Consider the following 70,591-nt stretch of genomic DNA (forward strand, 5'->3'; position numbering starts at 1 on the left):
CAATGTCTCTGTCTGGAACTCATCAAGTAGGCCACCCAGCCAGCCCCAGGGACCCTCCCACCTGTCACCACCTCCCCAGCACTGGGGTTATAACCATGTCATGAGTCTTATGAATCTACATAGCTCTGACTGTTCTGGAACTCACTATGAAGACCAGGCTGGCCTTGAACTCACAGAGATCCTTCTGTGTCTGCCTCCTGAGTGCTGGATTAAAGGCGTGATCCACCATGCCCGGTTCATATAGCTTTTTAAAATTATAGGTTCTGGAACTTGAACTTGGGTCCTCATGTCAAAACAAGCACTTCTCCAGGAGCCCTGGCTCCTCAGACCCATGGTACGGAGTCTCCCGACTCCATTCTCTTTCTCTGTTTCTTATCAGAGCAAAGCTCCTGGAAGGAACTGTTAGTTCTCAGGAACTTCAGTTCTCTCGAGACCCTTCCCCAGGTAAGGAGAGAGGCCACAGCGAGGGAGTGGACATAGAACAGAAATGATTTAATGAGGAGAGATGAAACACGGGGCCCAGGCTGGCAGAAGTGAGGGGTGCAGCGTGACAAACAGAGTTAGTGGTTGTGTTGATGTGTCGCTTACAGGAGGATGTGTCCACCCACGGCCCCCCTCAGTGCTTTCAGCCACCCTGAGCCAATGGGAACAATACTTAATGGTAAGAGTTATAATCAGAGACACCACTGTGTCAATTTACAGCAGGCTATGCAGTCCTCTGGGTTAGTAACCCTTTTAATTGTTTAGATGACCTGTGAAATTGCTACAATTATTACCCTTGTTTTGCTTGAGAGAAAAAATAAAGCACAGAGCAGTTAATACTTTGCCCAAAGTCACAGTGAATGAACAACAGAGGGAGATTTAAACCCCTTAATGTTACTCTGGGACGGTAATTTTAGTATCCTTTGAAAGGCAAACACTGCAGGTGTGATGGGCAGGCTCTGCCAGAGCAGCTCCAAGGCCGGAGTTTAGTGTCCTCCTTCCTCATTGCCTCCTGTAAAGGAAGTCCGTGGCTCACAGCTTTTCTTCTAAATTCTCCATCTCACAAGCTGGCTGCTGTCAGTGGGCCAAGGACCAAGTGCTCGATGACTTTAGGACAGACAAGGGGAACTGGGGTGTGCATGTGAGGAACACAGTGTTTTCTCCACGTAAACCGAGACCCACTTCTGCGCAGAAGATAAGATGGCGACCCTCTTGCTTGGCCTGTGGTTCCAGCCCCATTCTCCCGCCCCCCCCCCCCCCCCGCGTGTGTGTGTTTTGTGCACATGCATGTGGAAACCCAAGGTTGATGTTCAACAGTGTCTTCCTTGATTGCTCAGTTGTAACAGTCTCTCACTGAGCCTGGGCACCTAATTGACTAGGGCACTCCTTAAACCACCAGACCCTGAATTTCTTGTAAACAACTTGTTTTCCTCTGCACTGAGCAGCCTGCAGCTGCTCTGAGCATGAGACCCTGGTGGCAGGCTGGTGGGTCGGCGGCAGCTGAAGGATCCCAGAGCAGGGGCGTGGCCAGAGCCTATATAAGCTGCCCCTGAGCACAGTAAAGTGGGCATTCTTGTCTCAAGGATGTCCCCATGGCCCTGTCTGTCTGTCTCTGTCTGTAGGTTTTTAAATTTTCAGCCTATTTCCTGTAGAGTATAGCGAGTAGAGTGCAGAACGGAACCTGTGTAGTTTTACATGTAGGGAGTTCTGGAGAACTGCCCGTTTCTGTTCAAACCTGTGTTTAGGGTCAGAGATGCAGGCAATCATGTCCAGCTTTTATGTGGGTATGGAGGATCCGAACCCGGGTCTACACACTTGCCTGGACTGAGCCATCTCCCAACCCTCTTCTTTTCCAAAGCTTTTCTTTCTTCTTCTTTTTTTTTTTTTAAATATGTATTTATTATGTATACAATGTTCTGTCTGTGTGTATGTCTGCAGGCCAGAAGAGGGCACCAGACCTCATTACAGATGGTTGTAAGCCACTATGTGGTTGCTGGGAATTGAACTCAGGACCTTTGGAAGAGCAGGCAGTGCTCTTAACCACTGAGCCATCTCTCCAGCCCTCCAAAGCTTTTCTATGTGTTACAGTACATGTGTTCTATCATGGCCTCTTGGGGAGACACTGTTGTTCCCACTTCATTGGAAAAGGCACCGACCCACGAGGAATTCATAACTTGTCCAAGAGCACAGAGAATTTTCATACAGATATCTGGATTCCAACTCCCAAATGCCATTGCCACAGCTTGTGCCAGAGCTATGAGCAAAGCCCTGGAACGAGGGGGTAAGACCCATCCAGAAAACACTCAGACTAACTGGTGTGGTAACTCACGCCTGTAATCGCAGCACTTTGGAGGACAAGGTAGGAGGTTTGCCATAGGGTGAGGCCAGCCTGGCCAGGGCTACAGAGTGGGATTCTGTCTCGTAAAACACACAGCAGCAGACTGCTAAAATGGTTAGCATGAAATCAAGTTTCTTTCCATAGGACATGAATGTTGTATATAAAGGAAGCTGATTAAACTGTGGTGCGCTGTACAAAGAGCACACAGTTCTGAATAGTCTGTATTGAATAGCTGAGTGGGACCACAGGATGGAGAAGAGCTTCGTCTGCAGAATAAAGCACACACATCCCATGGACTGTGACTAACTGGAATCAGATGTCCTCTTGGATCCAAAAGCAATGTTTCTTTGCGTAAAGTAAGAACAAAACTTGTGGGCAGAGGTTGTAGCTCAATGACAGGGAACTTGTCTAGCATGTGCAAGGGCCAGGGTTCAACACTAAGTATGGGGTATGGACCAAATTACTATTTTGATGTCTCTTTCTTATTAGGAACGTTGGTGCCATCTTCTTGGAGGCTGGTGTTTGGAATAAAGGGGCGTCCAGTTTAGGAGAAAACAAACCAGAGTCATGTGTAGTTCTCTCAGGTATACTTCACTGGGCAGCTAGAGTGGTGCTCGCTATCTGTTTTGGTGACATCTGAGGGCACCATCTTCCAGCCAGCAGCTACAAGCCTTGCACGTTCAGCTGTCTGTCCAGCAGGTTCCCAGACCTGAGTCACATCTCACCATTAAACTGTTCACGTCTCAGGGGTGGCTCACGCAGCACCTTGCCCCACCACCCGAGGTACTTGAGTGCCATGCAGAACTCCTTAGTATAGATCCGCAAATAGGCCTGTGAGATGGCTCGCTGGGAAAATGCATTTGCCACCAAGCTTAAGGGTCTGAGTTTAATGTCTGGGACCCACATGGTGGAAGAGAATTGACTCCTGCAAGCTGTCTTCTGACTCCAAGCATGCTCCAGCATGGTGTGTGTGTGTGTGTGTGTGTATGTGAATGTGTGTGTGTTGTTGACTCCTGCAAGCTGTCTTCTGACTCCAAGCATGCTCCAGCATGGTGTGTGTGTGTGTGTGTATGTGAATGTGTGTGTGTTGTTGACTCCTACAAGCTGTCTTCTGACTCCAAGCATGCTCCAGCATGGTGTGTGTATATGTTAATGTGTGTGTGTGTGTGTTGTTGATTCCTGCAAGCTGTCTTCTGACGGTCCAAGCATGCCCCAGCACAGTGTGTGTGTGTGTGTGTGTGTGTGTGTGTGTGTGTGCAAATATATATTTGAGACAGGGTTTCTCTGTAGTTTTGGTGCCTGTCCTGGAACTAGCTCTTGCAGACCAGTCTGGCCTCGAACTTACAGAGATCCACCTGCCTCCCCAGCGCTGGGATTAAAGGCGTGTGCCACCACCGCCCGGCTCATAATAAATATTTTTAAAGAAATAAGGATTTTAAAAATCAGATCTTTCCTTTTCTAGAACAGTTAGAAGAGTCACTAGAGACATGTGTCCCCTCTCCTCGTGTTAAGGCCTGCTGACGGGCTGCCTGTGGAGTCTCAGTTCTTCTGCGTCATTTTATATTCGGCATCACATCAGAAGTTCCAGCAGGAACATTTTGTTTGCTATTCTGAGTTTGCCATTGACAGCCTGTATGTGATTGAGCAGAAGAGCAACGGGCTCATGTTTATAGAGTGTCCTTGTGTAGAACTGCCTCCAAAAGGCTGGTCAGGCAAAGAGTGGCCACTTTCTGGCACCTGGGCTCTTATTTTTCTTCCCACCTTCTCTTGAGGTTGAGAGACATCTGGGAACTTGCTGAGGTTCCAGGGGTGTATGTGTACGGGACAATCATATTCCCCAGGAAAGAAAAGCCCCTGGAAGGGCAGTGGCTGCTGAGGAATGAGCTGAAGAAAGGCTATTGGGAGGTGTCGTGGAAACAGAGGGCCCATCACTCCCTAGCAGGTGGACAGAGAAGAGATAGAGGGTGTGGTAAAGAGTGGGTTCTAGAACTCAAATAGTCTGCTCTGTTAATCACTGTAGGGCAACTAATGACACTCCCTGGGCCTGACCTCTTCCTCACAGAAACTAGAACGCTACTGGCATGAGGTGAAATGAAACCTTCTATGCACACAGGTTACTTAAAGAAACGTCTGCTGTGGCAATGCGTATACCCTTTCCTGGGTGGCTCTTCCGGCCTGTCCTGTAGAGTGGGACCCAGGATAGTGTGTGACTTTCCCCAGACTCTCACCTGCCTTACACAGAGCACAGCAGATGCTCACCTGTCTTGCCAGTCCCCAAAGTGCTTCCAGAAACGGCCCCAGAAACGTTAGATGTCACCCAGTGACTCCTCGTGTCTTTGGAGAAGGGACAGCTTCATGGAGACATTGGGCCTGTCTAGAAGTGACATCACTTGTGCTTCATTCTCTAAAGTCCATAATTTCGCTAACAACTTCAGAGTTGGGGCAATAAAAGCCGAGAAAGGGAATTTGTGTCCTGTCAAACATCTAGCCCTAGTGAAGGCTCAATTTAGGTACCAATTTGAGTCGGGGGAAGGGAAAATGGGAGAGCAAGGGGCCTGGGAAAGTATATATGACTATGTCAGACTATTGTCAAACACAATTTCCTTATAATACAGTGTCTGTGTCATTGGTTTGTGACAGGGTCTTGTGTGACTCAAGCTGGCCTCAAACACACTGTGTAACAGAGAGTGGCTGTAAACCCCCAATATCCTGGCCTCCACCTTCCCAATGCTGGGATCACGGGTATGCATGCCACGCATGCCTGAGGCTGCTATGTCTTACGTTTGTTTAACACTCTCAGTATAGCATAGAGGTTTGAATTTTGAACTTTTCCAGGGCAGTAAGCAGTGTGGCCAACTCTCCAACACTTCCATCCTATGACTGAGCTACACAGTTTATGTCAACTTAACTGATCGGGATGGGGCCAGGACAAGCCCAAGCCACTTTGAGTCAGTGGGATTGATAGCAGCTTTTCTCTTTCAGCCACCAGTCAGCACCCAAATCATGACATGGAGACTTATCATTAGTTATTAATGCTCGGCCTTATCTTATGCTTGTTTCTTGCTAGCTCTTTGCTTTTTCGAGACAGGGTTTTTCTCTGTAGCTTTGGAGCTTGTCCTGGCCTCAAACTCATAGAGATCTGCCTGCCCCTGCCTCCTGAGTGCTGGGATTAAAGGCGTGTGCCACCACCGCCTGGCAACTAGTTCTTATAACTTAACCTGTTTCTTGTTATGTATGTTTTACCTCGGGGCTTTTCTGTATGTCTTCCTTACCTTCTGTATGTCTTCCTTTTACTACTTTTTGTGTCTCTCTGGTGGCTGCCTGGCTTCTGGTCCCCAGCATGTCCCTCAATTTCTCCCTGGTTCTCTCCATTCTTCTCCTCCTCCTTAGTCTCTCTGCCCACCAGCCCCGCCTATCCCTCCTGCATAGCTATTGGTGGTTCAGCTCTTTATTAGTTCAATCAGGAGCCTTAGGCAGGCAGGATGAAACAGATGTAGCAAATCTTTACATCATTAAACAAATGCAGCAGAAACAAATGTAACACATTTTTGCCCAGTTAAAATAATAATCCACAGCAGGGATTCTAAAAGAAACCTCAATGGGGGCTCTGAGAAAACACCTTTCTGGAAGGCTGTGAAAGCAAGCTGTCTTCCCTGTGAGTTAGGAGCGAAGCAAAGAGCTACAACCCTTGACATTCCTGCCTCTGTGCTGCGGGAGTGCAGAGCCACGGCCCTGGGAGCTGGGTCCTGCTCTCACTGTCTATCACTTAAACCAAGTGGGGGCGGGCTTTCTGTTACTCCTTCCTCAGTTCCTTCTGCTGAACCAGAATCTGGTGCTGGGAATAGTAGGTAACAGACTGTAGCAGATTGTATATATGTCCTCTCCCTTCCCAGGGACGGGGATGCTAATTCCTAGAACCTGCAACAGCTGCCTGACTTGGGAGGGGTTTGCAGAGACACCTAAAGTCACATTTATCTCCAACCTCACTCAGCTGTTGATGAGACACAAAGACATTTTTGATTTTCAAGAATCATATTTGAGCTTTATTGCATAAATAGTCATTAAGAATTTCAACATTTTTATTTACTTATTTAATTGCTATTGTTGGGACTGGTGGCACATGTCTGTAGTCACAGCACTCTGCGAGCAGAGGCAGAAGAATCGCAAGTTTGAGGGACTATTGAAAGTTATAGCAAGTTCACGTTCAGCCTGAGCTACTTGGTAAAGTCCTAACTAAAAATCCGAGGGCTGGGAATGTAGTTTTAGGGGTAGAGTGCTTGCCTAGAATGCTCAAGCTCTGGGTTTGATACTCAGTATCTCAGAAGAAATTTTCTTTTTAACAGACTTTCATATAACCCAGAAGTTCATGGCTGTTTTTTAAAGTATGTATTATCCAGTTCCATGACATATGTGAAGATGTTACAGTTACTGTCCTACAGCTAGAAAAAGGAACCTCAACACTGGAGCTCTGTTTGTTTGGACACTGAGCTGGGGGCCCTTGGGTAAGTTGCTTCCCACTCTGGGTGTGTCAGCTGATTCTCCTGCGGCACTACCAGTGACTCCCAGGTGCACACAGGTACATTGATTCATCTAGGTCCTCGGTACCAGTTTATAGTCCTAGCCTCTGCTTGGGTCTATTGAATCAGATTGTTTAGCATTGACATTCATATGTATTTTTTTCCCCAGGGTTTGTTTCTTTTTTCTTTTTTTTTTTTCAGGGTTTGTTTCTTGAGATAGGGTCTTATTTTGTAAACTGCTTGCTCTTGAACTCACAAAAAATCCTCCTGTCTCAGCGCCCTCCCCCAAGTGTTGGGATTACAGGCATGAGACACCATGTCCAGCTTTCATATCTTATTTTATGTGTAGCAGTGTTTTGTCTGCATATCACACTATGTGCATGCTTAGTGCTTGTGGAGATCAGAAGAGGGCCTCAGATGCCTGGAACTGGAATTATGGGAGGTAGTGGGCCACCATGGGAACCCAACGCAGATCCTCTGGTTAGCAAGTTCTGCCTCTCCAGCAGCCATATGGACTCTAACTGAGTGATTATAAGCGTCAGCTTGGGAACGATTACATTGTTGCTACTTTCCTATCTTTGTTGTAGCTGTTGTAACAAAATAAAACACAAACTAAACAACAACAACAAAAAATCCAAGATCATAATTTCCTCCTCCTCCTCTACCCTCAGATCCTCAGTGCCTGGTAGGTATTAAGCAATCAATAAATACTTGAAACATTAATCAATGGTGATTAAAGAAGTGTGTGTTATATGGATCCCAATCACCTACAGATAGAGAAACGCAAAGGAAAGGAAACGACTTCGAACATTCTCTGGATATGCGCTGGCAGTTCCGATCGCCGCGTTACACAGTTTGTCTATGCACAAACCCGTGCTTGTGAGAGCTGTGGGGAGGGACTGAGAGTCTCCCATGGACTAGGTTATCCTGTGGTATTTACAGGGTGGCCACAGCTTGTCCTTCAACAGAAGCCAGCTTTCTTCTCCTTGACTTTTCCAGGGCCAGGGCCGCTTATACCTGCCTTGGCGAGAGGTGTCTTGGGGCCCATATGGCAACTCTCTAAATCAGCAGGGGCCACGTCAGGTTTCTGGAGGCCCCAGCGGAAGTGGGGAGACATAAGCCAGCAGTGATCCCACAGTCCTTTGCCCCCTCCTCCATGCCCCGCTGGCCACCCCTTGAGCTCCCCGGCTCAAACACTGTCTGCTGGCCTCGGCAAGTATCGGCTCAAGATGAAATCTGTCACAGACGTGGGCAGCTTCGCCAGGGGGAGATAGAGAAGCTTGACATCCAGGCCAGGGTTGTAGCGGATTCGGGGACTCCTGGAGACAACAGCATGCTCCATGCTGTTGGTGACATCGCTGAGTTTTGGATGTGCCAGCTGCATATAGTTAGCCAACTTTTCAGTATCTGTTTGAGACATCGGGGGTGAAAGGAAGATAGAACAAAAGCCTGTTATTCTTTAATAAAATAATCCCCCACCCTGAATTCCATCCAAGCTCCCTGTCTCGTAGAAGTCTGATCCAGCTTTTAAAGTGTGTCTCCCACACTAGGTACAGTGTCCCTCACCAAACGCCTATTTACAAGATCATTGTATTATCTTATTTCTCTTTCTAAACACTGGAGTTGTGTCCTGAAATCTCACTGTTTTATTAGATGAGCAACAAAAAGAACGAGCCCAGTTCTTCACTTAGTAGCTAGCTGTCTGACCTGGAACATGTGTCTGGGTATCTGCAAAATGGGGGCGATCACACGGATCCTAGAGCATAGCACAGATGACTGTCATCTCTCTGATTCTGTGTCAAAATACCTGAGGGAAACAAACTAAAGGGAAGACTTATTTTGGCTCTTAGTTTCAGAGGCTGCCCCATGGCCAGGAGGTCCAGCTGTTCTGGGCCTGCCAGAGGCCAAGCATCAGGGGGTGCAGGCAAAGCTGCTCCTCATGGTGTCCATGAAGGAGCAAGGGATGGAAGAGAGGTGGAAAGGGAAGAAAAGAGGGATGAAGAAAACAGGGGGTAGGGACAACATACAGTCCCAAAGCCATGCCCCTAAGGACACATCCACTCTCTCACCGAGGGCCAGATAAATCTGCATTATCTCTCATAGCCCAGGAAGTATGAATCACCAATAGATTAACCCTTTGCTTGTTTGTTTTGTTTTGAGGAGAAAGTCTCACCCTGTAACCTAAACTGGCCTGGAACTTACTATATAGCCCCCCCACACATGGCAATCCTCCTGTCTTAGTCTCTCAAGTACTGGAATTACAAGTGTGAGACTTCACACCGGTTTCCCCATCTTTCTTGTTGCATGTATGTATGTATGTATGCATGTATGTATATATGATGTATGTGGTCCTGGGGATTGAGCACAAAGTCCCAGACACACCAGGCAAGTACTCTACCACTGAACTACAGCCCAGCTGGGTTGACCCATTAATAACATCAGAGCCCTTATGACCCACTCATTCCCCTAAAGCCCCGACTTCTGAATATTGTTGTTTTGGGGACCCAGCCTTTAACACATGCCTTTGGAAGACCTTTTTGGCCCAGACCATTCCCGGCTAACGGCAGAGTGGAAAGGTTCATAGTCACAGAAACCTGGAAGTAGTTAACTATCGGCTGGTGGGTGCCTAGTTACCACACAATGTTCCATATTTTCTACCAAAGCATCTGGGGGAATAAAAAGGTATTAAAAATGAGTAATTCTGGGGCTGGAGAGATGGCTCAGTGATTAAGAGCACTGACTGCTCTTCCAGAGGACCCGGATTCAATTCCCAGCACCCACATTACATAGTGACTCACAACTGTCTGTAACTCCAGTTCCAGGGGACTTGACACTCATGGCAAAACACCAATATACATTAAGTAAAAATAAATAAATTTTAAAAATGGCAATTCTACAAACAGGCGTGGAGACACAGGTGGGTGTCTAAGTAGTTTAAGCATGTTGGGGCTCATGACATAAGGGGCAGACCTCTGGCACCTCACTATGTCCCTTCTCCTGTACTCTGGGACAGAGATAGGTGTGCAGAATAGGGGGTGGGATTCAAACTTCAGAGAGGGTAATAAGGGCTCCAGAGGAAGAGGACTTGACCGTCAGACTTCGCTGACAGGGAGTCGAAGCGGGAAAGAGTAACAATGGTTAAAGCTGGGAACAGAGTAACAAAGTTGTCCTGACTTTGGCCTGCTCTAGGTAAGTACGGCATCTGTTACCTCAGCATCAAGATACTTAGAGATCATTGGTGGGGACTGGCCAATGGCATTCAAGAGTCCTTATGACAGCCTCTAAGGAGTTTCCTGAGAAGAAAACTGTAGAGAATTTCAGCTACATATTGCAGCCTTCCAAAGAGCCATGCTCGCTTAAATTAGGCTGTCGTTTTAGAAATGGAGCTAGGGTACCTCCAATGCTGTACCTGTTGGGGTCTCCCACCAGCAATGCCCGGGCAGGATGGTGAATGTGAGGCTGTGCTTTGGGTTCTGCACATCCCCTCAGGACCCAGGACTCGTGCAAGCCGAGGGCGCCCGGCCTTGACAGGCAGCAAACATCCCCACAGACAGTGAGGTGGAAGGAGGTGTCCAGCCACAAGAGGTGGTACGTTCTTACATTGTTTTCTTAAAAAATTGATAGTTCCAATTTTGCATGGAATGGGAAGAGAAGCAGAAGTTCCCACACAACTCTTTACTCCCCTAGATGGTGGGGAAGAGCACACAGTTTAGATGTGGGCCCTTGAGAAAGAGTTTGCATTCTTGAGACAGCTCACTAAGAAGTATTCGAGCCCAGGCTTTGCCGCTTTGTCCTTAACACTTGATGTCTGTTCCCTTCATACAGACACTCATTACGAAGGGTGTGGCTAAAGGAGAATGTTTGACGGCCTCCCAGCGGGTGAAGATGAGACAAGAAATCCAGTTAATATTCTGTCCCTCCTCAGCTCCTCCTTAACCCTCCTGACTCCACTTTATCATGCGATCCATCAGCGCTAGACCGTTGTGCTCCGGTTCTCACGCCTGCTCTGGTGACTCTGAGCCACTTGAACATGGTTCTGCCCCAGACACAGTTAAAAGTAACGCAGGAAATCTGGAGCCCATCCTGGGGTTCAAAGCCAGGGACCTGTGGGATTAGCCAGAAAACCTGGCACTGGATTGTCACTCCTAAACATTCCTCCAGTCTCTCTCAGAGCTTGACCCTGTCTCTGCACTACCAGGGCCTGCGACTTCAGCTTCTGAGTTCCAGCGGAGCCTCCCATCTGGTCCCCTTATCACCCACAGCTATTTTGAGCTTCTTTAAAAGTCTTCTAGGGCCTCAGGACAAGACCCACGGTCCTCTGGTGTGGGTATCTCCAGAAACTTTCCCGCCTTGCCTGCCTCTCTACCCTGTTCATACTGCTGCCAGGTTGGTAGGAAGAACTCCACCGAAAGTTTGCCAGGCTCATTCTATGCCAGTTTTGTTCAGTTCTCCTAAAAACCCATAAGAGGATCATACTTAGGTGAATAAGCCTTCATTTCTGAGAGTTATGCAATCATGTCCTGGATTCTGTCCACATCCAGATCTCCAGGTATTGCTCATGAACGTCTGTGGGAAATGTCCCTGTCGGAGACCCAGCAAAACTAAAGGATTTATTATCACCTTTGTGGGCCATTGGTCACAGCAGAACTGGGTCTCTGTAGCCACTCCAGCTTGGCTTTGTGTTCTGTGCCTACCTATTAGAGCGTTATGTTCTGGGTGTGAGGGATTTGCTCTCAGATCTCCTCTGCAGAGCTGGAAATGTTTATCTAAAAGCACTTATCATCTGTTCTCGAAAAATCAGTGTGGAATAATAGGTAAATTAGCCTAGGGCGTTTAGCAATCCAACTCTTACTGTTCTTTAGCACAGTTATTAACACCTCCCCCCCCCCATTGTCTGACAAGTGGCTTTAAGGGAAGTTTGCCTCTCTGCATCTTCCTTCAAGGACCCCTTGGAAACTCCACAGTCTCTGTCTGCATAGGTATTCCCCAGTGAAGTTTCTAGAGACTGACTAAACCTACATTGCGCCCCAGCCTCAGAGTAGGTCTGTAAATAATTTGGCCCGTTGTTTAAGAATCCCGCAAAGGATTACATAATTCATTCCCTCTACCACCTAATCCAGTCCTTCCAACAGCTGCAGATTTCCCTCTGTGGGATCCGTGGGCACATGACCCAGCCTGAGCCAATCAGAGCCAGCCTTACGTTCCTCTGAGCCCGTGATCCCGCAATGGGACCTCCAGGTCAGGATGAGTTTCTTAACTCACAGAGAGGTGCTGGACAGGATTCTTAGCTCTGTTTAGAAGCTAGGGAACCAGACCAGATCCTAACCGTAACATTCCGTAGCAATCTGATCAGATTCCGGGTACAATCTGATTGTACCCAGAGAACACTGTTGCAAGAAATTCCTTTCTACTTAAATGGTTTGGGTAGACTTTCCTTCACTCGGTGCCCCAAGGTTCTATCTGATGTCCTGCCTGAGGGCACCCTTCTCCATACAGGCTGCTGTTATGTGCAGAACAGAAAGACTAGTTTCTTTAAGGAACGAAATCAACCTTACCAACAGTGAACGAAATCAACCCTAACCAACAATGAAGGAGGTTGTGCCCCCACCAGGTAAACCTTTCCCCTAACCAACAGAGAACGAGACTGTCCCCTACCGGGTTCATCAACATAAACCCAGCCCTCCATCCTACGTGGCTCCTCCTCACACAGCGACTGCTGGCCTAAAACATTCCAGGCATCCAGACTTCTCCCCACTTCTGCTTCCTGTCCTGTTGGAACCACCATCCTGTCTCCCCTGGAAGTCTGCAGCCACCAGAGAAAACTTGAGACCACAGAGCAGATGGCTCTGTCTGATGCTCCCTCAGCTGCCCCTCACTGCTCCCTGCCTGCTGGTTTCCTTAAATGCCCTCAAAATAAATGTCCTGTCTCAGAGCCCTCTGAGGCTTATAATTATAAATTCCCCATCTTCCCTTTCCACGACCCACCAGCACCCAGCTCCGACTCCTCAAGCTACCCCAGCAAAAGCTCCTTTTATACCAGAGTCTGAATTCAGGCTCCAGCCCCCTCTTGGCCTTCCTTCATAGCCTTATTTCTCTGCAATGACATTTAATCATCATTGTCACTAAATGTGTGTGATATTTATTGTCAGCTACAGGCAGCAAGGGGCAAGTGTGCTATTCTGTCCACCCCAGTGTCTGACGTGCGATAGTCTTGCAGTGAAAGGTGTCCCCAGTGGAGAGCGTTTCTCAGTTTTCCTGCCTTGCCTTGCATCGCTGTAGACATATAATGCCCAGGAAAACTGTCTCCAAGCACACACTCCTATTCCTGGGCAGTTCAGACGTGCCATGGGCTTGACTGACTTATATTGTTGTAGTTTGGATCTTAAGTGTTCCCCTAAAGACCTATGTGCTATCTTTAAGCTCCCTGTACAGGTGGGAAACTGAGGCACGAAATGGTCCGTCAGGCTGGGCGTGGTGGTGTACGCCTGGGATTACAGAATCTAGAAACAGAAGCAGGAAGGTCCAGAGCTCAAGTCATCCTCAGCAAATAGGAAGTTTTAAGACAGCCTTAGCTACCAGAGACCCTGCCTCAGTAAAAACAAAACATAACAACAACAAACTTTTAAAAAGAAAACAATGACACCACTACAAAACAAACAAGCAAACAGAAAACAATGTCCATGCTCACAAGTGGCAGACAAAGCCTGGACTCCCAGCAGAAGGTCTGGTTCCCACATGCATGCTCTTTGTCCTGTTTTTTTTTTTTTTTTTTTTTCTATTCTCCTCTCAGTGTGTTTTCACAAGATCCACCTGCACCGATGTTTGGAGGAGCTGTGCCAGAGCAGACAGCATCTTTCCACCCATCCCCACCTTCCCCGCAGCTGTGGCCCTGCGACCTGGATTCTAATCTCAAACTCCAGTTTTGTTACTAACTGTATGGATAATCTCTGGGGCTCTGTCTCATCCTCTGTAAACTGAAATTCAGCCAGTGACTCCCAAATCCCCACAGCTTCCTCAGAGAGCCCGCTTCCTCCTGGAGACTCACAGACACGGAAATACTCCTCTCCGTAGCTATCCCGGGTCTCCTGCGGCAGCCGATCCCACAGCTTCTTCATGCGTGATTGCAGAGTTTCCTGGCCCAGGATGGATGTCCGGTAGTTCCCCGGCTCTATAATGCTGACCTTCACCCCAAAGAAATGAAGCTCTCGCCTGTGGGATCAAGAGTTGCATTCGGTCTAGCCTCAGAATGACAGGCATCAGAGACACCTTTGGAGAGACCTGTCCCTCCCAAAACCTGGAGGTGTTCAGCCCACGGCCAGAGCTAATTTCAACATTGCCTTTATGCAAATGGCTTTCCTTGAGGCCTCAGCCCTTTCCCAAACTGATCCAGTAGCCTGGAGCAATCCGCATTAGGCAAAACCAACAGGAAATCCGTAGAGAATCTAGGCCAAGGTCCTGCCTCCTCCCAGGTTCTTTCCACCCAGTCCTACCCCAGTCACCCCAGTTACCAAGTGACTAAAGGGATAAGGGAATCTGCACAAAGGCCCACATCTTCTGAGGGGCTTCCAGAGGCACCTCTGTTCCAGGCCTCCCCCTATGTGCTTGCTCTCTCTCTCTCTCTCTCCCCCCTCTTCTCTTCTCCTCTCTCCTCCCCCCCCCCCCCCCCCCCGCCCCACTGTGATTTAACAGGGTTTGCCTCACTCCGGGTCTGCCCAAGGGAAGATCTATATGATGTCTTCTGTCCTCATTCCACAGGGCTCCCTCCTCCTGACTTCTCCCCTTGGTCCTGTTTGAGATTCTTTTTCCCAGAACTCCCCTGCCTATACACTGACCCACTCAGGCCCCGAGACCCCCATTTGGTTTGGTCCCAGGACCCACTCACCTGATGCTATCAGAGAAGGCTTCAACACCAAACTTGGAGACACAGTAGCCACCACCGATGACGGCCACGCGCCCACCGGAACTGGACATGTTGACCACCCTGCCCCGGGCTTTCTTGACCATAGGCAGCATGTTCAGGGTGACTTCAATCAGTCCCACCAGGTTCACGTTGATCACTTTCACGAAGTCTTCTTTGGTCAGCCATTCATTGGGGCCACTAGGCAGGCCCACACCAGCATTGTTCACTAGGGCCCAGAGGCCTGCGGGGAGAGACAAAGGAAGAGAGAACCATACAGGGATCAGCAAGTTCTCTGGAAGAGTTCCGTGGGACACCAGACAACAGCTCACCGTCCATGGGTGGCTTAGCCGGTGGACAGTGGGCAGACACTCAAGGAGGGTGTGGCTTGGAGAGCAGGGAGAGCAAGCCCAAGGCCAAAGTGTTCGATGTTCCCGGTGGGATGCTTTTTATTTCCCTGATTCCTGTGGTCTGCCAACTAAACTGGGCTCTGTACCTACTATAAACAAGACTGTGTGCAGCCAGTGGCCCTGAAGCCACAAGGTACGGGGAAGAGATGCCATTTTCATGCAAATGGGTCAGTGCTTGGTTTCTCAAACACACATTCTTTTATCTACTCTTCCAAGTTTCCAGCTCTTCGCCTATTCGCCTAGCAAACCTCATTCATTCATTCATTCATTCATTCATTCATTCATCCAGTCTCTGCTCTGTGTTGTCACTTAAGTAAAGGAGACATAAAATGAACAAGTTGGGAATTTTACACCTCCAGAAGCCCAGAGACCAGAGACAAGACTGAGCTTGGAGTATTTATAGAAAAGTACAGAAGAACACACACTATGGTACTTGTGGCAAAGGGGTGAGGTTCTCTCAGATCAGGAAGGTAGGACTAGGTGTGGTCAACCAGCTCTGCGGGGCCTTGGGGTTGAAGAAACCCAGGGCTCAGGTCTGGCTCTGATTCCGACCTTGGACAAGCCCCTTCCCTCCCTGGGCCTTGGGTTTCTGATCAGACAGCACCAGGACAGCTGTTTCCACAAGCCTGCTGGGGGTGGGGCTGTTTTATGAGTTGAGCTTTTGAGTGAAATGCCACCTGGGAGGTGATAAAAACAGTTCAAGCCTCTTCTTTCCCCAGGGACTCCATGACCCTTCTGTTCTTTTCTCTGGTACAGTCCCATTTTGATTAAGACAAGCCCCGAGACCCCTTCCTGAGTGCTACGGTGTGCTCCCTCTCCCAAGGGCAGATCTGGATGTGACCATCAGTTCTGACCCTGGCTCTGGAGTCCCCCCTAAGCCATGCCTCTCCCCATCTTATCCCCTCTTCAGGCTGGAGAGGCTCCAGGAGGAGAACTGACTGGCAGGACTCAGAGCCTTTCCGGCTAAGGGAACTCTCTTAGCAGAGGAGAAGATGAAGCTCCTGAGACTCAAAGATGATGACATTTGAGTGCTATTGCTCTAGAGGGGGGCCACAGACCACCCACACCTCTGATAGTGTTTGTTTTCCGATAGAGAATAACTAGAGAATGATCAGATCAGGGCTCACAGCTCCAGGCTGTGCTCACAGGAGCCCGACTATCCTCCGTCTCAGTGTCTTGAGCTCTGGGATGCTGGGGTGCATCACCTCACCCAGTCCCTAGTGCTTCTTCCACGGAAGATGCTGCCCAAGTGGCACATGAAGAATATCAGTCCCCCAAAGATGTCGCCACCCCAGGTGCACATCTTTGTGTTAGGGTGCACGGGGAAGGGAGGATTAAGGCTATAGGTGGAAGGACGGTGGCTAATCAAGTGACATTATCCCAAGGTCACCAGGTAAGGCCACGTAACCATAGGAGACTAAACTGGAAGAAGAAAGCAGGGGCCAGAGAAGCAGAGAAATGAAAGAGCATAGAAAGGACATGGCTCAAGCTTACTGGAAGAACCATGAGCTGAGGAATGCCGGCAGCCTCCGAGGGAGGAAAACCCTGTAAGTGAGTTCTGCCCCAGATCCCGCAAAAGAACCAGCTCTGTTGAGACATTGACTAGTGAGAACCATTTTGGACTATGGGGTAATAAATGCGCGCTGTCTAAGCCACTGCATTTGCATGGATTTGTTGCATCAACAGGAGACTGCTACACCCAGTGAGTCATGGTCACGAATGGCTGCAGGCTGGGTGCAGGGAACAGGCTGAGGCAGCATGGCGGACAAGACTCACCCTGTTGAATTATTCATTGCTAACTCAGTCGACAAATATTTATCAAGCACCTTTCTGGGTGCCAGATATTGTCCTAGGTACTAAGGACACGGAATGAGTGAGGGACATAGGCCCACTCTCAGGAGGCTTTATTCCCGCAGAGAAAACGGATGCTAAAGAAAAAAGGGGCCGAAGTACGGCTCAGCAGATAAGAGTGTCTGCAACACAAGCCTGGTGACCGGAGTTCAATCCCAGGGCTCACATGGTGAGGGAACTGACTTCCAAGACCCTATCCTCTGACTTCCACACAGTTTTTTTCTTACTCTGTTTTCTTTTTCTGTAACTCCTGATCCACAGAACCAATGCCTCTTTTGGCCTCTTCTCTACACACACACACACACACACACACACACACACACACACTAATCATAATAAGAGCATAGTTTTTAAAATGCATTATGTACTAACCAGGGCTAAATGCTAGAGCTCTGGGCAGAGGCCTAGCGAGTTTTCGGAAGCAAAAGCTTCCCCATAGTCTCCGTTCCTGTAACTAAGCAATCCTGTATGCCACGAGTTCACCAGGCAAGAAAGTCCCCATGTACTCTTGGTACAGCCCCAACATAGGTTCATCTCCTAAAGGGAGAAAGCCCCTGCTGGAGGACGTACAGAAGAAATGGGCCCACCCCACCCGTGGGATTCCACCTCTCGCCCCTTCCTTGCTGCTCCTAGCCTCAGCCCTCCAAGAACTGTGACTGCGCTTCTATGAGAGCCAATCTGGGACTCCTGAAGTCTCCAAAAGGCACCTCCATCTTTAGAGGTTTGAACATTCGGAACATTCCAGATGCTGCCCCTGTCCTGAACCTCTGAGGAGAAAATGTCCTCAGGATGTTGTTTCCTCGTGTCAGCTGGCCAAACCATGCCACGATTCCAGATTCAACCGCACCAGAGGCTCTTGGCCTGCTTCCTAGTCATCTCTCCAACTCCGTTTGCATGTCAGGTCCCAGGGAGAGAGAGAGAGAGAGAGAGAGAGAGAGAATGTTAAGGAATGCAGTTCACCCCACCTTGCTCGCCCACTTGGTCCCTCACCCACTGGGCTGCGGCCTTGATGCTCTCAGTCTTGGTGACATCTAGGAGGATGGTCTGCAGCTGGTAGGAGGTGTCCTGCTGGAGTTTCTGGGCCCCCTCCTCCGTGAGGCAAGCAGCGAGCACTTTCATGCCCCGGTCAACCAGTTGTCTGGCCAGCAGGTTCCCAAAGCCAGAGTCGCAGCCCGTGATGAAGACGTACTTCTCTGAGAGGTTTCGAACCAGATTGCAATTTTTGAACCAGCGGTACATAAAAGAGAGGTCTGTGAGGGCCGCCATTGGAGCCGATGTCCAAGGATGGGCCCAGGAACTGGTAGAATACGTTGGTCCCTAGAACCCAGCAGGCAGCCTGCCAGAGCCCACAGAGAGCTCCGGGACCTGCAATAGACACAGAGCCTCTGGGTGAGCCGCTCTGTAATTTTATAGGTGGATGCCTCAGCACAGCAATTAGCTCAGATGCAAGAAATTCAAGTCCAACCTGAAGTGTGTCACCTCTGACAAAATGATTGCCCTGGTGACTGCTTCCATCTCTCTCCTTGACCTTTCAGGGATGGGAACCAAAAATTGAGAAATTCATAGTAGCGTGAGTTCAAGTGCAATCTGGGAAGGGGCGTGAGAGGGCAAAGGGGAGCTTAGCCCCGATCTGAGCTCTTAAGGAAACCCCACCCCGCTTTTACCTCCCGTCGAGGGATCAAAACCATCTACAATGCATTCAGGCATGTCAATAAATTTAATTTCTATTTTCTGAAAAGAAAGAAAGAAAAAGACAAAGTCACTAATACAAAGCAAACAAAAGCTGAATTGAGTCGCCAAATCCGAGGAGAAATGAACTCCAGGGCATCCGCTCTTTGAAACCTTGAATTAATTTAGGTTAGTTTTGTGACAGAGTCTCACTAGTAGCGCTGGCTGGCCTAGCCTAAACTTGCCAAGCTATGACACCCCACCTGCCACTACTGGGTGCCACCACGACCATCTATCTTCTTTGGAGGTGTGGAGGGAGTCTCCATCACGAGAGAGGATAAAACACACAGGGTTTTCCCAGGCTGGGTGTGACTTGCTGCTGACTCCAGAGGCCATGAGGCGTCTCTGTAGGGGAGGGAGGCTGGAGATAGGAGTTTCAGCTTCTAAAAAGTAGGAAGACTCTAAACAGCTGGGTGGGTGGCACACATTTGTAATCTTAGCACTTGGGAGGATCAAGAGTTCAAAGGTCATCCTCAGCTATAATAGCTAGTCAATCTGGGCTACGTAGGATTCTGTCTCAAACAAAACATGAAAATCATCTACCAGAAACCAACCCAGTATTCTGCCCACCCTACCCCCTGGGGGCCAGGCAGTCACAGGAGTCCAATACGGAAGAGACAAAGGCTGCTGGGGAAGGGTGTCTTCCCTTCTGTCCCAAGATGCTGCACACTCTAGGTGGATTGATGAACTGAGAAAACTGAGGGCAGGGCAGGGCAGGTGGCAGTGCAGGGACCAGGCTATTAAGTCATTTGTCACTGTGGCTAATTAGATCTCCAGAAGGATAAGAGGGCAGACGTCAAAACGATTCGAAGGTATGGGGCCAAGGACAGACAACAGCAGATGGCGAGAAAAATCCGGAGGCAAGACAGCAGCAACAGGGAGGTTAGGGAGTGGACAGCTCCGACTGGAGGCACTCTGAGACAGTCGGACAGTCAGACAAGAGGAGGCTGGACCACAAAGAACCCGCTGGGAATGCGGGAGGAGCTCGGGCAGAGTCTCAGATCCCAGGGAGATGATTGTAAGGAGAGCGGGGTGAAGCTGTGGAGAAGGCCAGCGGCAGAGCTTGCAGAGAGAGCTATCCCAGGCAACAGAGAGCTTACAGAAAATCGGAGGGGAGGAGGAAGCAATCTGGGTGTGTGTCTTGAGGGACCACACCCAGCATTGCATAAGCTGCAGGGATAGAGCAAGGCTGGGTGCCTTCTTGGGTTACGAGAGACCTCGTCCCTGTTTAGAAGGTCTGTACAGAAATCGGGTGCAAAGGCTCCCTAGAGAGGGGAGCAACGGGTGCATCTCTGTGTCCCGCTATTTACCGATGCTGGCCAGCTATGCAGGTAAAGAGGGTATTGTCACACCAACTGCTGATCCCACTGGGCAAGCATAAGACCGCTACCATAATTTTCAAGCCAAATATGAAGCAAGCTTTATTAAATACTGGTATAGACACTGGCCAGGTCCATACCTGCGATTCCCATAGAATGCTGCAAATTATGTCAGGTGCTTACAGAGGCAAACCCCACAAGGCTACCCACTTCCTGCCTTCGTCTGATTGGGGACAAGGATACATCCTGATGGACTTCCTACCTACATGTGATCAAGCACATCCCGTGCAGATGGGGCAACCAACCCTGTATACAGATGTGAAAGCGTGGCTTGCTATCTTACGTGAGCCCCAGCATTCCAGCAAGTTGTCTGTCTTTGGGCAAGTGGGGCTTACGGGCATTTTTTGTTTTCTAGATCTCTTAAGCACAATAATTTAAACTTCAAACATAACTGTAGGCCTCACACAACAAGGCTGGGTCATTCTGTACCAAAGATTTGGGGGTGAGGACCAGGTCAGTGGCCGTCTCTGAAGGGCAGACCCGTGGCTAACGGCAGATGACAAACCTACGCGTTTCATGTTTTCCTCAAGGCCGCGGCACGTCCTGTACTGGCTTGGTAAGCCTCCTCCAGTCAGGGTTGGCCTCCTGGATGAGAGATCAAAGAAGTTATGCCCAGGAGACATCAGTGGCCCTCAAGGGCTGAGCAGGCTGAGGGGCAGCAAGTTCTTTGGGACAGGGTAAGACTGAGGTGTTTGACTCCAGAGTAGAATAATTTAGAACTGACCTGAGGCAGACCTATACTGGATGCAGACACCTTCTAGGCCTCTCTATGGACTCTGGCTAAGGTAGTGGCTGCCTGAACTCAAATTAAAAATAAAAAACTGCAGGCTGAGAGCAGTAGGGCCACATACAAGACTGGGAGTGTCTCCTACTTTCTTTCTTTTTTTTTTTTTTTGGATTTTTCGAGACAGGGTTTCTCTGTGGTTTTGGAGCCTGTCCTGGAACTAGCTCTTGTAGACCAGGCTGGTCTCGAACTCACAGAGATCCGCCTGCCTCTGCCTCCCGAGTGCTGGGATTAAAGGCGTGCGCCACCACCGCCCGGCCATGTCTCCTACTTTCAAATCCCAGCTCTCCTCACCTTGCTGGTATTTGCAGCCTGAGAGTTCAGCCTGCTATGCCCCTTTCAAGGTCACTCAGTGTCCACAGGAACTTTCAGAAGAAGAAGAAGGGACTGGCCACACCAAAACTTACCCTAAAGGAGTAGGCAGGGGGCTGGAGAGATGGCTCAGAGGCTAAGAGCACTGACTGCTGTTCCAGAGGTCCTGAGTTCAATTCCCAGCAACCATATGGTGGCTCACAACCATCTGTAGTGAGGTCTGGTGCCCTCTTCTGGCCTGCAGGCATACACGCAGAAAGAATATTGTATACATAACAAATAAATAAATAAATATTTTTTAAAAAAAGAGGTAGGCAGGAGACAGGACAAACTGAGTCCAATTCCCCTGCCTCTGCTCATGCTTCATCCCCCAAAGCAAAGTCCTCAGGGGGCTTCAGAGCCTTGAGTGACAGCTGACCGCACATATATACACAATTCCTCAGCTGAAACAGCGTTCACTCTTCCTTGTATTTCCCCAGAATCCTGATTAATATCTCAGGAAAAGCCTGGGGCAGGCATAAGAACGAGGGGAGCCTGCATGATCTTGGGGTTCTGAGATGTTCCTCTTACTCTCTGTTCCTAACCCCATGACGTTGCTGGCCTTTGAAATCTGCTCAGAATCAACGAATCTCTAACGCATTCTCTCCCCGTCTACCTTCAATTCTGAATTGGGACGCTTGTAGGAGTTCCTGGTTCCCCAGTAATGCTACCTCCTCGTCCTCAGTTCTTTCCTCGGCATGGAATGCCTATCAGCCCTCAGCTGGGCCACAACCTGTGCCCATCTGCCCACCTCCGCCTCTTAGGCTCATGATGGCACATGCGTGAGAAAAAAAAGGAAGCTAGCAGTTGGTTTTTTATTTTTTTATTTTATTTTCTTTCCAAGTCTGCCAGACTTTGGAGGAATCTTGCCTTTGAGCACAAAAGAGATGTCCCCTTGATACAGAGACAAGACCCTAAAAGGAATCTGGGTAGTATCCCCCGCCCCCAAGTCCCGACACACATTCCTTCACCCTTTAGAGGCTACAGTAAATCCCAGCGTGGTCTCCAACACATCTGATGTCTTGCTCCTCGGCTGCTCAGTTTCCTTCCCCAACAGTTATTCAGCCAGCACCTCTGAGCTTCATGTGTCCAGCTGTCTGGCCAGCAGGATTCTGGGGCTGGAGTCACAGCCCACGACGAAGATATGGTTGCCTTGGAGACGGCTCACCATCTGCTTCTCCCTGTATGAGTTCCACAGGCCCATTATGTCCACTAGGTACAGCCCAGGACCTCGCAGAGAGCACTGAATTCTGAGTCAAAATGAGTCTGGCTTCTGTTCAGACCCGAAGGGGTGGGAACAAGAGGGCTGAGGTAGGCAGGAAGGGCGGCCTGCAGGCTTTTGGCACAGAGTCCTCAATTTCTTCCCCATTATTGGCTTTCTGGTTCAGATTGTTCCTGTCCTACCTCGGCTCTGTGAATGGCTTTTGCTATCCTAATTGGTGAATATCCTTAGATATTTCTGAAAGAAACCACAACTCGGTATTCAGCAAAACCTCGCTAGTCCCTGATTTCCCTCACACCTACACCCGTGTGTGAACCCATGCATATTTCACAGCACATGCTCCACTCTAGTCAAGTTCCAGGCAAGACCCTTGAGCCAGGGGCTCTCTGAACATGGGTAGTCGCTGTTATACCCTGGACTTGGCATCAAAACACATTTACAGCTACCTGTGTTGGGGACACCTGCAATCTGAACCACTCCAGAGGTGGACCCAGGAGCATTACAAGGTCAAGGCCAGCCTAGGCAGGGTAGCAAGAACCTGTTTCATAATAAGGCTTTTTTTTTTTTTTTTAGAAGTCTGCTGATATATCTCACTGGCAGAGGTTTTGCTGATACCCTGGGTTCAAGCCTCAGTTTCTCTCCCCCAAAACCTCCCTTCATAGAAAAAATCCTCTGTGAATCCGGTTTTCTCATCAGGCTTAGGACCCTTATTCAGAAATCTAAGCCATCCCCCTGCACCCGCAGGAGAGGCCAGAGGAGAGAGCAGGAGAGCTGTGGTGGCCACAAGCAGAACGGTATGGAAACAGGAAGTGGGGTCTCCAAACAGGAAGTGTGATGCCATGAGCAGAGAAAGAAGAAAGGGAGAGGAGTGGGAACTGGGTGAAACTTCCAGAACCAGTGGGAGAGAAGACTAGAGACTCCACCGCCGCAAGACGCCCTTTCTCCTTGTTAGGAATATTTCTTCATATTAGCTCCCTGCCAACGCAAAAATTCCTAATCAAGCAAAATCAAAACAAGCCAAATTATGAAATATCCAGGTTTAATGGGAGTTCTGTGCTCCCGGGAGGCCCCGAGGGGGAACCAGGAAGCCGTGGGAAGGTGACCCCCCCAGGAAGAAAGGGAGACCCCGTGTTCCTCTTTCGGGAGATCACTTAAGTACCCTGGGGAGAGGTCCTGACCCCATCCCCAGGGAGGGGTCAGGATCTAGTCTGATGGGATTTGGAGTCCAGACCAGGCCTGGGGGGCTGGGATAGATGCGAGGGACTGGGGTCTATGCTCCCAACTTGACATTCCAGACTCTTTGGATATAGGGGTGACAGAAAATTGGAATGGTAATTATGATAAACACTTAGGCTCTCTTTAGGAACAAAGGGCATAGACTCAAATCTGGCTACTTCCTGCAGGCACGGGGCGGCGTGGGGAAGGGGAGAGCCAGGTGTCCACGTTTAGCGAGAGGTGTGGCTGGAAAGGCATCCCATGAACTGTCATCCCGGAGAAGGCAGGCATCTGTTCCTTGGGGGAGATGAGAAGGCAGGTGTCTAGGAAAAAAATTGTTATCGCTAAAGATGAGTGTGCCAGAATGAGGAGCAGGTAGACCCTTCATTGTGGCATCCTGGAAAACCGGAGGGTGGAAGGTCCTGTCTGCTGGGGAGACCAAATGTCTTGAGTAGGTGCCCGCCTGAGCCTGGAGAGATGATACCAGCATGGGTGTCCCAAGAGCTTGGCAGCCGAGGGGGTGGTGAGGATTACCATGAGAGGTCCTGTCCATGGAGGCTCGAGAGACCTAGGAGTTAACTGTTTGAGGGGTACTCTGTTCTCTGGGAAGAGCGGGGCAGGTTTAGGGGCTTTAGGGTCCACTGGTGTGGTGGCAGGGAGACAACTGTCAGCGTGTGAATGGAGAAGGGACCTTAAAAGGGAGAGGTAGGGTAGGTACCCCACCAGGGGAGGAGTTTGAACTGGGAGGTAATGGCTAAGGAGAAAGGGCCTGCCATAAAGCAACTCAAAAGGGTTCAGGCCCGTAGGGAATGTGGGGTGGCCCTGAGACAAGTCAGGGCAAGGGGGAGAAGGGAGGGACAAGATAACCTGAGTTCAATGGAGAGCTAGCTTGCTTAGTTGTTGTTTGATGAGTCCCATTGTCCAGGAGATGTTGAGAGCTTCTGACATCAGTTCCATGACCCTGAGCCACCACATTTGCTGTTTCCCTGGAGACCGGAAATGCTTCTATCCATCCTGTAAAAGTGCCCACAAGTGTTAAGAGATAACAGAGTTTTTTGTTTTTTTGTTTTTTTTTTTGTTTTTTTTGAGTAGGCATATGGGTAAAATTAACCTGTCAATCTTTGCCCGGTTGGTGTCCACGAAGCTGGTGTAGATACTGGCGTATGTGGAGAGTTCCTTATGGGTTGGCCTGGGCACATGTCTGGCAGGAGGAGTGAGCCTGTAAAATAGAATCTTGGAGATGGGCGGGGTTAAAAGGGGCTCCAAGAAGTGGAACAAAGCTTTGGGGAAGCGGCTAAGGATATCTCCACCCAGTAAATGTGCTGGGCAAGCTGGTATCGCTAAGAAAGAATGAGAAAAAAATGTCCTGCAAGATGGTAGGGCAGTGGCAAAGTTTTAAGTGGGGAGGAATGGGTCCCGTCTACCCCCAGAGCTGAAATTGGTGAGGGAAACTTAAGGCCCAAGTGAAAATAAAAGTAATGGACTTACCCACCACTTGTAGCATGACCCTAGGCTAGGAGAGGGTTACGGGATATACCAAGTCTGGGCAGCGTCAATCCTCTGCAAGGCTGAGACATTTGAAGGCTGGTACAGTTTCACTTGCCGATGGTGATGAAGCCAGACCTCTGTGGCTTGGCATAGAGGACAAGCCAGCATGGGGGCATTGTGATTTCCAGTGTCCAGGTTGCTGGCAGATAGTGAAAGACTCTAAATGCATTTGTAAGCCCCCTCAACCCCAAGACATTTTTCTAAAACCTTATACTCACTCTTTCTTGGAAAAAGGACAATCGCCCCCCCCCCCCCCACACACACACACATGCTGGACTGCTGATCCTCTTGTGTCCTTGTGAATAATCTCAAACATAACTCCATTCTGGGAATTGAGGCAAATACAACACACAGATGTTGACTCAGTTCCTGATGTATTGATTTAGTCACTGAACCAAAGGTCAGGATGGACCACAGATGCTCTCCCTTATCACCTGACCACACAACTATTCTCCTGCTCTGCAATGGACCAACAATCACTGCTAGTAACCCTTTGAATAAGCCAATCCAATAAGTTGGAAAACAACTTACAGGTCCCCCCCCCCCTTGCGTCTATGGCTTTTTGCTTTAAAAGATGGGCTGTAACAGCTATCGTTGTCCTTCATATCCCGAACCTGAAGGGCCCTGTCATGACAGAATAAAAATCCTCTTGCTTTTGCATCAATTGTGATTATGTGAGTGGTGTCTGGAGCAACTCTTCCCCGAGGTTAGGAAGTCCAACAATAAGGCATAACCTTGGAGCAGGTGTAGTGCAATATCGTGCCATGTGACCATTTAGGCCACACTTGATAGAGCCCTGTGATTGGCTTCCCTTGTCCCCCTTCCTGTGACCTTAGGGCAGCTGGTAAGGCCTGGGCCTGTAGATTGTTGTAGCTTTGTCTGTTGGGAAGACTCAGCAGATTCATCTCAGGCATTAAAAACTTTAAAGGCCATTTTCACCAATTCCCGTATAAAAGTTTGGGGACCATCCTCAACCTTTTTTTCTTCTTTTTAAAACTCTCTCCTAATATCTGGTACTGACTGAGGAAGCAGAATGATTAGTAGAAAAGGAACCTAGCCGCTTTTCTATCTGAGAGAGATCTGGAAGGGAAAAAGGAACATGAACCTTCATAATGCCATTAACTCCCCCCACCTCCTGGAGTGGGCAAAGAAGGGCAGAGCTATAGTGGGATCTTGTATGGGAAGAGACTGGGGAGGGTTGTGAGGGGCTAGTTGGCAGAGGGAGTCCAAGGTAGGAGAGAGGAGGTAGGAGGGGGAGGGGAAGGTGGGTGAGGTAAAAGTTGACCTTGAGCCTCTGGATTAAGAAGGGAGGGAGTAGGTGAGTAAGGGGAGGAATGTAGAGAATGTTGCTCCACAGGAGGGGGTAGGGTCGTGTGGGCTTGAGGGAGTGGAGGAGGGGCCAATGCCTCTGGCTGCATGGTCCAACACCCCGCTGGGCAGTTCGTCACAGCCTCAGCCATCTTGAGTAGTCATCACCATAAATAACCTTGGCTAGCCCCAGTCAGATTTTCTCACACTGTTTTAAAAATGCTGGCGAGTCCCAAGCAGCTGGCGGTGGGAAATGCTGGCAGGTCCCCGGTGGCAGTAGGCAGGCCCACAGAGCAGCCAGTCCCCAGGGGGCTGGCAGGTGCGAGCAGGTGGCGGGTTGAAAGCACATAGACACATGGTACAGAAAAGAACTGAATATTTATTACTTAGAGGAAAGAGAGAGTGTGGGAGAAGGAGAAGAGAAGAAAGAGACAGAAAAGGGGAGAAGCGGGGAGACAGTGTGCTCCAAGAGGGGACAGTAAGAGATCCAAGATGGCGGGGGGGGGGAGCAGGGGTTGCTGGGAGTGGGCATGGCTTGCCTCTTAAAGAGACAAAAACCATAACATTCCCATCTCTTTCTTATAATAAAAAGTAGGAGATTAGACACCACAGCTTGAGGGAATTGGGGCCGCGGATTCTCAAGACTGCTTCCGGCTTATTTGTGGGCATTGTCTTTGGGGGGGGGGGAACCTGAGAAGTCTGGGTGCTGGCCACATCCTGGTCTCTTTGCTTCTGACCAGTGTCTGTGGCATGGAAATGTCTGGTGTCTCTTATCCTGTTTAAGGTATTGGCAGAACAAAGAACAAAGTTAATTAAGGGAAAAAAAATTTTAGGACCAGGGAATTGAGGGGGTATCTGACCTGTTTAAAGTGGATTCTTCAATTCAGCTCTCTGGAACTCACAAGAATTCCTTGGGTTTGTGAAAACAGAAGTTTTAGACACATAATAACTGTGGCATAATTTTATACAATGAAAAGTATTTTTTGAGACTATGGAAGGCAGCATAAGAGAGAAAGTTGATTTGAAATTTGTTTGATGAGGTAACCTGGCAAAACCTCTCAGCTATCAGACTGTATCAGAGATCTTTGATAAGGATAAGATTTTACTTGAGTTACTGATTAAAAAATGACAGAGAACTTACTTGGTTGGGACCCAGAGCTACTCTTTTTGGGTCCTCCATGGTCGCTGAAGGTTGCACTTGACCTTTGCTGGTTAGCACCAGGCCTGCCAGGCTCCAGAAGACCCTGTGGGCTAAGAAATCTGTAGGAAGACAAGCCTACCTTGACCTGAGCAGCTAGGCTGTCGATTCCAGTGATTCTGTTCACATCTGGAGGTCTTTAGTTTAGGTGAAAGGCAGTTTTGCCCAGTGGTCAGCGCTCGGCAGTTGGACGTTGTTCTGTGTGTCTATTTGTCTTCTGTCTTCTTTGGAGGAAGCAGAGTGCTGCTGCTGAGAGCCAACCTGTCTCTTTTTGTTATGAAAAGTTTTTTTTTTAATAATTAAATATTTAAATATCACATTCCCCAGATCTCTGAGCTGCAATATAGAATCTGACTGGAAGGTTGGGTCTGAGCTTGACCACCAACCCAGAGATAGAGCACCACCCACCAGGGGTTGGGCCCTCCCACACTGATCACTAATTGAGAAAATGCCTTGCAGCTGGATCTCATGGAGGCATTTCCTCAGCTGAGGCTCCTTCTTAGAAGACGCTAGCTTGCGTCAAGTTCACACAAAACAAACCAGCACACCTACCGCAACTTTCTTCCTCATCCCAGCAGTGGGAAGCACTCGAGCTGCTGTCCAGGGCTCCTAGAACACAGCAGGGTCTAGTCAGTCTCTGGAAATTCCGGATAGAGTCGGTGGGAATAGGAGTCCAGGTATAACTCCTTCCCATGAGGCCACAGGGCTGTAGAGACATCCTCAGAGACACCAACCTGTCGCGTGGAGCTTCCCTCAGCCCATCCATCCCTCCACTGAGATCCCTGTACAAACCACGTGACAGTGCGCAGCTGGTCCTATTTGCTGTCCTGGGTAGCGGGTGCCTGGTCCCATTCCAGGACTGAACATGTGAGTGTCTGAACTCTCCAGCTGTTCTGAGCTCCAGCTGTGGTGCTGAGGTAGAATCTGAGCAGAGCCATCACTGGGATCAAGATGCCAGAGGGGTCTAGCTCAGCCAGGTGGGAAAAGTTGGGTCTCCCCACCCACCCCACTCTTTCTCCTTCATGCAGGAAGGGGAGGGGACGGTGCCTGGAATATGTGATGTGAAGCATGGGAAACAGGCCCACTGTGCAAGCCTGTTCCCAGTCCTGCCACAGGGAGCCCCTTCTCAGTCTTAACTGGGGACCCAGAACTGAAGAGCCAGTTGAGCTCTAAGGCCTGAAGGTCTACAGCAGCGATCCCAACATTCCTAATGCTCGACCCTTTAATAGAGCCGCTCACCTTGTAGAGACACCACCATAAAATCATCATCATCCCTATTTCAAAGCTGCAACTTTGCTCCTGTGATGAACCACAATGTAATATCTCTGTTTTCTGAGGGTCTTAGGTGACCCTGTGAAAGGGTCATTTGATCCCCAAAGGAGTCAACATCCACAGGCTGAGAACGACTGGTCCAGAAGTTGGGCTTAATGAGGTGGGCATCTGACAGACGGCCATGACAACAGGAGAATAAACAAAGGTGGCTTTTTATAGCAGTCGAAGAGGAGGAGGAGAAGTGAGAAGGGGGCAAGGCAGGAGGAGGAAGCTAGGGAGATGGCAGAGTCAGTAAGCTACTTGCTGCCCAAGCATAAAACCTGAGTTCAATTTCCCCCAACCCATGTAGAAAAGTAAGAGTTGTTCTTGCTTTTGGTCTCATGCTGGCAAGGTAGAGGCTTGCTAACCTCTGGGACTCACTAGGCAGGCAGCTTATTCTGCTGGTGAGCGCTAATCTAGTGAGAGATACTGTCTCAAGAAACAGGGAAATGGTACCAGAGCAGCAACAGTAGAGGTTGTCCTCTGGGGTTCACATGCTTGCACACACATGTGCATATACCGTTCCTACACACGCGCACACACACACACACACTTTGTCAGACACATGCACAAATATGCACATATACACACGAGAAGGAAGAAGAAAGAAAGGAAAGTTTAAAGACCTAACAACTAACAATAAGCTAAGGTGGGGGTCCTGATTAATACCAGTAATGCCAGCCACCCAGAGGCAGGAGGGTAAGAAACTCAAGCTCAGCCTAGGTCATGATGTAGAAGGTTCCTTTACACCACGTGAAGCTATGTCACTGTCATAGGTTTAATTAAGAAATTAAACAGCCAACAGCTAGGATTTTCGGGGCAGAGAGAATGCTGGGGAGGAGGAGGAGGAGGAGGAGGAGGAGGAGAACAAATCGCCACTAGACACAGAGGAAGCAAGCCATGCAGGATGAGAGGTAAACACATGGCAGCATGTAGATGAATAGAAATGAGTTAATTTAAGTTATAAGAACTGGTTAGAAACAAGCCTAGTTATATAGCTTTCATAATTAATAATAACTCTCCATGTGGTTATCTGGGAGGTGGCTGGAGGACAGAAAAAGGCTTGCTACATATGGCTCCCAATATTTGGCTCACTGGCCTGAGAAAGCTAAGAAAGTCTGGACAGGGAACCGGATGTGGCTTCCTAGTGATGCAGTCTTTCAGGCAGGCTGGTGCTTGGCGGCACACAGAGACATGGCTACCAGCTGCTGTCTGTGGGCTGGAGCCACCAGTGCCATGTGCCAGGGCCACGCGCTAGCGGCATGGTGGCTGACAGAGCAGTTTAAGGTTTTTCTCACGTGATCAGAGGATGCTGCAGGTACTCAGGAAAGACAGATCCGGGTGGGAAAAACTCCAAACAGGTTAGAGTATGTTGAAAAATGAGTGTAGGCTTAAACACAAAGGAAAATGGGTATAGACAGTCATAGAAAAAATAGTTAATGAATAATAAGATGAAGTTCTTAAAGAGAAAATAAAATAGTCTAAATAGGGTAACCTACACAGAGATGAGAACTACACAGGGGGTCTCGATCATGTATGTTATTGTGTGTCTTTAAATTTTTAATTACTGATAAGCAAAGGACAGCTGCTTACAGACATGGGATTAGGAAAGGGACTGCTGAAATAAACCAGCCTAAAAACTTCCAGAATGTCTTAACTTTAAATTGGAACTCAAAAAATGTATTGCTTTAGCCGGGAGGTAGTGGCGCACGCCTTTAATCTCAGCACTCGGGAGGCAGAGGCAGGCGGATCTCTGTGAGTTCGAGACCAGCCTGGTCTACAAGAGCTAGTTCCAGGACAGGCTCCAAAGCCACAGAGAAACCATGTCTCAAAAAACCAAAAAAAAAAAAAAAAAAAAAAAAAAAAAGTATTGCTTTGGGGGAAACTGTGGATTCATTCAAGGTTGCAAGAGGTCAGATTTGTTAGGGAAGACCCCCTTGTAAATCCTGGTTACAAACATAAAATTTATCTTTGGTTGGCTGTGTACGATGCACGGTCCATGTGTGTGGGAATGCAGATATGCACGTTACCTTTGAAAATTTGTGCGTTTTCAGAGCAGGGGACCAGACACCAATGAATCCAGCCTCTGATGCAGTTTCCTCAGAGTTCCACACCCAGACCAGCTTCAAGGCTGTGGGTTGAGATGCTGCAGCCTCACAGACTACTCCAGCCAGACATCAGATAAGCCCTAAGCTTTCCCAGCATGCTGAGACTAGACAACAGAAAAGTCTCCCTGGAATTGAATATTATTCCAATTTTCTCAGGGTCCTCTAAAAGATACAAGTGGCCACAGACGACAGGACACAATCTAGAGACTACAAAGCCCACTTTCCGAAGAGGTGGGATGGGTGGCTTTTGGTCATTCAGTGGGTTATGGATATATGTCATTGTTTAGGGGACTTGGTTACAAGTCGTTATTGATTAGGTCAGAAAGAAAGCTAAACAATGGAGATTAGACTCAAGGATCTCTTTCTGAATGGGAAAGCGGGAATGTAATAAAGAAATGATGGAATAAAAGGGTGGATTATAGGTTACTTGTGAACAACCACTGACCTCAAATATTTCACATCGATATGAATTTTTGTATATTGATATGAAGTCCTGTGCCCAGATTCTGTGTCAAAATCAAAACCAAGAATATGTTAGGAAAGAACAAAATGAATAGGCCTGTAACATGGGAGGCCAATGTCTGTTTTCTACTGAGACTGTGGTCATCACTCAGTGATTCAGCAAAGACGCCATGGCCTCCGTTTTTACAACTGAAGAGGACACCAGGGCATCTGGACAGGCTCCTCCCATTGGCAGTGTAGGACTGAACCCAGGGCTCTGTAACTCCCTGCAATTGTTTCTCTGCTCATCCTTCACTGAAGGGATCCTCACAACCCTCCTGACCTACAGAGCCAGGACTTGGGAGCCAGGGCAAGTCCAGAGGCATCTCTGACCTGGAGCAGCAAATGTCGACAGGAAACAAAAGACCAGAACCCAGAAACAACGCTCACTCCATTCAGAGGTGGCGGATGTCACAGAACAGAACACGGTGAACTGAGAGGGTCAGTGACTGAGTCTGGAGGGCAGGTGCTGGTGACAGAAGAAAAAGGTGGGAGGAAGGAAGAGTCTGGGGCCTCGCAATACCCCCCAGATCTCCTTGTTGAAAACTCTTTGCCTTATCCTGGGAATCAGGTTGCTTAACAACCCTGAAAGGGAAGCAATGGTCACTGTGCTCCATGGAAGGAGGAGCTGAGCAAGAGCAGAGGTGACAGTTGCTGGCACTCCTCAGGAGAGTCCCCTCTCCCTTAACTCTGTCTCCCAGTGGTCCACACCTCGCTGCTCCTCTAGGTCAAGGCACAGGACACAAGTAATCTTTCCAACATTTATTCTAAAATGAAAGGAATCCAAAGAAAGTCATGGTTTCAATACAAATCAAAAGTTGGTTTCTCAGTCTCGAGCAGGTTCCATACCATGAGTGTTATCTTCTAATGTGGCATTCGGACATGGGGTGCTGGCGGTGGCCCTCCCACTTGACAGCATGGACAAAGATGATTGAGAAGAGGGTTGTCTCCATGCTACATGACAGTGTGAGAAGCCAGGCCCATGCACATCCTGAGGAAAGAAGCTGTAACCTCCCCCAGTTCTGTGGATTCTCACAATCAGCCATGATGCGCAGACTCATGGGAAGTTGCCTATCTTAACAGGTGACTGCCAGGACCTTTGTATCCCTATTCTTTGGTGAATTCTTTGGCTCTTTCCTCTGGACTTCACTGGTCGAGAGCAGTGTGAAAGCAGAATGATTTTCGTGAACATGGTGAACAATGTCCCCTGGTGCCCTCCCCTCCCTGCATCCGCCCAACTTCCCCACTCTGCACAAGGGCAGATTTCACAGGGCCTGGGCAGGCTTTGCTGAGCTCCAGTAGAAGAAGGCATCTGAGAGGAAGGTGGGCAGGTAGCTCATGGGGAGGTACAAGAGCTTAGCGTCCCAGCCGGCTGAGTAGCGGGTGCGAGGATGACAGGAAGTCAATGCATGTTCCATGCAGTCCGTCACCAAAGTAAGGTCCTCTGAGCATGTTTCCACCAATGACGTCACTGTTTGCAGGTCTGCAGAGAACACGACGTTATTCTGGTTGCCTCCACATCCCACCACCCCTGCTCAGTGACCAACTGAAGAAAGCCTGTCTAGAGCCCATGTGTCCAAATCAGAAGCCACGCCCAAGCCTAGCCTGTCCCAGGACCAAAGAAGGACACAGCCCAGCTAAAGGAAGAACCATGCACACCTCCACCTGTGTCCCAGTTCAGAGACCTTTCTGGCTGAATGGCTGAAAGAGCTCACCCAACACCAGACACTAACCCAAGCTTATGGAAAACAGTGGTTTGATGCCACCTCCCACCCGTGGCTTCATTTTTATCTGTGAGATAATGAGGGATTCATATAAAACAGAACCATGTTCTAGAAGCCAGAATGTCTTTGTGTGAGCAGAATCCCACAGGCTCCCAAGGAAAGGGGACTAAACTTCTCCACTGTGAGAAAGACAGTGTGGATGAGGCCGTGGAGCAGTGACAGAAAGCAGAGACTCAGGACTTAGGACAAGACTTTATCTTGGTTCCTAAAGGTCACTCACAGGACTGCAAAAATTTGTCTCCATAGACCTCTTTGACCTCTGAGCTGGTCTGGTCCCACAGCATCTTGATAATTGACGAATGCCTGTCATTCAGAGCAGTCTTGAAGCCTCCAGGCTCTATAATAGCCACCTTCACCCCAAAATAAGAGAGCTCCCTCCTGTAAGAGAGCAGACAAATGTCAATGACTTTAATGTTTGGAGGAAAAGAAAACATTCAACAATGCAACACAACAACAGGAGCCTGTGGTGAGGAAAGTTCAGAAGGTTTGGGTCTGGTGTGTGCATCGTCAGTTTGGGACAAAACTTTTGGTTTAGTGTAGGAAAATAAAAATTGCAAAGCTGAGTGAGGAGCCAACCTGCAGTCCGCCTGAAGGCCTAGCCACAGGCTCTCTTTGAGGTCCTGATCATGCCTAGCATTGCAATGAAGGGCAACGACGTGATGCTGCCTAAGGCTCTAGGATGGATGCTATCAGAGGTCCCGGTGGTTCTTAGCCAATGAGAGCTGACCACGCAATGTCAATAGATCAGAATGCAGCCCCAGGCTCTCCTCATTGCTGAGTAAAGGAGTGTGCTGTCTGCCTTTTACCTGACTCCCAAAGTCTATGCCGTTGATGCTGCGCCTCTCACCCCTCCGCCACGGGAGCCAAGAGGATCCAGCAAAATCTGACAGCAGGACAGGTGCCAGTCATCTTCTGCTCCTCATTTGGGGCACTGGACAGCACCCCCAAGGTGGAGTGTTTTAGTGAAAAGGCCCCTCGATGTTTGTGTTTTCAGTTCCCTCAGAGGAAAGCATTGGGACCCACTTTCTTTCCTTGTTTTTATTATTTATTTATTTATTTATTTACTTACTTACTTACTTACTTACTTACTTACTTACTGTGTTGTCTGTAATGTCTGTCTGCCCACCTGGTTAGGAAGTCATATTTTTTCTGCTTTGATTTGCCCCACGCCTCCACCTTAGCGCTGTCCCCCACAGAAGGTGGAACCAAGGCTCTGCTTGTCATCTGGAGACACAGTATGGGCTTAGAGCCGTGGACAGAAAAACCACGGAAGGCCCCAATAGTCATGAATCATGACACAATTTCCACCCCTATTGACCACTGTCTTTTCTCTGACTGTAGCTCCCTCTACAAAATGGGTAACCTCTCCATCACCCCCACCCTTTCCATGTGTGATCTCTCTACCGCATCTCAATCTGGGACAAATGCCGTTAGCCAGCCCTGGATTCCCCCTCCCTTAGCAGAACTCTCTCTTACCTAGAAGCTAATGAGTCAGCCCCGGGCTCATCTTACTTCTAAAAGGTTCTCACTCAGTGGGCAATGCAACTACAGACTTACTTTGGTGTAGTCCCCTCAAGGCTGTGCCAGAGCCGGCCCCCTTTCGTAGCTGGAAAACAGCTTACAATGGTCAGGCAGAAACTCAAGCAAGGACAAACCTTACAATTAGTGTTCCATTGACCCTTGAACGGATTACTGGTGAGGTAACTCTGTCTGTCCTGTCCATCGGGCACAGATTGGCCATCAAGTCTGCTCCCAACAGATTTCTGATGTGGCCTTCAAGGCTATCAAGGCATGTACCATGCGGGACCATTCTGCTTACTTCTGCAATCTTATTCAACAGACACATGAAATTGTTCTATTAAATCAGAAAAGGGCAGAGGTTATAGTTTTGGACTCTTTATTTTTTTGAAAAAGTTCGGTATAATATAAAAAGGCTATTTGATCCCTCCAGGGTGCCCACATATGCCTTAATTGGCAGGATGATACTGTTAATCCTTATTCTTTTAAAATGTTTCCTGCAGCATATTCAAGAGTAGTGACAGCAACCAAGGGGACTCTTCAGGTGTTAATGGTTCTTAGGCATCCCTCTCACAGTCCTCTGCTGGAGATTATGCATGCCTGGTTATCTGAAATCCAAAAGGCTGCAGCCTTGTCTTCCCACCCTGGAAGATTTCCAGGAATGGATGCTCTTTGAGGAATGGAGGTCAATGAGACAGGGTCAACAAGGCCTGAGCAAAGAACTCTGGCTCCCGCGGAGTGACCACATAATTGTAAAAAAAGGTAGATACATAAAACGTAAAGGTATCCAAGGCTGAGAGATGAGCCAACCTGGAGTCTGCCTGAGTCTAGCACAGGCACTGTGAGAGGTCCTGATTGTGCCTGACCAATGGGTGGACCAAGTGATGCTTCCTGAGGGCCTAGCAAAGGCTGCTGTCTGTAGAGCAAATAATAAAAGCCCAGAGACAGATACTGGGGTTCAAGCTGAAGATCAGCAAAGCAAAGCAGTCAAGCCACTAGAGAGTTCTTACCTCTACCAAGGCTCAGACAATCAAATGGTCGATCCTATCCTCAGTGTGACTGTGGACTGCAAGGCTCTCCCCCAAACCTCAGATTGCAATGGGCTCTCATCTCTTCCAACTGCATATACCTCTCTCCACCCAGCCATATCTCTCCTGTCTCCACCTCGCTCATGCTGGGATTAAAGGCACATGAAACCCGAGGGCTGAGAGCATCTTTGTGTGAGTTCTATTTCTCTTCTTAGACAGAATCAATCTTGCGTTGCCCAGGGTGGGCTTGAGTCCTGGGGTTAAAGGTGTGTGGCACCTGTACCTGACCTCAGGTGGCTTAGCTCTGCATTCTTATCCTCAGGAAAGCTGTATTTATTAAAATACAAATTAAATAGCACTATGGCTGTCAGATGTCCTGATTGTGCCTGGTCTATCAGGGGGAACCATGCAATGTCAACAGATGGGAATGCAGCCTAGGAGCTGGGAACCGAGTACATACAGCTCTCCACAGGGCTGAATAAACAAGCCTGTTTTTGCCTTTTACCTGACTCCCAGTATGTATGCCATTGACATCACCTCTTCTCAACCCCCTTAGGACCCTGCAACAGGCGAGTACACTCTTTCTGGGCTGTGGAGTGTCACTCCTATTATTTACTGTATGCAGCTCACTGCTCTAAATCTAAATATTTCTCTTCTATGACACCAAGGAGGACTTCTGTCTATAAAGAGTTACATGGCTCACCAGGCTTGCCTAAATCAGCTCCTCCTCATTCCTGGCCCCTGCCTTCACCTACTACTGGCTCAGGAAATGTCAGACCATTTCTTGCCTGTCTCCTTCAGGTGTGTTCAGGGAGTTATTCTGTATAAATGTTTGTAGGACTCCACCTTGAGATCTTCTTGTCCCAGCTAGCAGGAAGTCTAACCCCCTTTGCTACAGTGATGCCACAGCGGCAGATGGCTGAGCCGCCACCGCATTGTGTATATATAACCCTCAGCCTCTGCACAGCCTCCTCGTGAGTCTGCACAGACCCACTGCTGCCAGGGCTGACCTGCCTTTTGCTCCAGGATGACGCAGCACTGAAGGCAGTCTGCAGATGTCATACTGGGCCTGGGCTGTTAGTATTTTCTTATCCTGGAAGTCCAAGTTCAGCCTGACCTCAGACCCATGCTGTAGGGCCCTCCACACATCTGGTGATTAACGCGGTCACAACTGCTAATGCCCTGTCTGTCCTGCCTGTGTTCTCTCTTTTTCTCTTTACTTTCTCTCAGTTTCTGGGGTTTTGGGTGTTGTTGTTGAGTTGTTTGTTTATCAGGGTCAAACATCTTGGCATGCTAGGATGTGAGAATTGTGGACCTTAACATAGCTTGAGAAGAGTGGTTTTATTGAACATGGTGCTCAGCCACCCTCAGGGCATTTCCACCTGAGCATCTGGACTCTTGGTCAAGGCCAGTGTCACCTCAACAATTCCGGTTGTTCACAGGGCAAACATCCAGGACAGGACAAGGGTAAATGAACCCAGGGGTGGTCTTCTACCAGGGGTATGGCAAGCAGTTAACAAGAAATGATCACCTTATTCCAGGGAGGCAAAGGTAAGAGAGTCCCCCAAACAGGATTGAAAAGCTCTTCATGTGAGTTTTTGAAAAGCTGTGATCAAATCAAAACCCTGCTGAAGGTTTTCCACAGGACACCATAACTCCCCATTACCTGAGGGAGTCTGAGAAGGCCTCCACACCATACTTGGAGATGCAGTAACCACCACCAAAGAAGCACATTCGACCCATGACGCTGGAGACGTTGACCACTCGGCCCCTGGCCTTCCTCACTAAGGGCAGCAAGCTCAGAGTCACCTCGATCATGCCCAACAGGTTCACATCCAGTATCTTGGCAAAATCCTCTTTCTTCAGCCACTCATTGACAGCGTAGAAAGCGTAGCCGGCATTGTTGACCAGGCCCCAGAGTCCTGGGAAGAAGAAAGAATCACATTATACAGGTCTAATTAATGACTAAAACCACATTACAGTGGGTAAGGCCACATGGACAGGCATTGGACGGAGAGTAAAGTACGGTTAACAGCATGCTGTCTGTGGGCTGCAGCTACCCATCCTGGTAGTCATGGCTCACAGCAGGATACCTTCCTCCTCTTTTGATTCCTGACAGCTCCCTCCCTGAGAATCCACAAACAGCGACTTCACATTTGCTAATAACCAGCACAGATGTTGAAGACATATGGCGCCTCTGTTAACTGGACGCATGGAACTGTGTTTGCATCTTACAGGTTAGTAACACCTTGCAGGTGAGGGAGCAGAGAAAAGGACAGGACAGGAAAGGGCCAGGGCAGAAGGCAGTGGAGTTTGAGAAATATGGACTGGCCGGGCGGCGGTGGCGCACGCCTTTAATCCCAGCACTCGGGAGGCAGTGGCAGGCGGATCTCTGGAGTTCAAGGCCAGCCTGGTCTACAAGTGCTAGTTCCGGGATGGGCACCAAAGCTACAGAGAAACCCTGTCTCGAAAAACAACAACAACAACAAAAAACAAAACAAAACAACAACAACAACAAAAAAAAGAAATATGGACTGAAAGTCCTGGCTGGAGGAAATTTAGGGAAACGCTGCCTTGGCCGTGCTTTGGGGAATGATGGCTTAGGCAGGCCCAGCATCACTATTGAATGACTTAGGAAACTTGGTGCGTTCTATTTTAAAAAGAAGACGTGACGTTGTGGAGGAAGATTCGAGAGAAGGGTGAGGGAGGCATTAAAGGAAAGAGTGAAGAGTTGGGTGGAGATGTTACAAATACACGGATACTCCATGAAATTACCAAACAATGAGTAAACAACCTTAAAAATCTATCGAACCATGTTCCTGGGACGCTTGCCACACAAGGCCAGCAGGAAGGGGAGGTGACACTTCCTGCAAACAACAGGGCATGGGCTCCACCCTAGTGCCAGAAAATGGGGCCCTCTCTGCACACTCACCCACAGGCCACTCTCACCCATCCTGCCAGTCTCTAGGCGGTGGATCTTCAGGGAGCCACCCTGCAGGATCTACCATCAGCTACACAACAGTCAGCACTGGATGCCACTAACCTCCATGTGTAGAGGACTGGGGACTGGCTGATTTAAGAAGAGCAGGTCACTTTAGATCTGACTCGACAAGTCAGATGCCTCCTCAACTCAGATCCAGGCCTGTCCTTCTTGAGGTGAACGTGTTTAACCAAGGAATTTTACTCTAGAATCTCAACATATTCATGCTTGCTGATAATTGAAATAATTAGCTTGCCAAGACAGTGCTTATGGCAAAAAAAAAAAAAAATTACTTAGGAAACAGCTGGGCATGATGGGACATAAAAGCAAGATCCTTTTACAAATAAAAATAACAATAAAAGAAAAGAAAGATATACGAGCCAAGGATTCTAGTATTCAGCCCCAAGATACATTTAAGTTCTTAGAGATTTGTTAAAGGCTGGATCTAAATCAGTGAATACCATTGTTTGAAGAGATGTTCTTGAGGTATAAAATTGACCATATTTTCAAGCAAAAAGGACTCATATATTTTAATCTTGTGTAGGTCAAAATCTTTACAGGTTTTATGTCACGGGAATCAGAATATAAGTTAATTTTATTTTAACTACATTCCCCAGTGTTTTAATGAAGAATTATATTTTCAATATATTCTTAGATTTCTTTAAATATCTCTTCCTTTCTTGCTATTGGTATAATAAAAGAAGAACAGCCAGCAGTGGTGGTGCATGCCTTGGGAGTGTGACCATCCCAGCACTCCAGAGACAGAGGCAGGGGGATCTCTGAGAGCATGAGTTCAACATGGTCTATAGAGTGAGGTCCAGACCTTACAAGGATGCACAGAGAAACCCTGTCTCAAACAACGAAACAACCCACAACAAAGCAAACTCCATACAAGTACATAGTTTGCCATCATATTCTTTAATCTTGTCATGGCCACTCTACACCGGAGCAGTCTTGTCTCCCTCCACAGAGGATGGCAGGTGACAAGTAAGAACAAGAATGGTGCTGACCAAGAAAATCCACCCAAGTGTGGCCCCAGATACCCTGCACACATAGCCCAGGGACAAGTCCCATCCTCTGCTCCAGAAGGGACCCTGCTCTAAGCATCCAGCAGTCTAGATTGTCTACATAGAGAAGGGGACAGAGCACAGACAGTGAGGTGAGAAGGCGAATCCTCCACAGGGCACCTTCTTACAGAGACAAGACAGCTTGGGAGACAGCTTGGAGAGAGAAAACGCTCAGAGGTGACGTTCAGGGGAGAGCAGGAGGCTGCTGGTACTTCAAGCGCCCCAACCCACATAAGGCATCTTGCCAGGGAGTGTGACCTTGAGACCCCTTCAAGCGGGGAGTCAAACCAGCAGACACAGACAGGGATCTCAATGGTACCTCTGTTCCCAACACGCTCCTTCACCCACTGAGTGGCTGCCACAATACTCTCTGTCTTGGTGACATCAAGGATCACTGTCTCCAGCCTGTCTGATGTCTTGTTCCTCAGCTCCTCGGCTCCCTTCTCTGTCAGACATGCAGCCAGCACCCTCATGCCTCTCCTGTCCAGCTGTCTGGCCAGCAGGTTCCCAAAGCCCGAGTCACAGCCCGTGATGAAGACATGCTTGTCTTGGAGATTGCTCACCACCTGCCTCTCCCTGATGAAGTGCAGGAGGGTCCACAGGCCCACTAGAGCCACCAGGTAGAGCCACATGGCTTGCAGAGGACAAGCTGAGAGCAAGAAACTCCTAATCAGAATGAGCCTGACTTAAATCCACACAGGACAAGCTAGGAATGCTGGACTGTGGATTTCTACCATAGAATCCACACTTTCCTCTCAAACCACGGTATTTCTGCAACATTTATTTCACATCTGACCTTTGCTCTTTGAACTGCTTTTGGTCTTCTGATATCCAGTGCCCTTTGGCATGCCCTTCCTCGCTGCCAAAGAAAACACAACTACTTGTTAAACAACACACCTCAATTCTCTTATGAACTTTGCTTCGTTTATTCCTGAGGCAATATATTCATGTTTTATTCCGCATGCCCATACAGTCAAGCCCCAGGCTCACCTTGTGACTTAGCATCTTACACACAGTGCCATAAACCCAGGGCCATGGGAACACACTTAGGTGCTGGTGCCACCATGCACTTGGACTCAGGACACGATTTATAAGGAAATCCTGCTCTGAGCTCAGGTCTCTTTCTTGGGCTCCTCAGCCAGAATCTCTCCTCATAAAACAGAGCGGCTCTTTGTGTTTCTAGAGATTAAGGGGAAGCTAAAGAGACCTCAGGGTGAGCTGGTATCTTCCTGCTACAACATCTGCATGGGACAAAGGAGGTACCAACTACAAACCTCAAAGGCTAGTGAGGGGATGGTCATATGGGACCCAGATACACAGGACTTCCAGAATGGATGTGAGGGAACGAATGACTTTTACCTTCTCAAGATGCCATCCTTGTTCGTTCTCTTCTTTGTTTCTTTGGTTTTCTGTCTTTTTTTATTTTGTCAACGGACACAAGCCAGAACCAAAGTAGAAGGACTTCAACTGAGAAGAGGCTCCCAAGGGATTGCTATTGTCAAGACTGTGGTGGCGTTTTCTTGATTGTTCATTGATTAAGGAAGATCCACACTCCTATGGACAGGGTCATCCCTGGACAGGTGGCTCAGAGAGGTATAAAAGTGATAAAAGTGATGGTTGAGTTAATCAAGAGGAGCAAACCAGGAAACAACATCCTCCCCCCCAACCCCATGCTCTCTGCTTCAGTTGATGAGTCTGGGTTCCTGCCTTGTCATGGTGTTTCAACACAGCAATCGAAGGCCGCTGAGGGCAGATGTCCTTCTCTTTGATGCACAGAATCATGTGGACATAAAGTGGAGCAATCTTGAGTTGTAACCACCATGAATGCCCCAGACCAACCTGTGCCAGGATTTCTTGTATGATTCCCACCAATCCTTACTTACACAAAATGTCTAGAGATACTTGGAGCTTTGCATGTGGTTCCTGCTTGAATGCTAGATGCTGGGTTTGAAGAATGTTTGGGAAGCATTGGAGAATGGCCTTGTTGGAGGAGGTGTGTCACTCGGGGCCTGCTGTCAGGTTACTAAAGAGTCCATCCACTCAAATTCACTCTGTGAGATGTGAGCTCTCCTGCTGCTCCAGCTGTCTGCCCTAAGGGCTTTGCTCCATCATCATGGACCCTACCATACCTAAGCCCAGCTAAATGCTTTCTTCTGGCAGTGGCCTTGTTCATGGCATTTCATGACAGCAGTGGAAAGTAGCTCCTCCACACCTCATTCCTGTCCTGGCTCCAGAAACAGTTGCTCATCACAGGATAGGGACAAAGGGACTCTAGAGGATCTCAGCAGTCAAGGGAATCTCAAAACCCTAGAATGGTTTGCACCTTACAAAGTGAGTACTGGGGCTCTCTTAACAGAGTGACGCTGAAGGTAGATCCCCTGTCGCATGTCACTTCAACTGTGAGTTCGCTAGGTCCATCCATTTACGACCAAACCTACTACTCACAGCAGCTGCACGGCTCTTCCTCATCCTGACAGCGGGAAGCCCTCGAGCTGCTGTCCAGGGCTTCTAGAACACAGCAGGGTCTAGTCAGTCTCCGGAAATTCCGGATAGAGTCGGTGGGAATAGGGGTCCAGGTATGACTCCCTCCCATGAGGCCACAGGGTGGAGAAAACTCCCTGAATATCCTGGTTACAAACATAAAGATCATCTTTGGCTAGCTGTGTATGATGCACAGCCCACATGTGTGGTAAGGTAGCTATATTATGTTACCTTTGAAAATTTGTGTGTTTTCAGAGCAGGGGACCAGACACCAAGTGACCCAGCCTCTGATGCGGTTGCCTCAGAGTTCTACACCCAGACCAGCTTCAAGGCTGTGGGTTGAGATGCTGCAGCCTCACAGACTACTCCAGCCAGACATCAGATAAGCCCCAAGCTTTCCCAGCATGCTGAGACTAGACAACAGCAAATTCTCCCAGGAATTGAATATTATCCCAATTTTCTCAGGGTCCCCTAAATGATACCAGTGGCCCCAGACAAGAGGAAGCAATCTAGAGACGACAAAGCCCATATTCTGAAGAGGTGGGATGGGTGAACTATGGACATCCAGTGGGTTATGGATATATGTCATTGTTTAGGGAGCTTGGTGACAAGTTGTTATTGGTCAGGTCAGAAAGAAAGCTAAACAAAGGAGATTAGATTCAAGGATCTCTTTCTGAAAGAAAAAAATATAATATAGAAATAACGAAAGGGTGGATTGTCGAGTCTACTTGTGAATATCCACTGGTCTTAAATATTTTCCATTGATATGCATTTTTGTATATTTGATACAAAGTCATGAGTCCAGATTCTGTTTCAAAAATCATATGAGAAAAAGGTTAGAAATGAAAACAATGAGTAGGCTTGCAGCATGGGATGTTAATATATGTTTTCTACTGAGACTGTGGTCATCGCTCAGTGATTCAGCAAAGACGCCATGGCCTCCGTTTTTACAACTGAAGAGGACACCAGGGCATCTGGACAGGCTCCTCCCATTGGCAGTGTAGGACTGAACCCAGGGCTCTGTCACTCCCTGCAATCGTTTCTCTGCTCATCCTTCACTGAAGGGATCCTCACAACCCTCCTGACCTACAGAGCCAGGACTTGGGAGCCAGGGCAAGTCCAGAGGCATCTCTGACCTGGAGCAGCAAATGTTGACAGGAAACAAAAGACCAGAACCCAGAAACAACGCTCACTCCATTCAGAGGTGGCGGATGTCACAGAACAGAACTGAGAGGGTCAGTGACTGAGTCTGGAGGGCAGGTGCTGGTGACAGAAGAAAAGCTGGGAGGAAGGAAGAGTCTGGGGCCTCGCAATACCCCCCAGATCTCCTTGTTGAAAACTCTTTGCCTTATCCTGGGAATCAGGTTGCTTAACAACCCTGAAAGGGAAGCAATGGTCACTGTGCTCCATGGAAAAAGGAGCTGAGCAAGAGCAGAGGTGACAGTTGCTGGCACTCCTCAGGAGAGCCCCCTCTCCCTTAACTCTGTCTCCCAGTGGTCCACACCTCGCTGCTCCTCTAGGTCAAGGCACAGGACACAAGTAATCTTTCCAACATTTATTCTAAAATGAAAGGAATCCAAAGAAAGTCATGGTTTCAAGAAAATCAACAATTGTTTCTCAGTCTTGGCGAGATTCCATACCACCAGCGTCACCATCTCCCAGCCACAGGTTGCTGATGTGGCATTAGGATGTGGGGTGCTGGCGGTGGCCCTCCCTCTTCACTGCACAAGGGCAGATTTCACAGGGCCTGGGCAGGCTTGGCTGAGCTCCAGTAGAAGAAGGCATCTGAGAGGAAGGTGGGCAGGTAGCTCATGGGGAGGTACAAGAGCTTAGCGTCCCAGCCGGCTGAGTAGCGGGTGCGAGGATGACAGGAAGTCAATGCATGTTCCATGCAGTCCGTCACCAAAGTAAGGTCCTCTGAGCATGTTTCCACCAATGACGTCATTGTTCGCAGGTCTGCAGAGAACACGACGTTATTCTGGTCGCCTACACATCCCACCACCCCTGCTCAGTGACCAACTGAAGAGAGCCTGTCTAGAGCCTATGTGTCCAAATCAGAAGCCACGCCCAAGCCTAGCCTGTCCCAGGACCAAAGAAGGACACAGCCCAGCTAAAGGAAGAACTGTGCACACCTCCACCTGTGTCCCAGTCCAGAGACCTTTCTGGCTGAATGGCTGAAAGAGCTCACCCAACACCAGACACTAACCCAAGCTTATGGAAAGCAGTGGTTTGATGCCACCTCCCACCCGTGGCTTCATTTTTATCTGTGAGATAATGAGGGATTCATATAAAACAGAAACATGTTCTAGAAGCCAGAATGTCTTTGTGTGAGCAGAATCCCACAGGCTCCCAAGGAAAGGGGACTAAACTTCTCCACTGTGAAAAAGACAGTCTGGATGAGGCCATGGAGCAGTGACAGAAAGCAGAGACTCAGGACTTAGGACAAGACTTTATCTTGGGTCCTAAAGGTCACTCACAATATAACATAAACTCCTCTCCATAGACCTCTTTGACCTCTGAGCTGGCCTGGTCCCACAGCGTCTTGATGCTAGAAGATATCCCGCCGTTACTGATCAAAGCAGTCTTGAAGGCTCCAGGCTCTATAATAGCCACCTTCACCCCAAAATAGGAGAGCTCCCTCCTGTAAGAGAGCAGGCAAATGTCAATGACTTCAGAGGTCTTTTGAGGGAAAGATTACATTTGACAATACACCATAACAACAAGAGCCTGTGGTAAGAACATTTTAGAAGTTTGGGTCTCATATGTGTAGCAGATGGGGACATAATTTGTGACAAGTGTAGGGACATAAGTCCTACAATCTGAGAAGATGAGCCAACCTCTAGTCTGCCTGAGGTCCTAGTAACGTGTACTGTCAGGTATCCTGATCCTGAGCCAATGAGGGGCGACCATGCAATGTCAATGAATCAGAATGCAGTTTGGGTGTGGTAGAAGGGTCTATACGGCTAAACACGTCTGCTGTTTGCCTTCGACCTGACTCCGTGTGTCCTTGCCATTGATATCATGCCTTCTCACCTACTCCCCGAGGGAGCCATCAGGATCCAGCAACAGGTTCTAGAACTCCCCTACTCCTCAGTTGTGGTGCTGGACAGTGCCCCCGAATAGTGTATTTTTGTGAGAAGGCCCCCCAATGTTTTGTTTTCAGTGCCTTTTCAGGGAAATGTTGGGATGCCCTTTCTTTCCTTCTTTAGTGTTGTCTGTCATGTTTGTCTGCCCTGTCCAGTGAGGAAGGCAGGGTTTTTTTTGTTTCTATTTGCCCGTTGCCTCAACAGGAAATGCAACCAAGGCTCAGCTTCCCAATGCATCCCTCCTCGGGAGACACTCTGTTGGAATATGTCCATGGGAAAAAAGTCATGCAAGTCCCCCACTAAGCATCAAATGTGAAGGTCCAACACAACTGATGGGGGAGAGTCTTCTGTTTTGTGTTAATTTCATTGGCTATTTAAAGAGACTGCCTTGGCTCTTTAATAGGACAGAAAATTAGGTAGGTGGAGTAGACTGAACAAAATGCTGGGAGAAAGAAGCCGAGTCAGGCAGTCACCATGATTCCCCTCTCCGACACAGACACAGGTTAAGAATCTTCCTGGTAAGCCACCACCTTGTGGTGCTACACAGATTATTAGAAATGGGTTAATCAAGATGTGAGAATTAGCCATTAAGAGGCTAGAGCTAATGGACCAAGCAGTATTTAAAAGAATACGGTTTCTGTGTAATTATTTCAGGGCATAAGCTAGCCAGGTGGCCATGAGCTAGGGTGGCAGGAACGCAGCCTGCCGCTCCACTCCTCTCAACAAGTAATGTCACAGCTTCAGATGACTGAGCTGCTGCAACATTGTGTATATACAACCCTTAGCCTCTGCACAGCTTCCTCGTGAGTCTGCACAGACCCACCGCTGCCAGGGCTGACCTGCCTTTTGTCCAGGATGACGCAGCACTGAAGGCAGTCTGCAGATGTCACAGTGGGCCTGGGCTGTTAACATTTTCTTATCCAGGAAGCCCAAGTTTAGCCTGACCTCAGACCCATGCTGCAGGGCCCTCCACACATCTGGTGATTAATGAGGTCACTACTGCTAAAAGTTTCTCCATCCTGCCCGTGTTCTCTCTTTTTCTCTCTTCTTTGACTCTCTCGCACTGTGTTTTTTGGCGTTATTGTTGTTGGGTTTGTTTTTTAGGGTCAAAATATCATTGTCATGCTAGGCTACTTTAACACAGCCAGATAAGTACAGCTGAATTGAATATGGTGCTCAGCCACCCCCAGGGCATTCCCTACTGAGCATCAGAGAAGATGGCAAAGGCCAGTGCCACCCCAATGCATCCCTGCGGTGTACAGGGATATCTTCCTGGTCAGGACAAGGATAAGAAAACCAAGTGTTGGTCATCTCCCAGGGTTATAAAGAGGGGCTTCCCAACAAATGACCAGCTTACTCCCAAGAGGAAAAGGTAAGAGAGTCCCCCAAACAGGAAATAAAAACTTTTCATGAGGATTTCTCAAAGGCTGCAATCAAATGAAACACCCTGCCGAAGGTTTCCCATAGGACCTCATAACCCTCCATTACCTGAGGGAGTCTGAGAAGGCCTCCACACCATACTTGGAGATGCTGTAACTACTACCAGAGAAAGATACTCGACCCACGGCACTGGAGACGTTGACCACTCGGCCCCTTGCCTTCCTCACTAAGGGCAGCATGCTCAGAGTCACCTCGATCATGCCCAACAGATTCACATCTAGTATCTTTGCAAAGTCTTCTTTGTTCATCCACTCAATGGGACCCAAGGGAACAGAGATGCCGGCATTGTTGACCAGGCCCCAGAGTCCTGGGAAGAAGAAAGAATCACATTATACAGGCATAATTTTGACTAAAATCACATTACGCTGGGTAAGGCCATATGGACAGGCATTGGATGGAGAGTTAAATAGAAGTAACAGCATGGTGTCTGTGGGCTGGAGCTACCCATCCTGGTAGTCATGGCTCCTTTGATTCCTGACAGCTCCCTCCCTGAGAATCCATAACCAGCAACTTCATATTTGCTAATAACCAGCACAGATGTTGAAGACATATGACACCTCTGGTGATCTGGACGCGTGGGAACTGTGTTTGCATCTTACAGGTGAGGGAGCAGAGGACAGGACAGGACAGGGCAGAAGGCAGAGCTGCTATGCTAGTGGAGTTTGAGAAATAAGGACTGAAAGTCCTGGCTGGAGGAGACCATGGAAAACCACCCTGCTTTTTCATGCTTTGAAGAAAGCTGGCTTAGGCAGGTCCAGCATCACCATTGAACGACTTATCACACTTGGTGTGTTCTGTTACAAAAGAAGATGTGAGGTTGTGGAGGAAGATATAAAGCAGGGTTAGGGGGAACTAAAGGAGAGAGAGGCGCTGGATTGATATGATACAAATTCACTGAATGACTCCATGAAATTACCAAACAATGAGTAAACAGTCTTAAAAATCTATCGAACCAGGTCCCTGGCGAATGGGGAGCCTGGTCATGTCCCTGAAGACCCTCCTGAGTGGTGAGAGTGTTCTTGGCCCGCAGCGGGACCCAGGAAACGAAGCAGGGGCATTCCCCGACCCCCTAGTCTCCCCGGTCATTCTCCGGGGGCTGCTCCCCTCTGCTGGGGCTGCTCCTCCTCTACTGTGACCTCTCTCTCCCTGGCCCATCCCAGCTTGTGTCCAGGGGCTTCCTTCCTTCTCCCTCCCTTCCGCGGGGCCATGGGATCACCCAGTTCAGCCTGTTTGGGCGCTGGGTCGGGTGCTCTGGGCAGAGGGCAGCGGGAGTTTCTTTGTTTTGGTGGCTGACCTGCAGAGTGGTAGGCCTTTTGTTGGCGAGGTCTCTGGCGAATGGGGAGCCTAGTCCTGTTCCTGAATACCCTTCTGAGTGGTGAGAGGGATCTTGGCCCACGATGGGAGCCAGGAAACGGAGCGGGGGCATTTTGTAAGCAGGGCCCCTGGCCAGCAGGGAAACCTGATCCTGTTTTAGAAGACCCATTAGATAGCATCGGTAGGAAGAGATGGGCAGGCGCCAAGGCAAAAATTCACCCAACAATCTGAAAAACAACATGAAAACACCAGAACCCAATGATCTTACAACAGAAGGACTTGAACACCCTAACACAGAAGAAATGGAAAAAAAAATGACTTTATGAAAGCAATAGAGTCCCTTAAACATCATGTAAAAAATGCCCTTATAGAAATGGATGAGAAGTATAACAAAAAGTTTGAAGAAATGAGTAAATAAGTAAATGATACCCTGGGAAACCAAGAAAAAATGATCAAACAGGTAATGGAAACAGTTCAAGAATTGAAAACTGAAATGGAAGCAAGGAAGAAAACACAAACTGAGGACCAGCTGGATAAGGAAAATCTAGGTCAACGAGCAGAGACTACAGAAACAAGCATAATCAATAGAATACAAGAGATAGAAGAAAGAATCTCAGATTCTGAGGACACCAGAGAGAAAATAAACACACTGATCAAAGAAAACAGCAAAGCCAACAAATTCTCATCACAAAACATTCAGGAAATATGGGACACAATAAAAAGACCAAACCTAAGAATAATAGGGATAGAAGAAGGAGAAGAGTTACAGCTCAAAGGCCCAGAAAATATTTTCAACAAAATTATGGAAGAAAACCTTCCCAACACAAAGAAAGATATTCCTTTGAATATTCAAGAAGCATACAGAACACCAAATAGACTGAATAAAGAAAAAAACATCCCGCCGGGCGGTGGTGGCGCATGCCTTTAATCCCAGCACTCGGGAGGCAGAGGCAGGCGGATCTCTGGGAGTTCGAGGCCAGCCTGGTCTACAAGAGCTAGTTCTGGGACGAGTACCAAAGCTACAGAGAAACCCTGTCTTGAAAAACCAAAAAAAAAAAAATCCCCTCGCCATATAATAATCAAAACACAAAACATACAGATTAAAGAAAGAATATTAAGAGCTGCAAAGGAAAAAGGTCAAGTAACTTATAAAGGTAAACTGATCAGACTTACACCTGACTTCTCTATGGAAACCATGAAAGCCAGAAGGTCCTGGATAGAGGTACTGCAGAAACTAAGAGACCATGGATGCAAGCCCAAACTACTATACTCAGCCAAGCTATCGTTCACTATCAATGGAGAAAACAAAACATTCCAGGATAAGAACAAATTTAAACAATATGTAGCCACAAATCCAGCCTTACAGAAAATAATAGAAGGAAAATCACAACCCAAGGAATCCAACATTGCCAACACTACCCACAATAACTCAGGCATCTAGTGACCCTTCACCAGCACAACTCAAAGAAGGGAGACACACAAACTCTACTACCTAAAACAATAAGAATAACCAGAGTAAACAACTACTGGTCACTAATATCACTTAATATTAATGGACTCAATTCACCTCTAAAAAGGCACAGGCTAAGAGATTGGATACGAAAACAGGATCCAACATTCTGCTGTTTACAAGAAACACATCTCAACCACAAAGCCAGGCATCTACTCAGAGTAAAGGGTTGGGAAAAGGTTTTTCAAGCAAATGGTCCTAAGAAACAAGCAGGTGTGGCCATACTAATTTCAACAAAGCTGACTTCAAACTAAAATCAATCAGAAGAGATTGAGATGGACATTTTATACTCATAACAGGAACAATTCATCAGGATGAAGTCTCAATCCTGAATATCTATGCCCCTAATATAAAAGCACCCACTTATGTAAAAGAAATATTACTAGAACTCAAGGCAGACATCAAACCACACACACTAGTAGGAGACTTCAACACACCTCTCTCACCAATGGACAGGTCAATCAGACAGAAACCTAATAGAGAATTAAGAGAATTATTGGAGGTAATGAAGCAAATGGACTTAACAGACATCTATAGAACACTCCACCCAAATAGGAAAGAATATACCTTCTTCTCTGCAGCTCATGGAACCTTCTCGAAAACTGACCACATACTCGGTAACAAAGGAAACCTCCACAGATACAAAAAAAATCAATGTCCACCTTTGTCTTATCAGATCACCACAGATTAAAGTTAGAAGGCAACAACAATGCTATCCCCAGAAAGCCGACAAACTCATGGAAACTGAACAGTCAACTACTGAACCACACCTGGGTCAAGGAAGAAATTAAGAAAGAAATTAAAGTCTTCCTTGAACTTAATGAAAATAGACAACATACTCAAACCTATGGGATATGATGAAAGCAGTGCTAAGAGGAAAGTTCATAGCACTAAGTGCCCTCTTAAAGAAAATGGAGAAAGCATACATTGGAGACTTAACAGCACACCTGAAAGCTCTAGAAAAAAAAGAAGCAGACGCACCCAGGAGGAGTAGAAGACTGGAAATAATCAAACTGAGGACTGAAATCAACAAAATAGAAACACAGAAAACAATCCAAAGAATCAATGAAACAAAAAGTTGGTTCTTGGAGAAAATCAACAAGATCGACAAACCCCTATCCAAACTAATTAAATGACAGAGAGAGAACATGCAAATAAATAAGATCAGAAATGAAAAGGGGGACATAACCACAGACACAGAGGAAATTCAGAGAATCATTAGATCTTACTACAAAAGCCTGTATGTCACAAAACTGGAAAATGCAAAAGAAATGGACATTTTTTAAAATAAGTACCATATACCAAAGTTAAACCAAGACCAGGTGAACAATCTAAATAGACCTGTTAGTCACGAAGAATTAGAAGCTGTTATCAAAAACCTCCCTCCCAAAAAAAGCCCAGGTCCAGACGGTTTTAATGCAGAATTCTACCAGAACTTCCAAGAAGAGCTAATACCTATACTCCTTAATGTATTTCACAATATAGAAATAGAAGAGTCATTGCCAAATTCCTTTTATGAAGCTAAAGTCACCCTGATACCAAAACCTCACAAAGACTTAACCAAGAAAGAGAATTATAGGCCAATCTCACACATGAACATCGACACAAAAATTCTCAATAAAATACTGGCAAACTGAATCCAAGAACACATTAGAAAAGTTATCCATTATGATCAAGTAGGCTCATCCCAGAGATGCAGGGCTGGTTCAACATAACCAAATCTATCAATGTAATCCACCATATAAATAAACTGAAAGAAAAAAAACCATATGATCATTTCATTAGATGCTGAAAAAGCATTCGACAAAATTCAACACCCCTTTATGATAAAGGTCTTGGAGAGATTAGGGATACGAGGGTCATACCTAAATATAATAAAAGCTATTTACAGCAAGCCGACAGCTAATATTAAATTAAACGGAGAAAAACTCAAAGCCATCCCACTAAAATCAGGAACACGACAAGGCTGTCCACTCTTTCCATACCTCTTCAATATAGTGCTTGAAGTTCTAGCAATAGCAATAAGACAACATAAGGGGATCAAGGGGATCCATATTGGAAAGGAAGAAGTTAAGCTTTCATTATTTGCAGATAATATGATAGTATACATAAGCGACCCCACAAACTCTACCAAAGAACTCCTACAGCTGATAAACACCTTTAGTAATGTGGCGGGATACAAGATCAACTCCAAAAAATCAGTTGCCTTCCTGTACACTAAGGATAAGGAAGCAGAGAGGGAAATCAGAGAAGCATCACCTTTCACAATAGCCACAAATAACATAAAATATCTTGGGGTAACTCTGACCAAGGAAGTGAAAGATCTATTTGACAAGAACTTTAAGTCTTTGAAGAAAGAAATTGAAGAGGACACCAGAAAATGGAAGGATCTCCCTTGCTCTTGGATTGGGAGGATCAACATAGTAAAAATGGCAATTCTACCAAAAGCAATCTATAGATTCAATGCAATCCCCATCAAAATCCCATCAAAATTCTTCACAGACCTTGAGAAGACAATAATCAACTTTATATGGAAAAACAAAAAATCCAGGATAACCAAAACAATCTTATACAGTAAAGGATCGTCCGGAGGCATTACCATCCCTGACTTCAAACTCTATTACAGAGCTACAGTATTGAAAACAGCTTGGTATTGGCATAAAAACAGAGAAGTTGACCAATGGAATCGAATAGAAGACCCGGACTTTAACCCACAAACCTATGAACACCTGATTTTCGATAAAGGAGCTAAAAGTATACAATGGAAGAAAGAGCATCTTCAACAAATGGTGCTGGCAGAACTGGTTGTCAACCTTTAGCAGAATGAAAATAGATCCATATCTATCACCATGTACAAAACTCAAGTACAAATGGATTAAAGACCTCAATATCAGTCTGAACACACAGAACCTGATAAAAGAGAAAGTGGGAAGTACTCTACAACATATGGGCACAGAAGACCACTTCCTATATATAACCCCAGCAGCACAGACATTAAGGGCAACATTGAATAAATGGGACCTCCTGAAACTAAGAAGCTTCTGTAAAGCAAAGGACACTGTCATTAAGACAAAAAGGCAACCCACTGACTGGGAGAAGATCTTCACCAACCCCGCAACAGACAAAGGTCTGATCTCCAAAATATATAAAGAACTCAAGAAACTAGACGTTAAAATGCTAATTAACCCAATTAAAAAATGGGGCACTGAACTGAACAGAGAATTCTCAACAGAAGAAGTTCAAATGGCCAAAAGACACTTAAGGTCATGCTCAACCTCCTTAGCAATCAGGGAAATGCAAATCAAAACAACTTTGAGATACCATCTTACACCTGTCAGAATGGCTAAAATCAAAAACACCAACGATAGCCTTTGCTGGAGAGGATGTGCAGTAAGGGGTACACTCATCCATTGCTGGTGAGAATGCAAACTTGTGCAACCACTGTGGAATGCAGTGTGGCGGTTTCTCAGGAAATTTGGGATCAACCTACCCCTGGACCCAGCAATACCACTCTTGGGAATATACCCAAGAGATGCCCTATAATACTACAAAAGTATATGCTCAACTATGTTCATAGCAGCATTGTTTGTAATAGCCAGAACCTGGAAACAACCTAGATGCCCTTCAATGGAAGAATGGATGAAGAAAGTATGGAATATATACATATTAGAGTACTACTCAGCAGTAAAAAACAATGACTTCTTGAATTTTGCATGCAAATGGACGGAAATAGAAAACACTATCCTGAGTGAGGTAAGCCAGACCCAAAAAGAGGAACATGGGATGTACTCACTCATAATGGGTTTCTAGCCATTAATAAAGGACATTGAGCCTATAATTTGTGATCCTAGAGAAGCTAAATAAGAAGGTGAACCCAAAGAAAAACATAGTTATCCTCCTGGATATTAACCTTCATCAGGCGATGAAAGGAGACAGAGACAGAGACCCACATTGGAGCACCCGACTGAAATCCCAAGGCCCAAATGAGGAGCAGAAGGAGAGAGAGCACGAGCAAGGAACTCAGGACCGTGAGGGGTGCACCCACACACTGAGACAATGGGGATGGTCTATCAGGAACTCACCAAGTCTAAAAAAAGCATGGGATAAAACCGGACTCGCTGAACATAGTTGACAATGAGGGCTGCTGAGAAGTCAAGAACAATGGCACTGGGTTTTGATCCCACTTCACGTACTGGCTTTGTGGGAGCCTAGGCAGTTTGGATGTTCACCTTACTAGACCTGGAAGGAGGTGGGAGATCCTTGGACTTCCCACATGGCAGTGAACCCTGACTGCTCTTCGGGCTGCTCAGGGAGGGGGAGTTGATTGGGGGAGGGGGAGGGAAATGGGAGGCGGTGGCGGGGAGGAGACAGAATCTTTAAGAAATAAATAAATAAATAAAAAATCTATCGAACCATGTTCCTGGGACGCTTGCCACACAAGGCCAGCAGGAAGGGGGGGTGACACTTCCTGCAAACAACAGGGCATGGGCTCCACCCTAGTGCCAGAAAATGGGGCCCTCTCTGCACACTCACCCACAGGCCACTCTCACCATCCTGCCAGTCTCTAGGCGCTGGATCTTCAGGCAGCCACCCTGCAGGATCTATTATCAGCTACACAACGGTCAGCACTGGACGCCGCTAACCTCCATGTGTAGAGGACTGGGGACTGGCTGATTTAAGAAGAGCAGGTCACTTTAGATCTGGCTGAATAAGTCAGATGCCTCCTCAACTCAGATCCAGGCCTGTCCTTCTTGAGGTGAACGTGTTTAACCAAGGAATTTTACTCTAGAATCTCAACATATTCATGCTTGCTGATAATTGAAATAAATAGTTTGCCAAGACATTGCTTATGGCAAAAAAAGAAAAGAAAAATATAAATGTAGGAGACAAGCTGAACATGATGGCACATGAAACCAAAGCCCTTTTACAAAAATAACAGCAACAATAATAATAAAAGAATTATGTGCTAAACATTCCAGTATTCACCTCAAGATATATTTACATTCTTAAGGATAGGTTAAAGTATTCACTGCTTCTAATGAGTGAATACCATTATTTGAAGAAATGTGCTTCAGGTATCAAAACTGATCATATTTTTAGGTGAAAACAATTTATGTATTTTAATTTCATATGGGTCAAAATGTTTATAGGTTTTAGGTCAAGGGAGTGAGAATATAGGTTAATTTTAATTAAAGTTTCATTCCCCAGTGTTTTAATGAAAAATCATATTTTCAATTTATTCTTAGATTTCTTTAAACACCTCTTTCTTGCTTGCTATTGGTATAATAAAAGATCAGCCAGCAGTGGTGGTACACGCCTTTAATCCTAGCACTCCGGAGACAGAGGCAGGGGGATATTTGTGAGCTCAAAGATACCCTGAGATGCACAAAGAAATCCTGTCTCAAAAATTAAACCAAACAAACAACAAAGCAGCCCCCTTTCAAGTATGTTGTTTCCCAAGTCAGTCTTTAAGCTTGTCATAGCTTTTCTACACAGGAGCAGTCTTGTCTCCCTCCACAGAGGATGGCAAGTGACAAATAAGAGCAAGTACAGTCCTGACCCAGGAGATCTACCCAAGTGTGGCCCCAGATACCCTGCACACGTAGCCCAGGGACAAGTCCCATCCTCTGCTCCAGAAAGGGACCCTGCTCTAAGCATCCAGCAGTCTAGATTGTCTACATAGAGAAGGGGACAGAACACAGACAGGAAGGTGAGAAGGCGAATCCTCCACATGGCACCTTCTTACCAAGACCAGAACGACTGAGAAACAGCAGGTAGGGGCTGGAGAGAGAGAAAGTGCTCAGGTGATGTTCAGGGGAGAGAAGGCTTTGGTACTTCAAGTGCCCTAACCCACATAAAGGTTCTTCCAAAAAGTGTAACTGGGAGGCCCCTTCACACACGAGTCAATCCAGCAGACACAGACAAGGATTTCAATGGTACCTCTGTTCCCAACACGCTCCTTCACCCACTGAGTGGCTGCCACAATACTCTCTGTCTTGGTGACATCAAGGATCACTGTCTCCAGCCTGTCTGATGTCTTGTTCCTCAGCTCCTCGGCTCCCTTCTCCGTCAGACATGCAGCCAGCACCCTCATGCCTCTCCTGTCCAGCTGTCTGGCCAGCAGGTTCCCAAAGCCCGAGTCACAGCCCGTGATGAAGACATGCTTGTCTTGGAGATTGCTCACCACCTTCCTCTCCCTGATGAAGCGCAGCAGGGTCCACAGGCCCACTAGAGCCACCAGGTAGAGCCACATGGCTTGCAGAGGACAAGCCTAGAGCAAGACACTCCTAGTCAGAATGAGTTTGACTTAAATTCACACAGGACAAGCTAGGAATGCTGGACTGTGGATTTCTACCACAGAATTCACACTTTCCTCTCTGACCCTGATATCTTTGGAACACTTAATTCATTCCTGACCTTTGCTCTTTGAACTGCTTTTGGTCTTCTGATATCCAGTGCCCTTTGGCATGCCCTTATATGCTGCCAAAGAAAGTACAGCTTTTTGTTAAGCAGGACTAAGCAGGATACCTCCATTCCCATATGATCTTTGCTTCTTTTACTTGTTTGGGAATACATGCATGTTTCCTTACACATGCCCAGCACAGTCAAGACCCAGGCTCACCTGTTCTCTGCATCTGGCACACAGTGCCGTAAACCCCGAGCTATGTGAACATAGTTTAGTAATGTTGTCATAGTGCACTTGGACTCAGGACTTTAACAAGGAAATCCTGCTCTGGGCTCAGTCTCTTCCTCATAGCTTATTGGCAAGGTTCCCGCATCTTCCCCTTCAACAGCAATATGGCATGGGCATGACATTGCCTGCTTTCTCCCTCTGTTCAGTTGAGTTTTCCCACCTACTTATATCCTGCCCTGCCATAGGCCAAAACAGCTTATTTATTAACCAATGGTAATGAAACATGTTCATAGCATGCAGGGAAGAATCCCATATCACATTTCCTTACCAATGCCCACTACAGTCAAGTCTCTGGTGCAGCTTGGGCCTCTGCATCATGCAGTTCACATCCACAAATGCAGGCTTTGTGAACACACTTAGGTTTTGTGGCTGATCATCACATGGACCTAGGTCACATTTACAAGGAAATGGGGCTCTGAGCTCAGGTGTTCTCCTCAGGGTCCTCAGCTAGAATCTCTCTTCAGAAAACAAAGTTGCTCTCCTTGTCTCTAGAACTGCAGGGGACAGGCTGAGCTGGTGTCTTCCTTTATAGCACCTGACAGGGAAAAAGCAGGGGCCAACTACAAATAGGAAGACTGACCTCACAGGAAAACAAGGTGATGGTGCTTTAGACCCCAGATACCTAAGTCCCAGCATGACTGGGGGAAGAAATGACCTTTCCTCAAAAGGCCCCTCTCCTGGCTGCACGGATTCAGGCACACATGAGCACAGCCATCTTGAGTTGTAACCTCTGTGGCTGCCCCCCCCCCCCTTTTTAGTTATTTACAGGATCCCATAGAGATACTGTTGCCTCCTATACAGCGGGGAAACAATTTTAAGAAAACGAAGACCCCTCTCACTACAGATTTTGTTTTCTCAGGGTAATGGATAATTGTCATCGTTTAGAAATTGGTTATAAGTCATATAACAGTCGAGGGTGGAACAATCAATTTAGACTCAGGATTCTCATTTGGAATAGAAAAAAATGGAATAAATAGGATAGGTTAATAAGGAAGATTAGTGTAATTATGTATAAACTATTTTAGCAACTATTAGTTTTAGGCAATTTATATTGGGAAAGATTCTTGTATATTGATACGTATGTAAAGTTATTTTTTATTCCTGTCTAATATAATTTGAATATTGATACAAGTCAAATTCTATTTCTCATATTGTATATGTTCCTATTTATGTCTACAGTATTATTGTATACAAATGTAAAACTATTTTTGTTATACTATATATATATCTTTCTAATGCTGCTTAAGATATTTTGCACATTGATACAAGTTAAGGATGTTTTTGCTATTGCACTATATATTTCTACCTCTGACTAGACATATTCTACATTCTTACAACTTTGAGATCATTGTGCTTATGCTGTGTCCGTGTTTGAAGATTATTTTCATACCGTGAAACATTATTTAAGCTATATAGGTTATTAATAAATACAGGATAATAGCCACCCATGTTAGTCATACTTATAGTTATGTTAGTTAGGTTCCCTAGACGCACAGTGATATATCCTTAAAGATAGGTTATTGGTGTAGGATCCTTCTTTTTTTTTAATATTTATTTATTTATTTATTATGTATACAATATTCTGTCTGTGTGTATGCCTGCAGGCCAGAAGAGGGCACTAGACCCATTACAGATGGTTGTGAGCCACCATGTGGTTGCTGGGAATTGAACTCAGGACCTTTGGAAGAACAGGCAATGCTCTTAACCTCTGAGCCATCTCTCCAGCCCCAGGAGGTCCTTCTTTTATGTGTTGCTTTTATTCGTTGAATAAAGAAACTGCCTTGGCCTTTTGATAGGGCAGAACTTAGGTAGGCAGAGTAGACAGAACTGAAAGCTGGGAAGAAGGGCAGAGTGGCAGATGCCATGGATCTCATGCCTGGGATGGACACCAGACAAAATCTTGCCGGTAAACCACAGTTATGTGGCTATATACAGATTAATGGAAATGGGTTAAATTAAGATGTAAGAATTAGCCAATAAGAAGTTACAGCTAATGGGCCAGGCAGTGTTTAAATGAATACAGTTTCTGTGTGATTATTTTGGGTGCAAGCTAACCGGGCAAATGGGATGAAAAGCAGGCCGTCTCTTCTCTTACAGTTAATGGTACAGGACAATTCTATATTCTGTCAATTATATTTTAAATAAATGCTGATTGGCCAGTAGCCAGGCAGGAAGTATAAGCAGGAAAACCAGACAGGAAGTAGAAGTGGGCAATGAGAACAGGAGTATTCTGGGGAGAAGGAAGCTCTTTCTGCAGTCCTGTCTCAACCACGTAAGAAGCAAGATGTGACCTCCCCTGTTGAAAAAGGTACCGAGCCATGTGCTAACATAAATAAGAATAATGGGCTATATAAGTTATAAGAGCTAATACAAAGCCTGAGCTAATGGGCTAATCAGTTTATAACTTATGGAGACCTCTGTGTGATTTTCTTTGGGGCTAACCAGCTGTGGGAACTGGGCAGGACAGAAACCCCAAATAGCAGGCCCACATGCTACAGGTTATCTTCAAACACTTCAAAGACCTATACAATATGGCATTGAAATGTTGTCTTAATTTAGAATTCTGTTGACTGAGACACAACTGCTCCTGATAACATCAATCTACTTCCAAGGGTATGATGGGCACCAAAGACAGTCCATGTGGAGCTTGCTTTCTTTTTTGCAAAACTGGCATATTGGGCAAAGGACCTTACCTCAACTGCTGTCAGTAAGCATGCTATGCTGTCCCATCTGGACAAGCAAGATATAAGGAGAAATGACTGCTAAACCTTGCCAAGACAGGGTAGATGGTCTTTCGAATTCTCCTGCTTCTGAAATTGTCTGTTAGATATTCTAGTCCTGTAGCCAAAGTTGATTGCCCCAATGTTGCAGAGAGACTTTGGGTTACTGTCCAGGTAGCCAACTGTTTCTGTCATTTCTTACATCTTTTGGAAGTTGCCTGGTTGCACTTCCTGTTTACTTGTGTAATATTATTTTCTCTCTCAGGTCATTGGTGGAGTTGCAGACTAAATACTTACAGTACAATCCTCTCATAGCTTAGCTAAGAGCATAACAGGTATGAGATACAGATTCTTCAGGACAGGACAGCTATCTGAGTAATCTCTGTGTTTTGCCATTCACATATGATCTGGACATTTAGTATGTATTTATTCCTTGACATTGTTTTTTATTGGCTATAGTTTTATTTTATCTTTGTATATGTTATTGCCCTTTATTTCTCCTAGAAACGATTTGATAATTGTTCTTATTGTAGATAGTATTGTATTAGGTTTAGAACCTTCTTCTTTAGACAAAGGGGGAAGTATATGGGTATTCCTATACCCATGACCTTGGGCTATATGGACCAATAAAGGAGGTGTTTCATGTCTGTCTATGTGACCTCTTAAAAGAAAACAGGGGGTAGTTGCTTGCCCTCTTGTGTGGTGATTAGAAGTCAGACTACTGGCTCCATTTACATCCAGGGAAAATGGAAGACCACGACAGCTATTCACCTTGGGCGTTCTGGAGTGGATGCTGAAAAATCACTGGTGCCCTTGAAATGAGCTCCCGAGGAGTCGCCTGTAGTGCACTTCCTTCTAATTACACTTTGCTCAGTAACATCATCGTGCACTTGAGCCCATTCTTATGTATAGTGCTTTGAACATAATTGGTCCCCATAATCTCACAACAAAGCACACTAATAAAAACTCAGGGAGAGGGCTGGAGAGATGGCTCAGTGGTTAAGAGCATTGCCTGCTCTTCCAAAGGTCCTGAGTTCAATTCCCAGCAACCACATGGTGGCTCACAACCATCTGTAATGAGGTCTGGTGCCCTCTTCTGGCCTTCAGCATACACACAGATAGGCTATTGTATACATAATAAATAATAAATAAATATTTAAAAAAAAAAACTCAGGGAGAGAAATTGGGGTTCAACCTGAAGAATCAAAAAGCAAGGCAGCCAGCCACTGGCTCTTACCTCGAACTCAGTCTGAAAATAGTGGTCCTGCCACCAGGAAACTCAGAATGAGACTTTGTTTGAGAGCTGTATCCTCCTGTCTTATAGTCCTCTATAGGGCTGGCTTAAAGGTGTGTACCACTGGGATTAAAGGCATGCACCACCCTGTCACTATAACAACTATTGTGGCTATTGGGATTAAAAGTGTGTGTTACTATTGCTTGTTCTATAAGGTTGGTCAGTGTGGCTGTTTTACTTTCCCAAGCACCAGGCAAGATTTATTTATTATTATTTTATTTATTAAAATACAATTGAAATGCTTCTACATCACAGGAGTGACACTGTTAGGACTCGTGACTCTGTTGGAGTGGGTATCGTCTTGATGAAGGAGGTATGTCACTACGGGGGTGGAGTTTGTATTTTCCTCTGCTCATGTATACACATGTCTGTACACATGTATGCACAGAGAACTGCAAATCCATCAGACTTCATATTTACACTTGCCTTCCTTTATATCCTGGTCAATCAGTCCTTTCACTCCTCTGATGCTGGAACCCACACTCATTGTGAGTTAGATAAGGAATTGCTTGAAGTATTACATGGTATTGTATTATCATGAGTAATAGTATTTAAATGTATTGATTGAATATAATATCATATAATCAATGCATGGTGAACTGAGTATGCTGGTGCCATGGACAGCCCTATGAAAAGGACTAAGGTGTCAATCCAGTGACAATTGGCAAAGCCTTTTCCCTCTGCTCACAGTTCAGGTGCTCATGGATGATGATTAGTGTGAGCAAAACCAAGCAACTGCTGATTCCTGGAGGTTCTTGCCCAAGACAGCTGCCTTCAGGCCTCCTACAGAGCCTAGACAGCCTCTTCCCCTTCTCTGTTATAATAAACAAGCCGAGGCTACAGCTTACAGTGAGTAGCTGAGGCTCCATCAGAGCACACATGAGACACTGATGCCAGATTTTCTGTCCATGTGTCTGTGTGTCTGTCCTTTCTTCATAACCCCACTGCCCCTCAAAGGTCCTGTGGGTGTCAGACCTAAGAGATGTGCTAAAGCAAGGCTAGAGATTGAGAAGGTCATGATGTACCTGGGTGACATAGTGAGATCCTGTCTCAAACTAGAAAATGAACTAGAGATGTAAATAAGGAGTTTAGCCATAGGGACAGGTGGTAGACTAGAGGACCAAAACTGTGCTCCCAACTCCACAGTTAGGCAATTCACAGGAGCCTGTAAGTACAGGCCCAGGGAAATCAATCATCTGGGCTCTATGGGTATTCCTACACACATGCAATATAGACACACATGCAGACAGACAAATAAAAAATTTCTTCATTAAAATAAGTAAAGTGGATGATGATGATACATGAAAGATCACTTTGTGTTTTTACCAAAATTGGAATCATTGTATAAACATAGCAGTTTCTCCTGTGGCTCTATGTTCTCCATGGTCATACCAAAGGAAGACAAGTCAGGCACCTGTGAATCTCCCTCCCAATGACAAGATTGTCCCGAGCCCAGCAACTGCCTTCTCCTGAGGATCCTCTCCCTCACACTGCACTCTTATACCCCCAACTATGGAAACAGAAGTGGGCTTCACAGAGCTTTGTCAGGCTTCGTGGAGGCCCTGTAGAAGAAGGCATCCGTAAGACAGGTGGGCAGGTAGCTCACAGGGATGAAGAAGAGCTTGGCATCCCAACCAGCTGAGTATCGAGTCCGGGGGTGACGGGAAGTCAGCGCATGCTCCATGCAGTCTGTCACCAAGGAGAGGTCCTTGTTGCACTTTTGGTCCAGTGACTTTAGCCTTGTCAGATCTACACAGAAGGAGAAAGGATTCAGGAGGTGATTACCTCTACCACTCCTGCTCTAGACAACATGGAGGAAAGCCTCTCTAGAGCCCAAGCCTCCCATATCTGAAGCCATGCCCAAGCCTAGCCTGTCCAAGGTCGTCAGGAGGACACAGCCCAGCTTCAAGGAGCAACCATGCACAGGCTCCACCTGGGTCTTAGTTCATGGAAAGTGCTGTCCAGCCCTGCTCCCATTGCTGACTTCACTCTCAGGTGAAGAGGATGAGAGGTTCAGATGGAACAGAGTCCCAAGCTCTAGGTCAAGGACTCACATCCCGAAAATGTACCCACCCATGCCATGGGTCTAAATGCCCTTCTTTTGAAGACAAAGATCCTGTGGTTACTTCTGGTAAAATGAATAGGAGCCTAGGGATTCAGACTAGTTTGACTTAGGTCCTCATAAATCACATACAGGATACCAGAAACTTCTCTCCATAGATCTCTTTGACTTCTGAGCTGGCCCGGTCCCACAGCATCTTAGCACTACATAAATGCATGTCACTATCGGAAACACCAGTCCGGAAGAAACCAGGCTCTACAATAGCCACCTTCACTCCAAAATAGGAGAGCTCCCTCCTGCAAGATAGAGAGACATTAAGGACTTCAGAGGACTTTCTGTGAGGTCACTCAGAATCAAAGTACAGTCACATGACAACGTGAGCCTGTGGTGAGGAGAGGTCACAAGCGTTGTGCAACAGATGGGGATGGAACTCCTGGTGAGGGCAATGCCTCTGCGCTTCAAATGTCACCCTAAGTATTTGGAGTATGATGCTCACCTGCCTAAAACCAGGCACTCTGTTCTATGACACTTGTGTCACCTCTCTCCGTGTACAGCTGACGAAATGATCACCATCCTTGCCCAGGTCACCTCCATCTCACCCCTAAGTCTCAGTCTACTCTCATCTGTTCCAGGACGCTCCCAGGACATCTGCCCCTTGCTTCCTGCAGGGGTCTTCAGAAAGCAAACCCCTGCCTGCCACTTCCTCCCATCCACAGCCTCCATGTTCCCTATAGCCAGGGATGTACCTGCCCTGAATGGCTCCCCTCTTGCAATAACTTTGATGTGCTGTACATAACTGCCCAGCACCCTACGGCTCTCCTCAGGTCTACCTCAGCCCTCCTGGTGACCATCCTCCTCCATATCCTGCCTGTCCTTTCCCCAAGGAGAATCCACCTACAATCAGGTTCCAGGTTTCCATGTTCAACCTTCACTCTGCTGCTGCCCAGTCCTGCTAGGGGACCCTGACAAAGAGATGACAACCATGGCCGACACAGCTGACTGGGCCATGGCCAATCCTAGGGAAGGACCCACATCGTTTGTGTCTCCTCTGTCAGTTGCCATAGTCTTCAGGTCAGGTTCAAAACATTTCTGTACTCTGGAATGTGTTGATTGTGGATTCTACAGGGGGCTGATACTTGTCTGTGGATACAATGAAATGTACAGCCCTTATGTGGGATGTCATTCTGTATATGTGTTGCTTTTATTAGTTGATGAATAAAGCTTTTTCTGTCAATGACAGGATGGAAATCTGAATATATATATATATATATAGAGAGAGAGAGAGAGAGAGAGAGAGAGAAAGAGAGAGAGAGAAAGAGAGAGAGAGAGAGAGAGAATAGGTGGAGTCAAGGAGATGCCATGTAGCTGCTGAAGGAGAAAGATGCCACTGGAAATTACCAGTGGTTCATAGTCTCGTGATAATGCACAGATTAATAGAAACTAGCTAATTTAAGATGTAAGAGCTATCTAGGAATACATCTAAGCTATTGACCTAACTGTTTTAATTAATATAGTTTCTGTGTGATTAGTCATGTCAGGGCAGTCGGGAAATGAACGAGCAGTCTCCAATCACATAAAACCTGAGAGAGCTTTGGAAGGAATTCTAGACACAAAAGAACAGCCTTAAGCACAGCTTCTTAGTAGTAGCATTTTCTCAGGTGGGCTGTGTTTGCTAGAGGCAAACAGAGATGTGGTTTCTTTAAGAGAAAGCTTCCTGACGTAACAATAGAACAATAGCCTCAAAAACTGTGTGGCTCCTTTAAGAGCTGACCTCCTGGCTCATGCTGGCTGTTTAAATGGCTTTTTTTTCCCCCCAGAAGATCCTGTAATGGAACATTTAAATGGTGTTTGTGAGTAGAGTGCTACAAGTTGCTTCATGGTGACATAGACCCTCTGTTTCCCTGGAGGTGGGGGTTAAGCATTACTCACAGAATGGGTAGAGAACACACCTCTGCCATTTTGGACTGAGCAGAGACAAAAGGCAAAGCAGCCTTAGTCCTAACCATGTCCACTTAGCATTGTTTTTGTTAAAAGGGGGCACTCCTGCTCAGAAAATGTTTACAGATAATAAAGACAAATTCTATAGAAATAAACCTCCAAATGCATCATAGTGTATTCTAAAAAAAAAAAAAATGTACATAGGCTTCTGAGAGAGAAAAAAAGAGCATAAATAGTTATAAAAGGAAATAAATGGTTTTAAAAATAAAACAAATCCTTAAAGAGACAGTGAAAGTAAAAGAGAAGAGACAGTTATAGATTAAAGGAGTGAAGAAAAATAAGTCAGGTAAAGATGGAATATACACAGAGAGCCTGGATTATGTATATTATTGTGTTCTTTGAATTTTTAGACTACAGGGAGACATTTGATTCTGGGGGATGCTAAGTTAAAACAACATAAAGGTATCTTAACTTCAAAATTTGGATCTCAAGATATGTTACTTTGAAAAAGAGGTTCTGCATTTGTTTCCACAGAGGATTAGAACCTGTAGATTCTTTCCAGGCTAATGTGGTTTGACAGAACAAGACCCCCTGAAAGGTCTCTGTGAACCCTAAAAATACTTCACCCATCAAAGAGCAGGAAGCAGTTTGGAGAAAATAATGCTCAAATTTCCAAAATTATGGTTTATAAATGTTGGTTATCATTTAAAGGGTGTTGATTATAAAAGTTTAATGGTCACAGCAAATATCTTACCCCCCAAAAAAACAAGGATGGATATAAGATACAGATATGAATACTTTGCATTGATATGGATCTTGTTTTATTGCTATAGATTTAAGGTCGATTTTGTTATATGTTCATTTCTACTCTTGTTTAAGGTATTATGTTTGTGCAGCTTATTTAAAAATGTAATGTATAATTAAAAATTATGGATTAATAGTCATCTGTAATAGTCAAAATTGTAGTCATATTAGTTAGGTTTTCTAGATATACAGAGATATATTTCAGGTAGATAGATAATCTTCAATACTTCAAAGACCAACAGAAAATAGCATTTAAAATGTTTTAAGAACTTAGACTTTTCTCAACAATGAGACATGTCTGATTCTGGCAGAACTAATTACTTCAGAGAGGTTGATGGACATTGAAGAAACTAGTTATGGAATTTGCCTTCAATGTGACAAAGCTAGCCATTTGGGCAAGAAAGTGCTCTTGCCTGGACTGCTTGATGGTATGCTGTATGAATTGGACCCACAGAAAAATGACTGCTGAACTTGCCTATAGAGTGTGAGATAGTCCTTCAGGATTCCTGTTTCATGAAAGAGTCTGCCAGACATTTTTAGGACACAGAATAAAGTAACTGACCAACTGTCAATAGAAGCAAAACAGTATTTCAAATTTCCTGACTGACTGTAAAGTCTGCCACATATTATGGGCCTGTAGACTAAAGATTGATGCCCAATGCTACAGCTATCGAACTTTGAAAGTTGCTTACAATACACTTCCTGTTTCCTTATGTAATATTATATCCTTCTGGGGTCTTCGACTGAGTGGAAGAATAGAGAGTTATAATTATAGTTTTCCTTCATTATGATAAAAGATGAAATAGATATAAAATTTTTTACTCACAAATATTGGATTGATGATATAGTATTTTTCTTAATTTGCTAAATGTAAATAGGTTAAGTATTGTAACTATAATTCTGCTTGATGACTATTTTGTTATATGTAATTTTACTATGTTAAAGTTAAAACCTTCCTTTTTAATTAGACAGAAAATAGGAGATGATGTGTTGTGTAGGAGAGTCGTCTTTCTATGTGTTGCTTTCATTGGTTGAATAAAGAAAACTGCTTTGGGTTTTGATAGGGCAGTTCTTAGATGGGCGTGGTAGACAGAACAGAATTCTGGGAGGAAGAAGACAGTGTGGCAGATGCCATGGCTCTCTTCTCCAAGACGGACACTGGTTAGACTCACGCCGGTAAGTCACAGTCAAGTGGTGATATACATTAATGGAGATGGGTTAAATGAATATGTAAGAATTAGCCAAGAAGAGGCTAAATATAATGGGTGAGGTAGTGTTTAAATGAATACAGTTTCCATGTAATTATTTTGGGTGTAAACTACTGGGCAGCCAGGAGCCAGGTGGGATGCAGCCCGTCGCCCTCTTCACTACAACAGATGCGGATTTCCTTCTGTATATGTGTTGCTTATATTTATTGATGAATAAGGTTGCTTCAGCTAATGGCTAAGCAGAGTAAAGCCAAGTGGAAAGCATGAACAGAGATATATAGAGAGAATAGGCAGAGTCAAGGAGAGGTCATGTAGCTGCTGAAGAGACAGATGCTGGAGCCTTACTAGTAGGCTACAACCTTGTGGAGATACACAGATTAATAAAAACAGGTTAATTGAAGATATAAGAGTTATCCAGAAATATGTTAGAGCCATAGGCCAAACAGTGTTGTAATTAATATAGTTTCTGTGTGATTATTTGGGGCTGGGTGACTGGGACATGAACAAGCAGTCTTCATTTACAAAGCCCAACTGAAAAACATGTTCAGCATCATAGAGCTCAGGGGTCTGTAATCTTGACTTGCAGGACCAATTCTATGTCAATAATGTCCCACAGTGCCCTCCCTCCTCCACAACAGGACAAGATGAACTGAACTCAACTCTCAGTCCTGCCCTCTACTGGAGACACAGAAATGTGCTTCCCAGTGACTGATTCAGTGAGGATGAGTTTAAAGGGCTCCAAACTAGAGTTTGCCCTCTCTATGATGGCCTCCCAATGGTCTTGATAGAATAAAATCCCAGTCAAAGCTTCCCTCAGGGACCAGCTTCCCTCAGGGACCGGCATCCCTGTCAATACCTGAGGGAATCCGAGAAGGCCTCCACACCATACTTGGAGATGCAGTAACCACCACCAGAGAAAGACACTCGACCCATGATGCTGGAGACGTTGACCACTCGGCCCCTGGCCTTCCTCACTAAGGGCAGCATGCTCAGAGTCACCTCGATCATGCCCAACAGGTTCACATCCAGTATCTTAGCAAAATCCTCTTTGTTCATCCACTCATTGGGCCCCACGGGAATGGAGATGCCGGCATTGTTGACCAGGCCCCAGAGCCCTGGAGACAATGGGAAGGAGAGAGAGTCACACAGTCAGGTATAGTTATGGATGAAATGCACACTCCACAAGATAAGACAGCTTAGACATGTGTGTACTGAAGACTAGGACACAGTGAAGAGCAGCATGGAGTCATCAGGGCTGGGGAACCGTCCCTGAGGCTGTAGGCTCACAGCACGGATACCATCCTCTAAGTCTCCATGAACCAGGTCCCTGCCTGGGAAGCAAGAAGCAGTCATTTCTCACTCAGTGATTTTACAGATGTTGGAGACATAGTGTGCCTGCATTTATTGGAGATCATGAAACCATGTGTATATTTTGAAGATATTTTATTCTTTTAATTGCGATGTTGGTTTGAACAGAAATGTGAGCCTTAGGCCCATAGATTTGAAAGCTTGGTCATTGTGGAATAGCACTGCTTGAGAGGAATTAGGAGGTGTGGCCTTGTAGGAGTGACTGTGGCCTGGTTGGAGGAAGTGTGTCACTGGGGTGAAGTATGGGACTTCAAAAGCCCATGCCTGAAACAAGTCTCTGTCTTCCTTCTGTCTGGATGAATGGATGTGTAACTGATTTAGATGTAGAACTCTAAGTTCCTTCTCCTGCATCATGATTGCCTGTGTGCCACCAAGCTTCTTGTCTTTCTGATAATGGACTAAACCTTTGAAACTCTAAGCCAGTTGCAAAAACATGTCTTCCTTTCTAAGTGTTGCCAAGGTCACTGGGCAGTGCTAGAACAGTATGGCTTTAACCCCAGCACTCAGGAGGGAGAGGCAGGTGGATCTCTGTGAGTTCAAGGTCAACCTGGTCTATAAAGTCACTTCCAGAATAACTAGGGCTGTTACACGGAGAAACCTGTCATGGAAAAAATAATTACCATGGTCATGATATCCCTTTTCATAAATAGAATAGTAAGACACACTGCACAATACTGTCTTTGTCTTTCAAATGGCAAAGGAAGATAGTGATAAGGAAGTTTAGGGAGAGAGGAACTGAGGAAAATACAACACAGAAAAATAGTAAAGAGAAAACCAACATCTGGGCGAAAGAGGTTCAGAAACAAGCAAATGTGATTGGGGAGATTTTGTAAAACAGTGTTGTGTTCAGGGCTCAGATGAAGCTGGGCCTTGCAGGTTCCAGCATCAATATTGAGCAGCTCTCCTCAGATGCTTTCAAAACCCAGGGACAGGATGAGGGAGGTGATAATGCTTGCTTATCACCAATAGCACTGAGCCTGCACTCTCAACCTCAAAATATGGCACTCTGCAGGCTGCCTTTCCTCATCCCCTCTGATCTTTAGGTCCTGGATATTCAAGTAACTAGTCAGAAAGGCTTACAGATAAAGACAACATCTCCACTGTCAGTATCTGTGCAGGGTGCATTGGAGACTGCTTGACTCAGAATAAACACAGCATTTGCTGATTTCAAAACTTGCTCAATATGTCATATCTCTCCTTGGCGCAAACGCATGTCTTTCCCCTCTAAAGACACAGAGAGAGAGAGAGACAGAGAGAGAGAGAGAGAGAGAGAGCCCTTCCTAGGTTTTCTTTCCTAAGGAATCCTCCAGTGTGAGTGTGCACTTAATCATGGCAATGACTGACTTATCCCAGGTGGAAGGGGAGACCAGGTTCCCATACTGAGAGAGGAGATGCAACTGTCACAGGACCAGCAAGCTTCACACAGAGCCAGGGACCAGCCCTCCTCTCTCTCACTCTCTCTAATGTGGCACTCAGCAGCCAGGAGTCCAGTCTTCCTCCATACAGTGGCAGAAGAGGACAGATGGGAGTGAGGATGTGAGATCACACAGGGCACCAGCTGACCAAGAGTAGAGAGCTTGAAGGACTGGGTGTAGGAGTAAGAGGAAGGGCTGACATGCTGGGGAGGGCCGGAGTCTGCAGCCACCTCAATTCCACCCCCACACACATCGGGAATCATTGCGGGCAAAGCAGACATTCCCTTCATGCAGCCAACAAACCAGCAGACACAGACAGGGATCTCAATGGTACCTCTGTTCCCAACACGCTCTTTCACCCACTGAGTGGCTGCCACAATACTCTCTGTCTTGGTGACATCAAGGATCACTGTCTCCAGCCTGTCTGATGTCTTGTTCCTCAGCTCCTCGGCTCCCTTCTCCGTCAGACATGCAGCCAGCACCCTCATGCCTCTCCTGTCCAGCTGTCTGGCCAGCAGGTTCCCAAAGCCTGAGTCACAGCCTGTGATGAAGACATGCTTGTCTTGGAGGTGGCTCACCACCTGCCTCTCCCTGATGAAGCGCAGCAGGGTCCACAGGCCCACTAGAGCCACCAGGTAGAGCCACATGGCTTGCAGAGGACAGGGACAGACAGTCTGGGACAGAGTGATCCTGGCTTCTATTCACAGAGAACAAAGTAGGCACACAGGACTCAGGAGACACAGAGGAAGGCAGGCTTCTAGCAGGAAGTCCACACTTGGTTCTTTGCTGACTGCCTGTCTTGGCATTTATTCACGCCTCACTTCTCTGATCTTTCACCTGTTTATTCATGTGAAATATAACTACCTTTGACATTCCCTAACTTGCTACCAAGGAAACCACCACTGTCTACTCAGTAACACACCTCCTTTCTCTTACGATCTTTGTATCTGTTACTCATATGGGAATACGTACACATTTCTGTAAATGGAGATTGCCCTTTCTTTCATTTCCAGCCACCCTGACCTGAATAATCACACCAGAACTGTATTACAACACTGTTTGACCAATGGTTCAGGCATATCCCTAGCTAGCTCTTACATCTTAAATTAACCCATTCTATTAATCTATGTACCCCCACGAGGCTGTAGCTTATTGGCAAGGTTCCCGCATCTTCCCCTTCAACAGCAATATGGCATGGGCATGACATTGCCTGCTTTCTCCCTCTGTTCAGT

General features: G+C 46.7%; 4 protein-coding genes across 4 annotated transcripts; all 4 read right to left on the reverse strand.

Annotated features, from left to right (window-relative positions):
- Window positions 1–8,026: 8,026 nt before the first annotated feature.
- On the reverse strand, window positions 8,027–18,261 carry Sdr9c7 (short chain dehydrogenase/reductase family 9C member 7). Its single transcript, XM_057758014.1, has 4 exons — window positions 17,961–18,261; window positions 14,720–14,978; window positions 13,883–14,046; window positions 8,027–8,244 (listed from the first exon to the last, which is right to left on the reverse strand). Exons 1-4 carry the CDS (start codon window positions 18,259–18,261, stop codon window positions 8,027–8,029), a joined length of 942 nt encoding a protein of 313 aa, XP_057613997.1.
- Window positions 18,262–32,479: 14,218 nt separating this feature from the next.
- On the reverse strand, window positions 32,480–40,700 carry LOC130866483 (retinol dehydrogenase 7-like). Its single transcript, XM_057757960.1, has 4 exons — window positions 40,345–40,700; window positions 37,645–37,900; window positions 33,653–33,810; window positions 32,480–33,131 (listed from the first exon to the last, which is right to left on the reverse strand). Exons 1-4 carry the CDS (start codon window positions 40,655–40,657, stop codon window positions 32,914–32,916), a joined length of 945 nt encoding a protein of 314 aa, XP_057613943.1. The 5' UTR covers window positions 40,658–40,700; the 3' UTR covers window positions 32,480–32,913.
- Window positions 40,701–44,244: 3,544 nt separating this feature from the next.
- On the reverse strand, window positions 44,245–56,109 carry LOC130866522 (retinol dehydrogenase 7-like). Its single transcript, XM_057758033.1, has 4 exons — window positions 55,797–56,109; window positions 47,081–47,339; window positions 44,984–45,147; window positions 44,245–44,462 (listed from the first exon to the last, which is right to left on the reverse strand). Exons 1-4 carry the CDS (start codon window positions 56,107–56,109, stop codon window positions 44,245–44,247), a joined length of 954 nt encoding a protein of 317 aa, XP_057614016.1.
- A 5,986-nt stretch (window positions 56,110–62,095) lies between these two features.
- On the reverse strand, window positions 62,096–70,006 carry LOC130866515 (retinol dehydrogenase 16-like). The gene is made up of 4 exons (XM_057758019.1): window positions 69,694–70,006; window positions 67,433–67,691; window positions 62,759–62,922; window positions 62,096–62,313 (listed from the first exon to the last, which is right to left on the reverse strand). The coding sequence occupies exons 1-4, from the start codon at window positions 70,004–70,006 to the stop codon at window positions 62,096–62,098; spliced, it is 954 nt and encodes a 317-aa protein (XP_057614002.1).
- Between the last annotated feature and the right edge of the window lie 585 nt (window positions 70,007–70,591).

This window comes from Chionomys nivalis, chromosome 25, assembly GCF_950005125.1.
Source record: "Chionomys nivalis chromosome 25, mChiNiv1.1, whole genome shotgun sequence".
Lineage (NCBI taxonomy): Eukaryota > Metazoa > Chordata > Mammalia > Rodentia > Cricetidae > Chionomys > Chionomys nivalis.

Coding starts and splice junctions, on each gene's coding strand:
- LOC130866522 (XM_057758033.1), bottom strand. CDS start 56,109: ATGTGGCTCTACCTGGTGGCTCTAGTGGGCCTGTGGACCCTGCTGCGC. Junction 45,148..47,080: donor GCCTTCTCAGACTCCCTCAG/GTAATGGAGGGT, acceptor GCTCTCTTACAG/GAGGGAGCTCTCCTATTTTG. Junction 44,463..44,983: donor AGAGGAGTTTATGTTATATT/GTGAGTGACCTT, acceptor TGTTCTCTGCAG/ACCTGCGAACAATGACGTCA.
- LOC130866515 (XM_057758019.1), bottom strand. CDS start 70,006: ATGTGGCTCTACCTGGTGGCTCTAGTGGGCCTGTGGACCCTGCTGCGC. Junction 62,923..67,432: donor GCCTTCTCGGATTCCCTCAG/GTATTGACAGGG, acceptor TCTATCTTGCAG/GAGGGAGCTCTCCTATTTTG. Junction 62,314..62,758: donor AGAGAAGTTTCTGGTATCCT/GTATGTGATTTA, acceptor CCTTCTGTGTAG/ATCTGACAAGGCTAAAGTCA.
- LOC130866483 (XM_057757960.1), bottom strand. CDS start 40,657: ATGTGGCTCTACCTGGTGGCTCTAGTGGGCCTGTGGACCCTCCTGCAC. Junction 37,901..40,344: donor GGAGCGTGTTGGGAACAGAG/GTACCATTGAGA, acceptor TCTTCTTCCCAG/GACTCTGGGGCCTGGTCAAC. Junction 33,811..37,644: donor GCCTTCTCAGACTCCCTCAG/GTAATGGGGAGT, acceptor GCTCTCTTACAG/GAGGGAGCTCTCTTATTTTG.
- Sdr9c7 (XM_057758014.1), bottom strand. CDS start 18,261: ATGGCGGCCCTCACAGACCTCTCTTTTATGTACCGCTGGTTCAAAAAT. Junction 14,979..17,960: donor GGACCAAGTGGGCGAGCAAG/GTGGGGTGAACT, acceptor CTCTCCCCGCAG/GCCTCTGGGCCCTAGTGAAC. Junction 8,245..13,882: donor AGAGGAGTATTTCCGTGTCT/GTGAGTCTCCAG, acceptor TGTCTCAAACAG/ATACTGAAAAGTTGGCTAAC.